At 47.0% G+C, this 63,498-nt stretch overlaps 1 protein-coding gene across 3 annotated transcripts; it reads right to left on the bottom strand.

Annotated features, from left to right (window-relative positions):
• Nucleotides 1-5,823: 5,823 nt before the first annotated feature.
• lrrc20 (leucine rich repeat containing 20) lies at nt 5,824-39,224 on the bottom strand. 3 transcript variants are annotated; one of them, XM_055661950.1, is made up of 5 exons: nt 39,097-39,224; nt 37,848-37,938; nt 28,266-28,415; nt 16,345-16,512; nt 5,824-6,844 (listed from the first exon to the last, which is right to left on the bottom strand). In XM_055661950.1, exons 2-5 carry the CDS (start codon nt 37,873-37,875, stop codon nt 6,711-6,713), a joined length of 480 nt encoding a protein of 159 aa, XP_055517925.1. In that variant the 5' UTR covers nt 37,876-37,938; nt 39,097-39,224; the 3' UTR covers nt 5,824-6,710. The 3 variants fall into 3 exon arrangements, with proteins under 3 accessions (XP_055517925.1, XP_055517927.1, XP_055517926.1); XM_055661952.1 differs by lacking the exon at nt 39,097-39,224 and adding an exon at nt 38,271-38,443; XM_055661951.1 differs by lacking the exon at nt 39,097-39,224 and adding an exon at nt 38,025-38,254.
• Nucleotides 39,225-63,498: the final 24,274 nt, after the last annotated feature.

Genomic DNA, 63,498 nt, shown 5'->3' on the forward strand with positions numbered 1-63,498 from the left:
CCAACCAGTTGGTTCGCACAGGTTTTTAGAACACGACCGGGTATACCATCAGGTCCAAGCGTTTTCCGAGCGTTCACCCCCCTGAAGGATCTCTGACATCGGCCTCTGTGACTAGGACTGTCACACTGTCAGGGCGATTAGGGACTCGGGAAGGCCAATCAGTGTTCCCCGTATCGAATCGTGTGTAGAACGCATTGAGCTCGTCAGGGAGTGATGCTTCACTGTCGTTTGAGCCGTCTCCTGATTTCACCTTGTAGGAGGTGATGGCATTCAAGCCCTGCCACCGTTGCTGTTCATCCGTCTCATCCCCCAGCTTAGAGCTGAAGTCCTTTTTGGTCTTTTTGATGGCCTTACCAAGGTCGTAGCTGGACTTCTTATAGACCTCTGCATCACCAGACCTGAATGCCCGAGATCTTGCCTTCGGAAGAATGCGGATCTCATGGTTCATCCAAGGCTTCTGGTTAGGAAACACTCGGAAGGTTTTTGTCGGAACGCAGTCCTCCACACATTTCCTTACGAAGTCTGTAGCGACTGTGGCGTATTCATTCAGGTCCGATGCCGAGTCCTTGAACATTGAACCTTGAACATTATACAAGGACTGGACAAGCTAGATGCAGGAAGAATGTTCCCAATGTGTGGCGAGTCCAGAACCAGGGGCCACAGTCTTAGAATAAAGGGGAGGTCATTTAAGACTGAGGTGAGAAAAAAGTTTTTCACCCAGAGAGTTGTGAATTTATGGAATTCCCTGCCCCACTGGGCAGTGGAGGCCAAGTCACTGGATGGATTTTAGAGAGAGTTAGATAGAGCTCTAGGGGCTAGTGGAGTCAAGGGATATGGGGAGAAGGCAGGCATGGGTTATTGATAGGGGACAATCAGCCTTAATCACAATGATTGGCTGTGCTGGCTCGAAGGGCCAAATGGCCTCCTCCTGCACCTATTTTCTATTTTTCTATGTTTCTATGCCCAGTCTACAGACTCCAAGCAGTCCTTGAGTTGTTCCTCTGCACCCCCACCACCCCCGACCAGCTCTGTACAGTTCTCATCTCTGGGGGTGCGCTCTTCAATTGCTGTAGGCAGGAAGAAGCAACTGCAGTATGGTCGGATTTTCCGCAGTGAGGGCGAGGGATAGAGCGATAGGCATCTTTGATGGTCGTGTAGCAGTGGCCAAGGGTGTTTGACTTCTGATGCTGCAGGGGACATGTTGGTGGAAGTTAGGGAGCGATTTCTTCAGGTTGGCTTTGTTGAAATCTCCGGCTAAGGTGGTAAATGCCTCAGGGTAAGCCGTCTGGTGCTTGTTGACCACGGCGTGTAGCTCCTCCAGTGCCAGACGGATGTCTGCCTGTGGTGGGATGTAGACAGCGGTCAGGATGATGGAGGAAAATTCCCTCGGTAGGTAGAAGGGACGGCACTTCACCGCCAGATATTCGAGGTGTGGAGAGCAGGAGTTGGATAGGATTTCCATGTCTGAGCACCACACAGAATTGACCATGAGGCAGATGCCCTCCCCCGTACTCTCCCTTTGCCATGGGTATGGTCCATACGGTGGATAGAGAACCCTTCAGGCTGGGCAGCTGAGTCTGGGGAGCTGAGGGACGAGCCATGTCTCTGTGAAACAGAACACAGAGCATCCCCTCAGCTCCCTTTGGAAAAGCAGCTCTTTGGTAAAAACATCGGAAATAGTGCAAGTTCCGAAGCAGACAGCCATAACCTGCCTCAACGACTGCAGGCCGGTTGCACTAACACCAATAATCATGAAGTGCCTGGAGAGATTGGTCCTTAAGCACATCAAGGCCACTCTCCCATCAACCCTGGATCCACACCAATATGCGTCCAAGATCTACAGATGACGCCATTGCCACTGCCCACCATAATGTACTGCTCCACCTAGAACAACGGGGAGCATACGCATGAGTGCTATTTGTGGATTACAGCTCTGCATTCAACACAATCGTATCCAGTAGACTGGTCTCCAAGCTGTTCGACCTAGGCTTCGAACACAACATCTGCCTTTGGATTAAGGACTTCCTAACGGATCAGCCGCAGTCAGTCAGGATAGGACCCCACCACTGACACTCAGCATAGGAGCTCCACAAGGACAAATCAAAATTGGACGTACATGGTAAATGGTTGCGAATTGAGGAATTAAGTTGAACAGAGAGGATCTAGGAATAACTGCATAGTTCCCTGAAGGTGGAATCTGATGTAGATAGGGTGGTAAAGAAAGCTTTTGGTGTGCTGGCCTTTATAAATCAGAGCATTGAGTATAGAAGTTGGGATGTAATGTTAAAATTGTACAAGGCATTTGTGAGGCCAATTCTGGTGTGCAATTTTGGTTGCCAAATTATAGGAAAGATGTCAACAAATAGAGAGAGTACAGAGGAGATTCACTAGAATGTTGCCTGGGTTTCAGCAACTAAAATACAGAGAAAGGTTGAACAAATTAGGTCTTTATTCTTTGGAGCACAGAAGGTTAAGAGGGGGGACTTGATAGAGGTCTTTAAAATGATGAGAGGGATGGACAGAGTTGACGTGAACAAGTTTTTTCCGTTGAGAGTAGTGAAGATTCAAACAAGAGGACATGATTTGAGAATTAAGGGACAGAAGTTTAGGGGTAACATTTTTGTTGTTTCCATTGTCATTATTATTTATCTGTTACGTTGGAGCTCCGCTCGGGCAGTGCGCCTGAAATTTTGTTGTATGTATTTACAATGACAATAACGTGTATTATTATTATTATTATTAATAAAATACTCATCCGTCCGAAGAAGAGTCTGGAACCGAAACTTTGCCAATTCCTTCGCTCCATAGATGCTGCCTCACCCACTGAGTTTCTCCAGCATTTTTGTGTACCTTCGATCTTCCAGCATCTGCAGTTCCTTCTTGAACACATAAAACACACTTTGGCTTGACCCCTCTCCTCAGGAGTCATATCTCCGCGTAGGCAGACATGGTGGAGGAGCTCACCATCGTCATCTGTTGGCTCCATAGGGTACCAAACTCCCAAAATAGACACTCCTGCTATTGACAAAAACATTACCTTGTCAAAGGCTTTTTGAAAGTCACATCCACCGGCTCTCCCTTATCCATTCTACTTGTTACATCCTCAAAAAATCCAGACAAAATGTATCCAAACTCTTTGTGAATCATTCCCACCAAATCCTGGGAATCCATGGCTATGACCAAATCAGACAATCAACATAGAAAAAAAAACAAGGAACTACGGGTGCTGGTTTATTTTAAAAAATGGCTGAAGAAGGGTCCTAACCCAAAACCTCACCTATCCATGTTCTCCAGGGATGCTGCCTGACTTGCTAAGTTACTCCAGCATGTAGTGTCTATTGTTAGAATGAACATTCAGGATGACACTGAAAATCTTGTGTATTTAATTTAGTTTAGTTCATTGTCATGTGTACTAACGTATAGTGAAAAGCATTTTCTTGCGTGCTATCCAGTCAGCGGAAAAACTATACATGATTGCAATCAAGCCGTCCAAAGTGCACAGATACAGAATAAAGGGATTAACGTTTAGTGCAAGATAAAGTTTCTCTAGTTTCCTTTCCCATGACTCAGACTGAAGAAGAGTCACAACCCGAAACATCACCCATTCCTTCTCTCCAGGACACTTGGGGTGCCACATGATGGCAGCCTCTGCCAACAGTCTGTCTGTTTTTCTATCTTGTTTCCCAGTCATCTCCTGGTGAGGATGCGACTATTCTCTGAGTCATGTCCTCGCCCCCCCCCCCCTCCCCGCCCCCCATGGCCTACCAACTGGATTGGCGCTGCCTTTTCTGCTGGAGCGGCGCAACGCTGGATACATCACAGAGCGGGCGATGCCTTACCCGGATCGTCGTTCAAAGCTCTGGAGTGTTGGGCCTGCTGCGTCAACATCGCGGAGCTGTGGTTTGCGGAGCTCCCAGCCGCGGGCGGTGCTGACCAACATCGCGGAGCACTGGGATCCCTTTGCCGAGGGCCACCAACGTGAATCTCCGCTCAGCTCGGCCTATGGACTTTGGAGCCGCGGGTCTCCGGTAGGAAGTGGCCGATTTGGAGGTCCAAGCCACTGAGAAAGTTCTCCCGTTCCGACGTCGCAGTTCCATCATCCCGGCGAGAGGGCCTGAGCATTGGGCCCTGACAACAGGTGAACAGAACTTTGGTGCCTTCCCTCAGTGGGAAACTTTGATTCTGCTGTGTGGGGATGTTTATGTTAAAGTCTATCGTGTTCTGTGTCCTTTCTTTTTATTCGTATGGCTGTGTGGCAACCACAAATCTCACTGTACCAATTGGTGTATGCGACAATAAATGTCTCTTATCTTGTCAGAGGCTGTCTGTCCTGCTGAGTAACTCCAGCATTGTGTGTCTCTCTCCGATTAAAGATAGTTTGAAGGATTCCAAGTGAGACAATAGACAAAAGGTGCAGGAGTAGGTCATTCGGCCCTTCAAGCCAGCACCACCATTCGCTGTGATCATGGCTCATCATCCACAATCAGTACCCCGTTCCTGCCTTCTCCCCATACCCTGCATCCTCATAGCATCCTCCTCATAGTTCACACTGCCACCCAGCTTTGTGCTAATGGGCAAATTTGCTAATGTTACTTTTAATCCCTTCATCTAAATCATTAATGTATATTGTAAATAGCTGCGGCCCCAGCACCGAGCCTTGCGGTACCCCACTAGTCACTGCCTGCCATTCTGAAAGGGGCCCGTTAATCCCTACTTTTTGTTTCGTGTCTGCCAACCAATTTTCTATCCACGTCAGTACCCTTAATACCATGTGGTCTGATTTTGCACACTAATCTCCTATGTGGGACCTTATCAAAGGTTTTCTGAAAGTCCAGGTACATTACATCCACTGCTCTCCTTTCTCCATTTTCCCAGTTACATCCTCAAAAAATTCCAGAATATTAGTCAAGAATGATTTCCCCTTTGAAAATTCATGCTGACTTGGACCGATCCCATTTCTGCTGTTTAATCTTTTATAATTGACTCCAGCATCTTCTCCACCACTGAGGTCAGGCTAACTGGTCAGAATTTTGTTTTTCCTCGTCCTCCTTTCTTAAAAAGTGGGATAACATTAGCTACCCTCCAATCCACAGGAATTGATCCTGAATCTGTTGAACATTGGAAAATGATCACCAATGTGCCCATGATTTCTAGAGCCACTTCCTAAGTACCCTGGGATGCAGACCAGCAGGCCCTGTGGATTTATCAGCCTTCAGTCCCAATAGTTTACCCAACACCATTTCCTGCCTAATGTGAATTTTGTTCAGTTCCTCCATCACCCTAGGTCCCCTGAACACTACTACATCTGGGAGATTGTTTGTGTCTTCCTTAGTGAAGACAGATTCAAAGTACCTGTTCAACTCGTCTGTCATTTCATTCTACCATAATAAATTCACCTGTTTCTGTCTTCAAGGGCCCCACATTTGTCTTAACTATTTTTTTCCTCTTTTGCCCTCTCGTACAGCTCAGGACTGCCCTCTGGTACATGCATTGGGAGCCAATGGATGTCCACTGTATGTGAAGTCTGAATAAGTGTTCAGACCAAAAATGTAATCGACCTATTCCCTGTACAGACTCTGTCTGATCTGCTGAGTTCCTACAGCACTTTGTTTGAGAATAAATGGCAGAAAGAGTGCATTACCTCGCAAACTACACATCCGAACTGCCAGTCATCACGCCCGTTTTATTGGGGATCCTTGGGTCCCACAGTGATTCCCTCGGCTGCCTCAGAACCCATAGAATTGGAGAAGTCAGTCTTCACCAATAGTAAAGCATGCTCTCAATGCTGTAAATGACTGGGATACAATCAGAACTTCACAAGAATCAAACACACCCAGTCCTTTAATTAAAATGGTGAATCCATTAATCCAATCATGCAATTATTTTTAATCAATCATACACTAAGTTTAAAAAGCAATCCAACTTATGCGGGATTCATTTCAAGTTTATGTCAAGGGCAACACGGTGGCGCAGCGGTAGAGCTGTGACCTCACAGTGCCAGATACCCGGGTTCGATCCTGACAAGGAGTGCTGTCTGTATGGAGTTTGTACATTCTCCCCATGACCTGCATGGGTTTTCTCTATGAGTTTCCTGCCACACTCCAAAGGCGTGCAGGTTTATAGGCTAATTGGCTTGATAAAAATTGTTTAAAAAAATATCCCTCACGTGTGTAGGATAGTGTTGGTGTGCTGGTCAGCGCGGTCTAAGTGGACCAAAAGGCCGGTTTTCACGTTGTATCGCTGAACTGAACTAAAAGTAAACTAAACTGAATATTCATCGGTCATTCCGAAGGCTGATAACTGGATGGTTTACCAGAGAAAAATAATAGATCATGTTCTACATTTCACATGGTTACTTTTCAAATGTAAACAATTGTAATCCAAATATATTATAATCTTGTCAGTGATAAATTCAAATTGTTTGCATACAATTGTCCGTAAAGGGAAAAAGCAAGTGTATATATGGACATAAAAAACTCAAGTGTTCAATACAGTCGTCATTCCAGTCGGCGCTAATTCGAAGCATTCGCTTGTTTTCACTTCAGATTCACTTCACACAGGGTCTTCTCAAACCAGCACCTTTGGCAAAATAACAAATGCAGCCACACATACAACCCAAACGCTGAGCTGATGCCGTCATCACAGGGAAGCAGCACCTGCCAATGTGCGCTTCAAGCACGGAAGTCCCGATTCCAATCCACATCAACCATCTATTCAGCCGACACCAGTAGTTCAAACTTTATTTGCATTTGCCCAGCGAGCTGGGTTCCTATGTTCAGCGGGTTGGATTTCAGATTCAGCAGCTTCAGAGAGGGCATAGAATTGAGATTCTCAAGCGGCATCTCTGTAAAAACAGAACAAAAAGATCTTGATGAAAGGAGGAAAAAAAGCTTGCCCTTAAATTGCAATCCGAAGATGGGTCCTGACCCGAGTAGTGGGTAGCAAAAAAAGACATAAAGTGCTCGAGTAACTCAGCGCGTCAGGCAGCATCTCTGGAGAACATAGATTTTGGTCGGGACCCTTCCTCAGTCTGAAGAAAGGTCCCAACCCGAAACGTCTACCCACATCCTCCACAGATGCTGCCTGACCCGCTGAGTTACTACAGCACTTTGTGTTTTACAAAAGATCATCTAACTCGCTGTAAACTTGCACATCATAAATGTGTGTCATTGTTTGGCCATCATTTCTCCCTCCCCATTAATGTATTCACTTTTGCTGCTGTTTGTGAGATCTTGCTGGGCTAAATCTAAATTCCTGGGCATCCACATCACTGAAGAACTTTCCTGGACCCAGTGCACTGATGAAATTATTTAAAAAAAGCTCATCAATGCCTCTACTTCCCGAGAAGAGTGTGGAGATTCAGTATGTCAGAGAGAACTCTCTTGAACTACTACGAGTGTACAGTAGAAAGCATATTGACTGGTTGTATCTCGGCCTGGTTCAGCAACTTGAATGCCCAGGAGCGAAGGGGATAGCACTGCCCAGTCCACCACAGATACTGACCTCCCCACCAGCAAAGGGATCTACAGGAGTTACTGCCTCAAAAAGGCAGCCAGTATCATCAGAGACCCACACCACCCTGGCCATGCTCTCATTTCATTCCTGACATCAGGAAGAAGGTACTGAAGCCCAAAAACTAATGTCCTTCTTCCCCACAGCCATCAGTCTGTGAAACACTACAACCTCCAAATAAGCTCTGAACTACATGGACTTGGGATCTTTGCACTATTATATCTTGTTTATTTTATGTGTGTATGTATGCACGTAGAAATTCCATTATTCTGTTTGGGACATATGACAATAAAACACCCTTGACTCTTATATCAGAGAAAATTGGGAGATACAGCATGTAAAGATGCCCTTCAGTCCACCAAATCTGTACCAACCATAAACTCATTTTTCTACTAATCCTACCCTAACCCTAATACATGGTAAATGGTAGGGAATTGAAGAATACAGTTGAACAGAGGGATCTGGGTATAAACCGTGCATAGTTCCTTGAAGGTGGAATCTCATATAGATAGGGTGGTAAAGAAAGCTTTTGGTATGCTAGCCTTTATAAATCAGAGCATTGAGTATAGAAGCTGGGATGTAATGTTAAAATTGTACAAGGCATTGGTGAGACCAAATCTGGAGTATGGTGTACAATTTTGGTCGCCCAATTATAGGAAGGATGTCAACAAAATAGAGAGAGTACAGAGGAGATTTACTAGAATGTTGCCTGGGTTTCAACAACTAAGTTACAGAGATAGGTTGAATAAGTTAGGTCTTTATTCTCTGGAGCGCAGAAGGTTAAGGGGGGACCTGATAGAGGTCTTTAAAATGATGAGAGGGATAGACAGAGTTGATGTGGACAAGCTTTTCCCTTTGAGAATAGGGAAGATTCAAACAAGAGGACATGACTTCAGAATTAAGGGACAGAAGTTTAGGGGCAATATGAGGGGGAACTTCTTTACGCAGAGAGTGGTGGCGGTGTGGAATGAGCTCCCAGTGGAAGTGGTGGAGGCAGGTTCATTGGTATCATTTAAAAATAAATTGGATAGGCATATGGATGAGAAGGGAATGGAGGGTTATGGTACGAGTGCAGGTATATGGGACTAAGGGGAAAAAACTTTGTTCGGCATGGACTTGTAGGGCCGAGATGGCCTGTTTCCGTGCTGTAATTGTTATATGGTTATATGGTTATAACCATTTTATTTTCCTCGTATTCGCATCAATTTCCCTTAATACCATTGCTCCCCTTTGCAATCGGGGAAATTTACAGTGACAATTAACAATACCAACCTTCATGTCTCAGTCTGAAGAAGGTTCTCGACCCTAAACGTCACCAATTCCTTTTCTCCAGAGATGCTGCATGACCCGTTGAGTTACTCCAGTACTTTGTGTTTCACTCAATATTCCAGCATCTGCAGTTCAGCGTGTCTCCATGCTGTAAGACTGGCAAGTTTGCCCGAATGTGACATTATCCAAAGCTCTTGGGAGGCACAGTGGCGCAGCAGTAAGTTGCTGCCTCACATTGCCAGACTTCGGGTACTGTCTGTGTGTGTAGTTTGTAACGTTCTCCTTGTGACTGTGTCGGTGTTTTCCGGGTGCTCGGTTTTCCTACCACATCCCAAATACTGTATGTGTGGATGTGTAGGTTATTTGACCCTCCATAAATTGCCCCTAGTGTGCAGGGAATGGATGATAAAGTGGGATAACATGGAACTAGTTTGAACAGGTATGTTGGAAAGACCTGGAGATGCTGGTTTAAACCGCAGATAGACAAAACGCTAGAGTAACTCAGCGGGACAGGCAGCATCTCTGAAGAGAAGGAATGGGTGACATTTCGTGTCGAGACCCTTCTTCAGACTGAGTTCCAGGCTCAGCATCAGGCCCACAGCCTCCATACTGCAGACTTGTTGGAGTCTGATCTGATCCAATCAGATCAGATAATATGATACATGAATACAAGAAGACAAGCTACAGTCCAATAGGTAGAGCAAAGGGGAAGGTACAGAGTGCAGAATATAGTTCTCAGCATTGTAACGCATCAGTAACACAGCCAAAGTCTAATGTCTGCAATGGGGTAGAGGTGAATCAGACAGTACCCTAGATTATGGAATGACCATTCAGAAGCTTGATAACAGAGTGGAAGAAGATGTTCCTGAGTCTGGCGGTGCGCACTTTCAATCTAGTTGATGATTTGCCCGATGGGAGCAGGGAGAGGGCGGTTGGGACAAGTCTTTGATTATGTTGGTTGCTTTTCCAAGGCAATGTGAAGTGTAGTTAAGTTCAGTTTAGAGTTACGGCGCGGCAACTTCGGCCCTCCACCCACGCCGACCAGTGATCCCCGCACACAAACACTACCCTACATACACTGGGGACAATAGACAATCACACCAAACCAATTAGCCTTTAAACCTGTACATCTTTGGAGTGTTGGAGGAAACCTGGGGCACCCGGAAGAAACACACACAGGTCATGGGGAGAACGTACAAACTCCGTACAGACAGCACCCGTAGTCTAGATGAACCCGGGTCCCTGGCACTGTGAGGCAGGAACTCTACCGCTGCCCCCACTAACCAGCCTCTCCTTCCCTCACCCACTACCCTCTCCCTCCCTAATACAAACATAGAAAATAAGTGCAGGAGTAGGCCATTCGGCCCTTCGAGCCTGCACTGCCATTCAATATGATCATAGCTGATCATTCAACTCAGTATCCTGTACCTGCCTTCTCTCCATACCCCCTGATCCCTCTAGCCACAAGGGCCACATCTAACTCCCTCTTAAATATAACCAATGAACTGGCCTCAACTACCTTCTGTGGCAGAGAGTTCCAGGGATTCACCACTCTCTGCATGAAAAATGTTTTTCTCATCTCGGTTCTAAAGGATTTCCCCTCTATCCTTAAGCTGTGACCCCTTGTCCTGGACTTCCCCAACATCGGGAATAATCTTCCTGCATCTAGCCTGTCCAATCCCTTAAGAATTTTGTAAGTTTCTATAAGATCCCCCCTCAATCTCCTAAATTCTAGCGAGTACAATCCGAGTCTATCCAGTCTTTCTTCATAATAAAGTCCTGACATCCCAGGAATCAGTCTGGTGAACCTTCTCTGCACTTCCTCTATGGCAATAATGTCCTTCCTCAGATTTGGAGACCAAAACTGTACGCAATACTCCAGGTGTGGTCTCACCAAGACCCTGTACAACTGCAGCAGAACCTCCCTGCTCCTATACTCAAATCCTTTTGCTATGAATGCCAACATACCATTCGCTTTCTTTACTGCCTGCTGCATCTGCATGCCTACTTTCAATGACTGGTGTACCATGACACCCAGGTATCGTTGCATCTCCCCTTTTCCTAATCGGCCCCCATTTAGATAATAGTCAGCTTTCCTGTTTTTGCCACCAATGTGGATAACCTCACATTTATCCACATTATACTGCATCTGCCATGCATTTTCCCACTCACCCACCCTATCCAAGTCACCTTGCAGCCTCCTAGCATCCTCCTCACAGCTAACACTGCCCCCAGCTTCGTGTCATCCGCAAACCTGGAGATGTTGCATTCAATTCCCTCGTCCAAATCATTAATATATATCGTAAATAGCTGGGGTCCCAGCACTGAGCCTTGCGGTACCCCACTAGTCACTGCCTACCATTCTGAAAAGGACCCTTTTACTCCTACTCTTTGCTTCCTGTTTGCCAGCCAGTTCTCTATCCACATCAATACTGAACCCCCAATACTGTGTGCTTTAAATTTGTATACTAATCTCTTATGTGGGACCTTGTCGAAAGCCTTCTGAAAACCCAGATATAACAAATCCACTGGTTCTCCCCTATCCACTCTACTAGTTACATCCTCGAAAAATATTATAAGATTCGTCAGACATGATTTACCTTTCGTAAATCCATGCTGACTTTGTCCAATGATTTCACCACTTTCCAAATGTGCTGCTATCCCATCTTTAATAACTGACTCTAGCAGTTTCCCCACTATCGATGTTAGACTAACTGGTCTGTAATTCCTCGTTTTCTCTCTCCCTCCCTTTTTAAAAAAATGGGGTTACATTAGCTACCCTCCAATCCTCAGGAACTACTCCAGAATCTAAAGAGTTTTGAAAAATTATCACTAATGCATCCACTATTTCTGGAGCTACTTCCTTAAGTACTCTGGGGTGCAGCCTATCTGCCCCAGGGGATTTATCGGCCTTTAATCCATTCAATTTACCTAACGCCACTTCCCTGCTAACCTGGATTTCACTCAGTTCCTCCATCTCATTTGACCCGCGGTCCCCTGCCATTTCCGACAGATTATTTATGTCTTCCTTGGTGAAGACGCAACCAAAGTAGTTATTCAATTGGTCCACCATGTCCTTGTTCCCCATGATCAATTCACCTGTTTCTGACTGCAAGGGACCTACATTTGTTTTTACTAATCTCTTTCTCTTCACATATCTATAAAAACGTTTGCAGTCAGTTTTAATGTTCCCTGCCAGTTTTCTTTCATAATCTATTTTCCCTTTCCTAATTAAGCCCTTTGTCCTCCTCAGCTGGTCTCTGAATTTCTCCCAGTCCTCTGGTAGGCTGCTTTTTCTGGCTAATTTGTATGCTTCATCTTTTGCTTTGAGACTATCTCTAATTTCCCTTGTTATCCACGGATGTACTACCTTCCCTGATTTATTCTTTAAATGCCTTCCATTGCATCCATGCAGTCTTTAAATGTCTTCCATTGCATATCCACCGTCAACTGTTTAAGAATTAATTGACAGTCAATCTTGGCCAATTCACGTCTCATACCCCCAAAGTTACCTTTCTTTAAGTTCAGAACCATTGTTTCTGAATTAACAATGTCACTCTCCATCCTAATGAAGAACTCAACGATATTATGGTCGCTCTTGCCCAAGGGGCCACGCACAACAAGACTGCTAACAGTCTGAAGAAGGGTTTTGGCCCGAAACGTCACCTATTTCCTTTGTTCCATAGATGCTGCTGCACCCGCTGAGTTTCTCCAGCATTTTTATGTACCTGCTAACTAACCCTTCATCATTACTCAGTACCCAGTCTAAAATAGCCTGCTCTCTCGTTGGTTCCTCTACATGTTGGTTTAGAAAACCATCCCGCATACATTCCAAGAAATCTTCTTCCACAGCACCCCTGCCAATTTGATTCACCCAATCTATATGTAGATTGAAGTCACCCATTATAACTGTTTTACCTTTGTTGCACCCTTTTCTAATTTCCTGTTTGTTGCCATCCCCAACTTAACTACTACTGTTAGGTGGCCTGTGCACAACTCCCACTAGTGTTTTCTGCCCCTTAGTGTTTCGCAGCTCTACCCATATCGATTCCACATCCTCCAAGCTAATGTCCTCTAAACAATCAGTAACGCTACCCAACCTCCTTTTCCTTTCTGTCTATCCCTCCTGAATATTGAATATCCCTGGATGTTCAGCTCCCAGCTTGGTCACCCTGGAGCCATGTCTCCGTGATCCCAACTATATCATAATCATTAATAGCTATCTGCGCATTCAACTCATCCACCTTATTACGAATGCTCCTTGCATTGAGACACAAAGCCTTCAGGCTTGTTTTTACAACGCTCTTATCCCTTACACAATTATTTTGAAAAGTGGCCCTTTTTGATTTTTGCCCTGGGTTTGTCTGCCTGCCACTTTTACTTTTCACCTTGCTGCCTAGTGCTTCTACCCCCATTTCACACCCCTCTGTCTCTCTGCTCACACATTTAAGAACCCCACCACCTCTTATTCTCTGTTTATTATAGTTTTCTTCTTTCCCCCCTACATGTTGGGTCTGAGTGCTTCCTTTCTCTGCCTCATGCCTCACACACTGTCCACTAGCTTTCTCTATTCGAGTCCCTCCTCCCCCAAACCGTTCTAGTTTAAAGTCTCCGCAGTAGCCTTTGCAAATCTCCCCGCCAGGATATTGGTCCCGCTCGGGTTCAATTGCAACCCATCCTTTTTGTACAGGTCGCACCTTGCACAAAAGAGGTCCCAATGATCCAGAAACTTGAATCCAATAGATGGAGTCAATGGTGGGAAGTTTGGTGTGTGTGATGGGCTGGGCTACATCTACTATACAAGTCTCTGAAAACTCTTGGGCAGAGCTGTCCCCAAACCAAACTGTGATGCAACCCGCCAGTGTGCTTTGTGTGGTTCATCTGTAGACGTTTGTACAAGTCACTGGAGACATGCCAACTTTCCACAGTCCCCTCAGGAAGTAGAGGCGCTGGTGTGCAGAGAGTTTAGTAACATAATCTTCCTGCAAACCTCCACCCGGAACGTGCACTGCCCCCGCTTACTCTTTCACTGCTTCTCCACAGCAGAGTTTCTTCAGTTCCACAAGATTGGATTTAGATATTCTCCATTCAGTATATATATTTTTTCCCAATTTACATTATTCCACTATCTATCATCACTTTTTACTAAGATCTCTCTTTCCTTCCAATAGGTTAGTGTTTCTTCTATTTTCTCCTTCTTTCAGATCTCGATGGCCCTGACATTTAATTTATTTGCCTTCTCCACTTACATGCTATTTTAAGTCATCATAAAACCCTCACCACACGACAGCCTTCAGCTTCCAGCTCCGGAGACCATCTTACCCTCGTCTCTCCCGTTTCCTGCTACCTCTCCCTCTCACCACCCTCTGGTTTATTTGTCTCTCCACATCCACTGGTACTTTCCCCTGCAACTACAGATGTAACACCTGGCCCTATATCTCCTCCCTCAATTCTATCCAGGAACCCCAGCAGTCCTTCCAGGTGAGACAGAGATTCACATACACCTCCTCTAATCTCATCTACTGCATCCCGTGTTCCCGATATGGACTCCTATACATCGGCGAGACCAAGCATAGACTTGCCGATCATTTTAACGCACATTCCAACTTCCCTTCCCATTCCCACACCGACCTGTCCACCCTGGACCTCCTCCACTGCAGGGTGAAGTCCAACACAATTCCAGGAACTACAGCAACAACTCATACTCCACCTGGGTAGTCTACAACCCAAAGGTATCAACGTTGAATTTTCCAATTTCAGGTAAGCCACACTCCCCATGTTCCTTTCTCTCTCCTTCTGGTTTCCCATCCTCTCCCTGTCACCCAGTCTCATTCTCCTCCCTCAACTGGTTCATCTGCCCAACATCCCTCCCTTATCTGGGTCCACATCACCTTCCACAGCAGCAACGTCTTGTTTCAAGCACCATCCAGCCTCTGTCTTTCCCTCCCATTCTACTCCCCCCATCAACACGCTTCATCTACCCCCGCTTTGTTCTAATCTTTGCTCCCCTCTGTCTACCCAACTGCCACCATCTCCCAACCCTCTCCACCTATCCCTCACCTTGCTCCATCTGCCCATCATCGCGCTGCTCACCTGGTTCCACCGATGCCCCTACCTCTCTGCTTCTCGTCACCTCTTTATACCAGCGATCTCTCCTCTACCCTCCTGATGTAGGGTCTCGACTCGCAAGGCAGACTCGCCTTTTGCCTGCATAACTGCTGCTTGACCCACTGAGTTCTGTGTTGGCCAAGTTATGTGGTATTTCAAAAGCGGGGATTGTCAGATTCTTGATTTAGACGGGTGTCAGGCATTATGGGGAGAAGGCAGGAGAATGCGGTTGAGGGAAAGATAGATCAGCCGTGATTGAATGGCGGAGTAGACTTGATGGGCCAAATGGCTTAATTCTGCTCCTGTGAACTAATGAGTTCCTCCAGCAGCTCAGCACATACAGACAGGGTGGAAAGGTCAAGGACATGAAAGCATAACAGTTACGGCGAGAGGAGCAAAGTAGAAAGGAAAGGTAAGGAGCAGATATTTTTCAAACACAGATGGTGGTAGGGAATAGGAATACTTTGGTTGCTTTCAACAAAGTGGCCTCCGTGTTGTTCTCCTGCATTTGAACATGTGCATATGAAGAATTTGGACAGGCCAGGGTTAGGCTGCGGGTTTCAATGTTCCCTGTAGCCTTATATCCCTGGAAAGTACTGCCAGGGGTGGTGGTGGAAGCCAGATACGACTGTGGCTTGGAGAGGCTTTTAAATAGGCACATGGATCTGCAAGGATTGGAGGGACATGGATCACATGCAGGCAGTGATTAGTTTAAGTTGGCATCATGTTCCCCACGGACATTGTGGGCCAAAGGGCCTCTTCCTGACCTGTACTGTTCTTATGTCCTAAACTGTGGACATTGGGACAGGTTGGAGTCTGTGCATCTTTTTGCAAATTACTCATCTCCTGATGCCTCAAAATCTTACAACAAAATGCAATTGTGAAACCCCAATCCCCAACTGCAGGGGCAGTCAGTGTTTGACCAGTCCACCACCTACATGCACCTTTGGACTTTAGACATACAGAGTGGAAACATGCCCATCGGCCCACTGAGTCCATGCCAACCATCGATCCCCCCCCCCCCCCCCCCCCCCCCCCCGTACACTAGCACTATCCTACGCACGAGAGACAATTTACAGAACACAATTAACCTACAAACCTGCACATCTTTAGAGCATGGAAGAAAACCGGAGCACCCGGAGAAAACCCACGCGGTCACGGGGAGAACGTGCAAACTGCGTATAGACAGCACCCGAAGTCAGGATCGAACCCGCTGTGAGGCAGCAACTCTACTGCTGGGCCACCGTGCTGCCCTCTCCTGCTACACACCATCAGCAGTGTGCATCACCCTTTCATCGTGGCTGGGTTTTAATACTGACACTGTCAAGCCCGCAGTGGTGTGGTGGGTGTCCCTTCACCAGAAGGATTGCGAGCGCTGAAGGCAGCAGCTTGCCGTCACCTTCTGAACCACGTGTGAACCAGGAATAAGTGGACGGAGTAAGCTGAACCACTCACCAGTGATCTCATTTGCCTCCAGGTTGATGGTTTCCAGTGCTGCCAGCTCAGTCAGCTGGTGTGGGAAGTCAGACAGCTTGTTTCGCGCCAGGTTTATGCTTTTCAGGTGTGTCAGAGTCTTCACTTCGTCGGGCAGCTTTTTCAGGAGGTTGCCCTCCAGGTTCAACTCTAAGGACATAAACACAGCAACTTAACAAAACTGAAGAGAGAGAGGCAGAAAAGAAAATCCAAAGAGAGAGAAATAACTAGAAAGGCAAGATGCTGGAGTAACTCAGCGGGACAGGCAGCATCTCTGGATAGAAGGAATGGGTAACGTTTTTGGTCGAGACCCTTCTTGAGACTGACAATCAGAGGAGAGGGAAACAGAGATATGGAAGGGTAAGGTGTGAAAACTAGTGATAAAGGGGAAATATTTTTAAATTTGTATTGATCTTCGTCCCATTTGATCTGTCGTTTATACTTCTATCCTTCCATATCTCTGTCTCCCCTAACTCTCATTCTGAAGAAGGGGCCATCCAGAGATGCTGCCTGTCCCGCTGAGTTACTCCAGCATTTTGTGTCTACCTTCTGTGTAAACCAGCATCTGGAGCTCCATCCAACACAAAAAAACAAACTGCTGAAGGAAATCCAAGGCCAGGCAGCATCTGAGTAGGCAGAGGGATCGTTGAATTTTCCTGTCCTAATGCTGCACTTTTTGCCTCCAAAATCAAACTACAGATGCTGGAAAGATAGGTATAAAGTGCTGGAGTAGCTCAGCGAGTCAGGCAGCATCTCTGGAGAAAAAGGACGGGTGACTTTTCTGGATGGGACTCTTCCACGGACTTAAGGATCCCGACCCCAAACTTTACCCATCTTAATTCTCCAGAGATGCTGCCTGACCTGCTGAGTTACTCAAGCACTTTGTGTCTATCTTTGGTATATACCAGCATTTGCAGTTCCTTCCTATACAGAATGCCGTGGTAACTCAGGGGGACATAGAAAAATAGGTGCAGGAGCAGGCCATTCAGCCCTTTGAGCCAATCCCACCATTCAATATGATCATGGCTGATCAACCAAACTCAGTATTCTGCTCCTACTTTCTCCCTATATTCCTTGATTCCGTTGGCCCGAAAAGATATATCTATCTCTCTCTTGAAAACATCCAGTAAATTGGCCTCCACTGCCTTCTGTGGCAGAAAATTCCACAGATTCACAACTCTCTGGGTGAACAGGGTTTTCCACATCTCAGTCATAAATGGCCTACCTCTTATTCTTAAACTGTGACCCTTGGTTTTGGACTCCCCCAACATCAGGAACATGTGTCCTGCATCTAGCCTGTTCAGTCCTTTAAGAATTGTATATGTTTCTATAAGATCCCCTCTCATCCTTCTAAATTCCAGTGAATATAAGGCCAGTCGATCCATTCTTTCATCATATGTCAGTTCCACCATCCCGATAATGAACCTGGTGAATCAATACTGCACTCCCTCAATAGCAAGCATGTCCTTCCTCAAATTAGGAGACCAAAACTGCACACAATTCTCCAGGTTTAGTCTCACCATGGCCCTGTACAACTGCAGTAGGACATCCTTGCTCCTATACTCAAATCCTCTCGCGATGAAGGTCAACATGCCATTAGCTTTCTTCACTGCCTGCTGTACCTGCATGCTTACTTTCAGTGACTGATGTACAAGGAGAGCTAGGTCCTGTAGCACTTCCCCTTTTCCTAATCTGACACCATTCAGATAATAATCTGCCTTTTTATTGTTGCCACCAAAGTGGATAATCGCATATTTATCCACATTTTACTGCATCTGCCATGCATCTGCCCACTCACCCAACCTATCCAAGTCATCCACATAGCATCCTCCTCACAGTTCACACCCAGCTTTGTGTCATCCGCAAACTTTGGAGCTGTTACATTTAATTCCTTCGTCTAAATTGTTAATATACTGTATATTGTAAATAACTGGGGTCCCAGCACTGAGCCTTGCGGCACCCCACTAGACACTGCATGCAGCATCTCTGGAGAGAAGGAATGGGTGATGTTTCGGGTTGAAAACTTTCTTCAGACCGAGTCAGACAGAGAAGTCACCCATTCCTTCTCTCCAGAGATGCTGCCTGTCCTGCTGAGTTACTCCAGCATTTTGTGTCTATCCTTAAATTAAACCAGCATCTGCAGTTCCTTCCTGCATCTTAGAAACATAGAAAATAGGTGTACGAGTAGGCCATTCGGCCCTTCGAGCCTGCACTGCCATTCGATATGATCATGGCTGATCATCCAACTCAGTATCCCATCCCTGCCTTCTCTCCATACCCCCTGATCCCTTTAGCCATAAGGGCCACATCTAACTCCCTCTTAAATATAGCCAATGAACTGGCCTCAACTACCTTCTGTGGCAGAGAATTCCACATAGATTCCTATATAGATACTGGAAATCTGAAATTCAAGAGAAAATGTTGGAAATATCAACATGCCAGCATCTATCAACATGTTTTGGTGAACAATGTATGTACCGAACATGAAGCCATTAAACTAATCTCTTCTGCCTGCACGTGATCTATATCTTCCCATTCCCTGCATATCTATGTGCCTACATAAAATGTATCTTAAACACCATTATTGTATTTGACTCCACCACCACCCCTGGCAGCTCATTCCAGGCACTCACCTCTGTGTAAAATAAAACTTGCCCTCAGAGAGTCATAGAGTGATACAGTGTGGAAATAGGCCCTTCGGCCCAACTCGCCCACACCGGCCAACAATGTCTCAGATACACGAGTCCCACCTGCCTGCGCTTGATCCATATCCCTCCATACCTGTCTAACTTTTTTTAAACGACGGGATAGTCCCAGCCTCAACTCTGGCAGCTTGTTCCATACACCCACCACCCTTTGTGTGAAAACGTTACCCCTCAGGTTCCTATTAAATATGTTCCCATTCACCTTGAACCTATGTCCTCTGGTCCTCGATTCCCCTACTCTGGGCAAAAGACTGTGCATCTACCCGATCTATTCCTCTCATGATTTTGTATACGTCTATAAGATCTCCCCTTATCCTGCTGCGTTCCAGGAAATAGACACCCAGCCTACTCAACCTCTTCCAATTGCTCACACCCTCTAGTTCTGGCAACATCCTCGTAAATCCTTTCTGAACCCTTTCATGCTTGACAATATCTTTCCTATAACATGGTGCCCAGAATTGAAAACAATATGCAGTCTCACCAACGTCTTATACAACATTACCTCCCAACTTCTATACTCAATACTCTGACTGATGAAGGCCAAAGTACCAAAAGCATTTTTGACCACCTTATCTACCTGCGACTCGACCTTCAAGGAACCATGCACCTGTATTCCTAGATCCCTCTGTTCTACAACACTACCCAGAGGCCTACCATTTACTGTGTAGGTCCTGCCCTTTTTCGACGTCCCCTCACTTCTCTGTATTAAATTCCATCAACCATTCCTCCGCCCACCTGGCCAATCAATCCAGATCCTACTGCAATCGTTCACAACAATCTTCACTATCTGCAAAACCACTAGCTTTTGTATCATCAGGAAACTTGCTAATCTTGCCCTGGATGTTCCATCCAAATCATTGATGTAGATGACAAAAAGTAACGGGCCCAGCACTGAACCCTGAGGCACACCACTAGTCACAGGCCTCCAGTCTGAGAAGCAACCTTCCACCATCACCCTGTGCTTCCTTCCATGGAGCCAATTTGCTATCCATTCAGCTATCTCTCCTTGGATCCCATGCGATCTAACCATCCAGAGCAGTCTACCATGTGGAACCTTGTCGAATGGCTTATTGAAGTCCATGTACACAACATCTACAGCTCTGCCCTCATCAACTTTTATGGTCACTTCTTCAAAAAAAATCAATCAGATTTTTGAGACACGACCACCCACGTACAAAACTATGCTGACTATCCCTAATCAGCCCTTGCCCAATCAAATGCATGTATATCCTATCTCTCAGAATACTCTCCAGTAACTTACAGATGCTATGCTCACCGGCCTATAGTTCCCAGCATTTTCCTTGCAGACCTTCTTGAAAAGAGGCACAACATTTGCCACCCTCCATTCTTCCGGCACCTTTCCTGTATTAAGACGACTCGTAAATTTCAACCAGGGCTCCCGCAATTTCCTCTCTAGTTTCCCACAATGTCCTCGGATATATCAGTTCAGGCCCTGGAGATTTGTCTACCTTCAAACACGACAGTACCTTCAGTACCTCTTCGACGGTAACCCTGACTGCTCCAATTTCCTCCATCCTACTGCTATTCTCCTCGGTAAATACAGAGGAGAAATACTCATTTAGTTCCTTGCCCATCTCCCGTGGCTCCACACAGAGGTGACCACTTTGTTTCCTGAGAGGTCCCACTCTCTCTCTAAATACCTTGTCCCCCCTTATGTATTTATAAAATCTTTTGGGATTGTCCTTAATGCTACCCACCAAAGCTATCTCCTGGCCCCTTTTTGCCCTTCTGTTTTCCTTTTTTAGTTTACTCCTTAGTTCCCAAAACTCTTCCATGGATGCACATGATCCCAGCTGCCTATACCTGTCCCATTCTCATTCAAGTCATGTGTATGCATCACGAGCAACAGAGGTCCCAGCACTGATCTCTGTCTCTGATGTCTATACCTCCAGTTGCAGACTTTCATTCAGAAAAACATTAGTCAGACAGGACCTCCTGCCTCCCTTCACCAAGGCAGTTGTAGATCCAGCTGTCTCAAAGAGCTTGACTGATGGAAATTTGGCTTTCTCCAATAAAATGGAGAATGCTGAAAACACAGTAAACCCTCATTTTAATGGACCTCTGGGATGGGTGATTGCAATTTTCACGTGGTCCACCTTGTTTCGACTAATGCAATCAACCCAGCTTGCACAAGCAAGAGGAAGAACGGACCTCTTTATAACAGATCTCGGTTGTGGTTAGATCTACCAATAGCTGTCAACCCTATACAAGGCCTGCACTGCCTCCTGGCCACTTGCAGGCCATGCCGCTGACCATGTACACCTCACTTCCTGAAGTCGATGATGACCTCCTTTATGTTGCTGACATTGACGGATAGGTTGTTGTCTTTACACCACATTAATAACCTCGCAATCTCTTACCTGTACTCTGCCTCATCATTGTTTGAGATCCTCTCCATTAAAATGTTGTGCCAACAAAGTTATAAATGGAGTTTGAGCTGAATTTGACTGCACAGTTGTGTGTGTGTGTGTGTGTGTGTGTGTGTGTGTGTGTGTGTGTGTGTGTGTGTGTGTGTGTGTGTGTGTGTGTGTGTGTGTGTGTGTGTGTGTGTGTGTGTAGCAAGGATCAGATTCATCCTTGCTGAAAATTATCAGGGAGCATGTTTTGTCATCTCTCCACATTGTTTGTGGTCCTAGGGTCAGGAAGCCAAGGATCCTAGGTCCAGGAGTTTGGTTGGGATTATGGTGTTGATGGTGTTGCTATACCTGATAAATAGGTGTCTAACTAGGAGTCATTGCCTAGACATTCTAGCGATGAGTTTAGGGTCGGGGAGATGGTGTCTTCTGTGGACCTGTTGCTGTTATCAGCTCACTGTGTTTGTGGGAACGTGCATAAACTGAGAGCCACATGGCAACAGTCATTCAAGAGCACATGTATACATTATTTCAATGTTTTGAGAGTTAGTTTACTACAGAGCATGAAAGCTGCCATATAAACACAAGTTCTCTACTGCATTCCAGAGAGAGAATTGAATTCCATCTGTTACTTATCTGGAAAGGGAAAGACCGGCGATCGAGATAGGAACAAAGGCACATCAGGAGCAAAATCCTAAAACACAACTCCTCTTTAAGTTGCCAACTGTGAGGAAGGCTTGCACAGTATACGGTGGGATATCAGTTTGAAGAAACGTCACCCATTCCTTCTCTCCAGAGATGCTGCCTGCCCCGCTGAGTTACTCCAGCATTTTGTGTCTACCTTTGATTTAAACCAGCATCTACAATTCTTTCCCACACAGTGCGATATAGATCAGCCACAGAAACGGGCAGAGAAACAGCAGATGGAGTTTAATCCCAGCATGCTTGTGGTGTTGCACTCAATGTATACAGTTAATAGTAAGACCCTTAACAGCATTGATATACAGATAGATCTAAAGGTCCAAGCCCATAACCAAAGTGATACAAAGCTGCAACACGACTTGCCGACTCTTACAACCAATGCCATGACCAACAATGGCGAGCATACCTTATGCCTTCCCATGGCAGACAGGAGTTTTGTGGTAGAGAGGAGTCTTTTGTGAGCAGTTTTGGGCCCCATATCTGAGGAACGATGTGCTGGCACTAGAGAGGGGCCAGAGAATGATCCCAGGAATGCCTGGGTTAACATATAGAAACATAGAAAATAGGTGCAGGAGGCCATTCGCCCCTTCGAGCCAGCACCGCCATTCATTGTGATCATGGCTGATCGTCCCCAATCACTAGCCCATGCCTGCCTTCTCCCCATATCCCTTGATTCCACTAGCCCCTAGAGCTCTATCTAACTCTCTCTTAAATCCATCCTGTGACTTGGCCTCTGTTGCAGGGAATTCCACAAATTCACAACCCTCTGGGTGAAAAGGTTTTTTCTCACCTCAGTCTTAAAATACTTCCCCTTTATTCTAAGACTGTGTCCCCTGGTTCTGGACTCACCCAACATTGGGAACATTTTTCCTGCATCTAGCTTGTCCAGTCCTTTTATAATTTTACTTCAGAGTCACGCGAGTGACTACGTGAAGAACCCGTCCAGCACGCTCCCGCTACAGCTTAAAAAAGACGGACCATCAGGTAAGTTTATTCTGAGGTCGTTTTTTTCGAAAAGAGTTGCTTTGTTTGTCTCACCACGTCGAGACAACTGGAAACATGAGCAAAACAAGGCAAGTAAAGAAGACCGCCCCCCGTTCGACTCCAACAGAGGAGCATTTCATCAGTGGGGGGCAAGAGGCGGTAGGACCGCACACCCTGCGGCCCGCTATTCCTGACACCGAGCCGAGCCCAGTCCCGCTAGCGCAGCCTGAGCAGTGGGCTGGAAGTAAATTAACGCGGAAAACAAACCGGCCGGTAATGTCCGACACCTCGGACGGGGACGTCTCACCGCACGAGAGCGACAAAGACAGCCGCCTGAGCCGCATGGAGCGGCTCATGGAGCAAATGCTCCAGCGAGACTTGCTTTGGGAGCTGGAGCAGTCTCGCCAAGGGAGTTCAGGCACTCCCGCCACAGTGCCTCATAAGGTACTGGCCATCGCTTCCCCCTCAGCCGAGGGCAGCGTTGGCGACCAGGGCTGGGCTAGTCAAGAAGAGGGGTCACTGGCCAAAGATGCCGGGAGTACGCTTGGGGTACAGGACCAGGAAGAGCTGCTGGGTGTGGTCAACTGCTACGTAGCAGCTCCACGAGCAGGACGGCCATTAGAGCCAAAACGGGCGGCCAGCATAGATTACCTGTCCTTCAAACCCCTACAAGAGCAGCTAGTCAATGAGGCACTAGAGCTGTATTCAGCCACAGAAAATTGCGCCTCGCTCAATGTGCCGGCCGTCAACAGCCAAATCTGGGGGCACGTTGGGCAGAACATCCGCAACCAAGAACTAAAATTACAGCGGATTCTCAGGCTCCTGACGTCAGCCATCACTTCCTATGCTCATTCCGTGGATGGGGTGGAAATGACCACGAACCAGCAGGATACGTTATCACTGCTGTGTAACACCCAATTCGAGATCAACAACCTCCATAAGGAGATAATAAAACCTGCCCTCAACCCAAAATTCGCAGGGTTGTGCAAAACACCGGCCTCAGAGCCACAAATCCTGCTCTTCGACAAGGACTTCTCTAAAAAAGTGAAGGACCTGGAAGAGGGGTCCAAAACATTTGGCCTCATAAGGGCAGGCCCCGGGACAAGCAAAGCCACAAAAGCCAAGCGGCAGTACCTCACCGCGTCCACCAGTCGACGTCAGTCTCATGGGACTGGTGAAAGCTCGGGTTCCGCACATTACCCCTGAAAGCCGTTTTTAGGCCAGGGCCCAGAGCGGACCCCATGGAAAATGCACCACCCCCAACCAGCAGCACATCAGACAACACATCGTCCAACGAAGAAACACCCGTAACAATGGAGGTAGGTGGGTCTGGTTCCTACCAGCATATAAAGAGTGGGGGTTCTATACTAACAGGGGGGATATTACACCTGTTTGTGGAAGCATGGAGGTCTATCACAAATGATAAATATATACTCAACAACATTCGTGGATACAAAATAGAATTTGTTCAAGAAAACATGCCACCAGTTCAGCATACACCCCAAAGAGTCTTTTCCCTCTCAGTTAAAGGAAAACTAGAGGGCCAAGCAGAACTGGTGAGGCTACTCACAAAGGGTATCATTGAAAAGACCAAACATGAACCCTTGGAATTTGTCTCAAATATATTCACTAAAACGAAAAAAGATGGTGGCCGTTGCATCATCATTGACTTAACTTCACAAATATGTTTGTTAAGTTTATACATTTCAAAATGGAAACGTTTGTAACTGACAAACTGATTTCCAAAGGATACTTCATGGCAAGCATCAACCTTAAAGATGCTTACTATTCAGTACCCATTCAAAAGGATCATCGCAGATACCTGAAATTTCCCTGGATGGGGCAACAATGGCAGTTTAAAGCATTGCCTATTGGTTTAACATCAGCCCCAAGATTATTCACCAAGATATTAAAACCAGCCTTGGCAATATTAAGAAAACAGAAACATATTGTCTTGGCATACCTTGGATATCTTAATAGTAGTCAAAACCATGGAATTGGCTATATCAGCTGTGTCAGCTACCAAACAATTGTTTGAAACCTTGGGATTTGTCTTACATCCAGATAAATCTAAATTGACGCCATCCACAACCATGGACTATCTGGGATTCACAATTAACTCAGTCCACATGTCTGTAACCTTGCCAAAAGACAAAGCAGCAGAATTGGCACAAACATGGTTATGTGTCATGACCCACCTATTGAACTATATTGACACAACAAGAATTCCCCGAGGGAGAGAAAAAGCCTTATGGGTCAGCCACAAGAAACCTCATGGTCGGGTGACGAGCCAAACTATTTCAAGATGGCTCAAGCAGGTGCTAAAAGCCGCTGGTGTAAATACTAACGTGTATAAATCTCACTCCACCAGGGCAGCATCCACGTAGGTGGCTAAGAGGACGGACGTACCTATGGACCACATCCTGGCTACAGCGGGGGGGTCTGGGGAAAAAACGTTTCAAACTTTTTATAATAAGCCGTTGGCAGAACCTGGAGCAATTTGTTTTTGTTATTGTTTTGTTTTTGTTATTGTTTAATAAACACCATTATTGTCTTTACAAACAGATTCATGGTTGATTAGGATAACATACTTCCTCCCTCAGATGACTTCGGCAGCGAGTGAAGTATGAACTGTTACACGGTTTGAAATCACAGAGCTTTAAAATCTTCACGTAGTCACTCATGTGACTCCGAAGTAAAATAGTAAGATTAATCGAGAACTTACCAGTTTGAAGTTTGATCTGTATTTTATGAGGTGTTACGATGAAGGATTACGTGCCCTCCGCTCCCACCCTCAATTATAGAGATTAACTGGTATTTAAGTTCTCCTTTTCTTTACTATGTTTATTTCAATTATTGTGTTTCCTGTGATTCCACATCGCTGCTTTGAAGTATGTCGCGCATGCGTGCTGGACGGGTTCTTCACGTAATCCCTCATCGTAACTCCTCATAAAATACAGATCAAACTTCGAACTGGTAAGTTCTCGTTTAATCTTACTATTTTATATGATGAGCATTTGTCAGCACTAGGTCTACATACATAGATACATAGACAAAAGGTGCAGGATGAGGCCATTCGGCCCTTCGAGCCAGCACCATCTTTCAATGTGATCATGGCTGATCATCCACAGCCAGTTCCCCATTCCTGCCTTCTCCACATATCACTTGATTCTGCTAGCCCCAAGAGTTCTATCTAACTCTCTCTGTAAAGCACCCAGTGAATCGGCCTCCACTGCCTTCTGAGGCAGAGAATTCCACAAACTCACAACTGTCAGGGTGAAAACATTTGTTCTCATTTCAGTTCTAAATGACCTACCCCTTATTCTTAAACTGTGGGCCCTGGTTCTTGACTCCCCCAACATCGGGAACATGTTTACTGCATCTAGCGTGTCCAATCCCTTAATAATTTTATATGTTTCCATTAGATCCCCTTTAATTAAAAATAAATTGGATAGTTATATGGATGGGAAGGGAATGGAGGGTTATGGTCTGAGCGCAGGTATATGGGACTAGGGGAGATTATGTGTTCGGCACGGACTAGAAGGGTCGAGATGGCCTGTTTCCGTGCTGTAATTGTTATATGGTTATATGGTTAATCCTTCTATGGCACGCCAGATATTGATCTAATTGTTTCTTAAGCATGGCAATAGTCCTGCCTCAACTAGACTTGGCGGCACGGTGATGCAGAGGTAGAATAGCTGCCTCACAGTGCGCGAGGCCCGGGTGCTGTCTGTATAGAGACTGTACGTTCTCCCCGAGACCCCATGGGTTTCCTCCAGGTGCTCCGGTTTCCTCCCACACTCCAAAGACGTGCAGGTTTGTAGGTTAATTGTTTTCGTAAAAATTATAAATAGTCCTAAGTGTGTAGGATAGTGTTGGTGTGCGCAGTGATCACTAGTCAGCACAGACTCAGTGGGCCGAAGGGCCTCTTTCCAGATTGTATCTCTTAACTACCTCCTCTGGCAGCTTGTTCCATTCACCCACCACCCTTCATATTCCGTTTAAATCTTTCCCCCCCTCACCTTAAACCCATGCTCTCCAGTTCTCGATTCCCCTACTCTGGGCTAGTGACTCTGTGCATCTAACTGATCTATTCCTCTCATGATCTTATCTATAAGATCACCCCTCATCCTCCAGTGCTCCAAGGAATAGAGTCCAAGCCTGCTCAACCTCTCCCTACAGCTTAGACCTTCGAGTCCTGGCACCATCCTCGTAAATCTTCTCTGTGCCCTTTCCAACTTGACATCTTTCCTGGAAGGCGCCCAGATCTGAACACAATACTCTAAATGCGGCCTCATCAACGTCTTATACAACTGCAACATGACCTCGCAACTTCTATACTCAATACTCTCATCTTCAATCAGTGGAGGATCCCGTTACCACCCATCAGTATAGTGACCTGGAGACACCTTACCTTGCACATAGACATAATATGCTGGAGTAACTCTCTGGAGAGAAGGAACGGGTGACGTTTCGGGTCGAGACCCTTTTTCATACTGAGAGTCAGGACACACACAGAGGTACGGAAGGTAAGGTGTGAAAATAACAAATCAAAGCAGGCGATGATCAAGGAAATGTAGAATGGTATATTATTGTCCGGAAAGATGACAACAAGGCATACAATCAGCAAAATTAATCAGGACAAAACTAGTCGGAGAACTAGGGTGGGGGAGGAACAGAGAAATAGGGTTACTTAAAGTTAGAGAAATTAATGTTCATACCGCAGGGGTGTGAACTGCCCAAGCGAAATATGAGGTGATGTTCCTCCAATTTGCGCTGGGCATCACTCTGGCAATGGAGGAGGCCCAGGACAGAGAGGTCAGTGTGGGAATGGGAGTTAAAGTGTTGAGCAACCGGAATATCGTGTAAGCCTAGCCAGACTGAACGGAGGTGTTGAGTGAAATGATAGCTGAGCCTGCACTTGGTGTCGTGATATATAGGAGTTCATACCTGTAACAGCAGATACAGTGGATGAGGTTGGAGGAGGTGCAAGTGAACCTCTGCCTAAACCTGTAAGGATTTTCAGGGTCCTTGGACAGACTCGAGGGAGGAGGTAAACGGACAGGTGTTGCACCTCATGCGATTCCTGGGGAAAGTACCTGGGGAGAGGCTGGTTTGGGCGACTCCCCCTCCTTACCCTGCAACTGGCTGAAGTTGGTCATGAAGTCCGCGGAGATGGATTTGAGTTCATTGTCCTGCAGGGAAACAAAGCGAATGTTTCCCACCACATCCTTCATCATTTTGAAGAGTGCCACCGGGAAAGAGGTGAGTTTGCAGTTCGACAGGTCTGGGGAAACAAAGATGAACAGTGTACCGTGTCAGGAGAACAGTTATAATGCAACACTAACATCCTAGGCCCTTGCTCTGATTGCTCCCCCCCCCCCCCCCCCCCCCCAACTACCCATGTCATTCTCAAGCTCCATTCATTCCCAAAAATGCATCTATTTTTGTTTAGGAAGCTGTTTCCACTTCTGCCTCTCTGGCTGTTCTCAGTTAGTCTCTAAATTCTGAATTTATTCTTCTGATCCAGATCTCATTGATAATCTCTGTAGTCACTGATCCATCCAGTTACAATATACAATAGACAATAGGTGCAGGAGGAGGCCATTCGGCCCTTCGAGCCAGCCATTCAATGTGATCATGGCTGATCATCCCCAATCAGTACCCCGTTCCTGCCTTCTCCCCATATCTCCTGACTCCACTATTTTTAAGAGCCCTATCTAGCTCTCTCTTGAAAGCATCCAGAGAACCTGCCTCCACTGAGGCAGAGTATTCCACAGACTCATCACTCTCTGTGAGAAAAAGTGTTTCCTCGTCTCCATTCTAAATGGCTTACTCCTTATTCTTAAACTATGGCCCCTGGTTCTGGACCAAAACCTCCAACTCCTTTAGCAAGTTGTGTAATTGTTACCAAATTTATCTCCCATTCATTTACAGATTTGAACCTCTGGGTATTCAAAGCTGGACATGACAGTGGCAAGATAGTTGAGTTGTGCAACATTGAGTTGTGCAAGATAGTTGAGTTGTGCAAGAGCATAGATGTTGGGAGGTCATGTTGTGTAAGATGGAGGTGAGGCCGCATTTAGAGTATTGTGTTAATTTCTGAGCAGCATGTTACAGGAAAGATGTTGTCAAGCTTGAAAGTGTGCAAAGAAGATAGATACAAAATGCTGGAGTAACTCAGCGGAGTTCAGACTGGAGTCTGAAGAAGGGTCTCGACCCGAAACATCACCCATTCCTTCTCTCCAAAGAAGCAGTCTGTCCCACTGAGTTTCCCCAGCTTTTTGTGTTTATCTATGGTTTAAACCAGCATCTGCAGTCCCTTCTTACACAACAGTAAAAATAAGATTTACGAGGATGTTGCCAGGACTCGAGGGTCTGAGCTACAGGGAGAGGTTTAGGTAGATTAGGGGCATTACTGGTCGGCGCAGACTCGGTTGGCCAAAGGGTCTGTATCCGCTCTGTATCTCTAAAGTCTAAAGCTCCTTCTTCAACACTACAAAGAAATTCATCGCCAATCTCCTAGACCCAAGAATCAGCATCCTGTTCAACACTGGATCGTCAACTTCCTGACCCAGAGACCACAATCAGTGAGAGAGGCAACAAAATGTCCTCCACTATAATTGTCCACACGAGTACCTTGCAAGGATGTCTTCCCAGTCCCCTACAACACTCCCTATATGATCACAACCAGGAGGACACATTCTGCTCTAACTCCATCTATACATTTGCTGATGACACCACAGTAGTGGGCAGGTAAACTAAATTACGTAGATACATAGACAAGAGGTGCAGGAGTAGGCCATTCGGCCCTTCGAGCCTGCAACCCCATTCAATGTGATCATGGCTGATCATCCACAGCCAGTACCCCATTCCTGCCTTCTACCCATATCCCTTGATTCCGCTAGCCCCGAGAGCTCTATCTAACTCTCTTTTAAATGCATCCAGTGAATTGGCCTCCACTGCCTTCTGAGACAGAGAATTCCAGATTCACAACTATCTGGGTGAAATTTTTTTTCCTCATCACTAGTCAGGATGTTTAGGCACTAAAAAACACTGAAATAGGCAGGCAAAAAGGCACAATAAAATTACAAAAAAGGCACGGAAAAGGCATTTAAGGACGAAAAACGGCATATGGTATTAAAATGATAATATATACTACATTGAATGCCCAAAGTTGCCTGGTTGCACATAATTACTAGCATTTTTTTCAAATTATCTGGTGTTAAACTATGACGTCTATCAAACAGAATATGCTTCAGTTGTGAAAAACATATTTTTCCCTCAGCTGAGGTCACTGGTGCATACCCGAAACAAGCTACAGACTATATTCATGTCAATATCTTGTGCAGTACAACTACCTTTGAGAACTTAAATATGTTTTGAATTTCTTCAAGATCTTTGTTAGCTAAAATCACTCTCTCACATTTTCCCCTTCAACCATCCTTATACTCCCAATTTGTCAACCCCTACCCCCGCTATTTAGTTTAAACCCACACGTGTGGCACTAGTAAACATGCCTGCCAGAATGTTGTTCCCCCTCCAGTTAAGGTGTAACCAGTCCCTTTTGTACAGGTCACCCCTGCCCCAGAAGAGATCCCAGTGGTCTTTAAATCTGAATCCCTACTCCCTGCACGCACCCCTCAGCCTATCTCCCTGTTCCTGCCCTCACCAGCACAAGGTACTGGAAGTAAACCCAAAATAACCACCATAGAATGCCTCCTTTTCAGCCTTCTTCCTAACTCTCTAAACTCACGTTACAGAGCCTTCTTCCTCTTCTTCCCGATGTCATTTGTGCCCACATGCACAACCATTTCCGGCTGCTCACCTTCCCTCTTGAGGATGTTATGAAGTTCAGATGCTCCAAGACATCTTGGATCCTGCCACCAGGGAGGCAACACACCATCCTCGAGTCTCGCATGTCGCAAATTAAATTAATTTGGAACTTCTCTATAATATTGCAATGCTGTGAAACTATGTTCTGCGCTCTCGAGTGTGAAGGACACTAATGCCCCTCTCCCACTTAGGAAACCTGAAAGGAAACCTCTGGAGACTTTGCGCCTCACCCAAGGTTTCCGTGCAGTTCCCGGTCTCCCTACCTGCTTCCACTATCTGCAACCTCCGGCAACCACCTGCAACCTCCAGGAACCGCACAGAAACGTTGGGTGGGGCGCAGTCTCCAGAGGTTTCTGTTCAGGTTTCCTAAGTGGGACAGGGGCATAACATGAATCGCCACCATCTATTTTATCCAGAGATGCTGCCTGACCCTCTGAGTCACTCCAGCACATTGTGTCTCTTTCTGCACACTGGTATTTTGCTCTTTACTCTACCTATTGTACTAGTGCATGGGCTGATTGTATTCATGCATTATATGATTGGATTTGTCTGGACCGCACACGAACAAAAGCTTTTCACAGTCTCTCTGTATACGTGGCAGTAATAAACCGATACCATCAAATCCCCATCAATACTGGTCTCATCTGCCAGCACTTTGTGCCTCGTGTTCTGTACAGTGGCAAGTCCTTTAGTGCCTTCCACATTCCAACCGCCCACTGTCTGAAATCTTCTTCCTCTGCTTCTCTCTACACCAATGCCCCCTAGTTTTAGATACCTCTATACGGGGAAATAAGGAACTACAGATGCAGCTTTACAAAAGAAAAAAGCGTAAAGGTGTTGGGAGTAACTCAGCAAGTCAGGCAGCATCAGTGGTGGACATGGGTAGGCGATGCATTGTGTCAGGACCCTTCTTCAGATCCAAGGTTCAGCTTCACTGCGGTGAATTCTGTTCCACACGTGTTGATAAAGGAGATGGCAGATCATTCAACAACTGTTCATTAGCTTGAGAGTGAATGGTTTATACAGCAGGACCAAAGCACCAAGTGCTGGAGTAACTCAGCCGGTCAGGCAGCACCTCCGGAGAACATGGAGAGGTGACGTTTCGGGTCGGGATCCTTCTTCAGACAGATTGCAGTAAGCGGGGAGGGGGAGAAAGTTGGAAGAGTTGTCAAGGTGGGACAGACCCCGCAGATGGTACAGGTGAGAGGGAGGCTTTGATTAACAGACGGGTGGACAAAGGCCAGAGATGAAAAGACAAAGGGGAGTAAGATAGGAGAGATGAGGAGTGTGATTTAAAGCCAGAGGAAGGGACATGGGTGGAAGGGGACAGACACAAAATGCTGGAGTCACTCAGCGGGTCAGGCAGCATCTCTGGAGTGAAGAAATGGGTGACATTTTGGGTCGAGACACTTCTTCAGACCGAATGTCAGGGGAGAGGGAGACTAGAGATATGGAAGGGGAAGGTGTGAAAAGACCAGATCAAAACAGGACAGTGAAATGGGTCAGAGAACTAGGGTGGGGGAAAGATTGGAGGGAGAGCGAAAGCAAGAGTTATTTGAAGTTAGATTCATCAATATTCATACCGCTGGGTTGTAAACTGCACAAACGGAATACGATGTGATGTTGTGCTGTTGGGTGAAAGGGGGTGGGGGGGTGGATAGTGGGTGAGGTTCATGTGCACCTGGGTGGGGCACAGGGAAGAGGAGAAAAAAGAAGGGTGTGTGTGTTACCTTCAATTAGAGAGTTCAATGTTTATACCGTTGGGGTGTAAGCTGCCCAAACAAAATATGAGGCTGTTTCTCCAGTTTGCATGTGGCATCACTCTGGCAATGGAGGAGCCCAGGACAGCAAGGTCAGTGTGGGAATGGGAAGAGGAGTTGAAATATTTAGCAACTGGGAGATCCATCAGGCCTTGGTGGACCGAGCGCACGTGTTCCGTGAAACAGTCACCGTGTCTACACCTAGTCCCACAGATGTACCAGGAGCCCACATCGGGAACACTCGGTGCAGTAGATGAGGTTCGAAGAGGTACGTGAACCTCGGCCTCATCTGGAAGGACTGTCAGGGTCCCTGTACAGTCAAGGAGGAGGTATAGGGACAGATGTCACACCGCCTGCGGTTACTGGGAAAAGTACCTGGGGAGGCGCTGGTTTGGGTGGAAAGGGATGGGTGAACCATGAAGGGATGAGTTGCTGAAAGCGGGGTCACTGTGGAAGGTGAAAAGGATGTAAATGGTAAGAATGTCTGGTTGTGAAATCACATTGGAGGTGGAAATGTTGCAGAATGATGTGTTGGATGTGGATGCTGGTGGAATGAAGGGCGAGGACCAGGGGAACTCTATCCTTGTTCGGTCCAAAGCGAGGAGGATCGAGAGCAGAACTACGGGACAGAGGAGATGTGGGTGAGGGATCCATCTATGACAGTAACCATGTTTGCTAAACAAAGAGGACACCTCGGATGTCCTAGAATGGAGAGCCTCATCTTGGGGGCAGATGTGGTGGAGACAGAGGAATTGATAGTAGGGGATAGTGTCTTTGCAAGAGGCAGGGTGAGTGCAGGTGTAGTCCAGATAACTGTGTGAGTCGGCGGGTTTGTGGTAGGCATCAATAGTCTGTCCCTTGTGATGGAGACAGTGAGATCATGAAAGGGGAAAGAGGTGTCAGAGATGGTCCCTGAATTTGAGGGCAGGTTGGAAGAGGTGTAGAAATCATTGAGTTGTGCACGGGTGCAGGAGGCAGCCCCGATGTAGTGGAGAGGGAGTTGGGGGAAGGGGCCAGTGTAAGTTTGGAACAAGGACTGTTTGATGGAACCAGCTCTTTATTGGGGAAGGATTCCTATTGTTCAATACAATCCATGCCTCATAGTTTTGTGACCCGACCACGTTTGCCCTCTGCCCCCTACACTCCCAGGAAAACACTCCCAGCCCACCCAGTAACTGAAACACTCCACCCCAGGCAGCATCTTGTGAATCTCCTCCACACCATCTCCAGTGCAGGCACATCCTTCCTGTAGGGTGGCAAACAGAACCGTAAAGTTCCAACTGTGCCTCATAAACATTGTACTGTAACCTCGGAGATAGACACAAGCTGGAATAACTCAGCAGGTCAGGCAGCATCTCAGGAGGAAAGGAATAGGTGACGTTTCTTATCGAGACCCTTTCTTCACTGACTGGATAGCGTGCAACTGAAATGTTTTTCACTGTACGTCGGTGGCAAAAAGACAAATATGACACATGACAATGAAACCAAACTAAGTTTCAAGGGGAAATATCACCAACAATCTATCTTGTACCAACCACATTGAAGCTGCGGCCAAAATAAGGCACGCCCGCTACTTCTACTGAAGACTAAGCAAGTTCGGAATGTCGCCAACGATTCTCATCAACTTCTACAAAGTGGAAAGCATCCTATAGGGATGCATCACAGCTGGGTTTGGGAATTGCTCTGCCCGAGATGGGAAGAGATTGCAATGAGCTGTGGATGTAGCCCAGCCCATACCACAGACAAAAAAAACACCTCACCATTGACACCATCTACACTACACTCTGCCTTGCGATAGCAGCCAATAGAATCAAGTACGTTTTTCACCTCCATCGTTCCCTCTTCTCTCCTCTGCCGTATGACAGAAGATGCCAAACCTTAACAGCACGTTCCCCAGATTCAGCAACAGCATCTTTCCCGCTGATATCAGACAATGCGATGGTCCTCCCACAAGCTAGAGCATATCCCGATCTTCCAATCTACCTCATTGTTGACATTGAACTTTTATCTGTAACGGGGCGCCACTGTGGCAGTTTATGAAACAGATAGACATGTACATGGATGGGACAGGTTCGGTGGGATATCGGCCAAATATAGGTAGATGGGACTCGTGTAGATGGGACATGTTGGTCGGTGTGGGCAAGTTGGCCCGAGGGGCCTGTTTCCATGCTGTATCACTCTCTCTCTCTATGACAGTGAGCCGTGCTTACTTTAACACTGCCTCTGAACAGTAAGCAAGGTTTACAAACCTCCACTCCCATGTGCTTCATCAATGTCCACTCCCATATTTGGATGGCAACTCCTTGTCCTTTAGTCTGCCTTGATCTTACACTCCTCGTATAGTCTACAGTTGTTTCTGAAACCACTACTCTCCAAATGTATGTTTAAAAGGTTAACTGGCTTCAGTAAAATTGTTAAATGTCTATAGTGTGTGTAGGTTAACATTAATGTGCGGGGATCACTGGTCAGCCTCGACTCGGTGGGCCGAAGGGCCCGTTTCCGCGCTGATTCTCTAAAACTAAAAACTTTGTCCCAGCCAAGGAGTTGGCATCTCTGGTGCTGAAATGATCGCCAATCAGCTTCACAGTCACCACACTTACTGATACTGCATCTACCACATCACAATCGCAGAGCTGCACCACATGGATACAGGCTCTTCAGCCCATCTCATCCATGACGATCAAGGTGCCATTTCCCTGCATCTGCCCTATATCCCTCTAAACCCGTCTATCCATATACCTGCGGAGAAGGAATAGGTGACGTTTCGGGTCGAGACCTTTCTTCAGACTGATAGTCAGGGGAGAGGGAAAGGAGAGATATGAATAGGTATAAAGAAACAAATTAATGATGCAAAAGGACAAATCAAAGCCCCTGACAGTCTGAAGAATGGTCCCAACCCAAAACATCACCTATTCATTTTCTCAAGAGATGCTGCCTGACCATCTGTTACTCCAGCTTTTTTGTCTTTTTGGTGTAAACCAGCATCCACAGTTCCTTCTTACACACTATCCATATACCTGTCCAAATGCCTTTTAAATATTGTATTTGCACCTGCCTCCACCCTCAGGTCCCCTTTCAATCATTTCCCTCTCACCCTAAACCAATGCTTCTTGAACATCAAATAGCACAACACAAGACTAGGCTATTCGGTCCACGATATCTGTGAAATCCAATGTACCAATTTATAAACTAATGCTGTCCGCCTGCACATGGCCCATATCACTCAATTCCTTGCGTATCGATGTGCCTGTCTAAATGCCTCTTAACCATTGCTATTGGATCTTCTTCCGACATGATCTCCTAGTTCCCAAACACTTTAACTTCCCCTCACATTCCCACACTGACCTTTCTGTCCTGGGCATCATCCTTGTGAGGCCCAACGCAAATTGGAGGAACAGCATCTCATACTTTGCTTGGGCAGCTTACAGCCCAGCGGTATGAATATTGATTTCTCTCAGTTCAAGTAACCCTTGCATCCCCTCTCTCCCCAACGCTCTCCCATCCTAGTCGTTGTACTAGTTTCACTGTTGTCCTGTTAAGTTTCACTGTCTGCATAACTTGTTATCACCTAGCCCACAGCCAACACATTTCCTTGATCATTGTTACTTTTTCATTTGTTCTATATCTCTCTATACCGCCATCTGCATCTCTCGTTTCCCTTTCTCCTGACTCTCAGTCTGAAGAAGAGTCTCGACCCGAAACGTCGCCTATTCCTTCCCTCCAGAGATGCTGCCTGACCCATTAAGTTACTCCAGTTTTTTGTGTCTATCTTCGGTTTAAACCAGCATCTGCAGTTCCTTCCTGCACTATTATGAGGGCACACTTAGGAGTATTTTGTTCAATATTGGTCACCCTGCTGTAGGAAAGCTGAAATGAGTGCAGAGATTTACGGGGATATTGCCTGGGCTCGAGGGCATGAGCTACGGGGAGATGTTGCGGCAGCTAGAACTCTATTCCATGGAGCGCAGGAGGATGAGGGATGATCTTCTGGAGGAGTATAAGATCATGATGGGAAGAGATAGGATGAATGCACAGTCTTTTCCCCAAAGGTTCAGGATTGAAGAATTAGAGGACATAGGCTTAAGGTGAGAGGGGAAAGATTGAATAGGGACCCGAGGCAACTTTTGTATGGAACATGGATGTAGGATGCAGCTACCATAGCAACATTTAAGACATTTGGACAGGTACATAAATAGGAAAGGGAGATGGGCCAAAAGGCATCTTGGGGTACATGCTGCAGATGGGCTAAAGGGCCTGTTAATGTGCTCTATTATATCTGTGATCTTCCCGATTCTCCATTTGGTCATGAAGTGTACAAAGGTAAAACACAAGCTTGCAGTTGCCAAGTAAACAGCACTCGCCTGAATTTTTACTCGTTTTTCCTGCTCTGCGCTCTTGATGTGAAGGAAGGGGCAGCAGGTGCTGCTTTACATCGAAGACAGACACAAATAGCTGGAGTAACTCAGTGAGACAGGCAACATCTCTGGAGAGAAGGAATGGGAGACGTTTCGGGGTCGAGACTCATCTCAGTCTGTAGAATGGTCTCGACCCTAAACGTGACCTATTCCTTTTCGCCAGAGATGCTGTTTAAGCCGTTGAGTTACTCCAGCATTTTCTGTCTGTCTGTGCTTTAGATCGCTGGTTTTGAGTTCTGAACCTGCAAGTGTCCAACGCTGGCTTCAATAAGTGGAGCCAATCTCTCAGTGAGAGCTGCACCAGGGCAGGTTGAAGCCCTGATCATTTTACACAGCTATTTCCAGCAGCGCTCCCTCACCCACAGCAGTGTGGACCAGAGTGACAACTCCAGACCCAGCCCCAGCTCACCCCCAGTTCCTCAATTGCTGTCACCACCCCACCCTGGGTCACCCCTCGACTCGGCTCACCCCTAGTTCCCCAGGTACCCCCAACCCAGGGATTAGGTCACCCTCACCCCCCCTCCACGGCCAGTCATACAGTAGGTCTCTCCCCATCCCCAGTCACTGCCACCCCACTTTTTTCCACCGCCCCCTCCCCTCACTGCTCCACAACCCACTCTGTGCCCCCCTCATCCCCCCCCCCCCCCCCCAGTGCCACCCTCATCCCGCTAACCCCCCTCCCACCACCCACTCTGTGCCCCCCCCCACCCAGACGCTCGCTGCGCTCCGCCACCATCTCTTTGACGATCCGCGCCACCCCCTGGCTGCGTCCGCGGCCATTCTCTCCGCTGTCCGCTCGCTGCAACACGGAAACACACCGTCACAGGACGGGACAAACACGGGGAGCACCACACACACACGTCTGGGTAACTGGGCTTTCCTCACCAAAGAGCTCCTCTGGTATCTTTGATCCTGACGGGACGGGCGGAGACAAGGGGAGGGGTTGGGTAGAGGGGGGGGAGGGGTTGGGTAGAGGGGGGGGAGGGGCGGGGTAGACAGGGGAAGGGGTGGACGCAGGCTCTGCTGGGCCCCGGGACTCTTCCCCTCCCCGCAGCGCTCGCCCGCCCGACGACCGGAGCGGCCCCCCACTCTCCCCCCCGCTCCGGCACCGGCACCGGCACCGGCACTCACCACCGGCCTGACTCGCCACTGACTGTCCCGGGCCGCCGGGCCGCCGGGCCGCCGGGCGCCGGCAGCGGGGAGACGCTTCAGGCCGCGAGGAGCGGCGGAGGGAGGGAGGGGAGTAGAGGTGGGGAGGAGGAGACTGGGGAGCGATGGAGCAAAGATCTTATAGCGAAGCAAGATAGGCTACTCCTGCTAAATGCAATGGACTGACGTGTAGTACGCTATGGAGGGGATCATGGGCATTTTCCACGCCCATTTTAGTAACCTGAGCCTACCTAACCCGACCCGACTCGCAGTGTAATCAATGTTGCGGGGCAACAGTTTGTGTGGGTCAGATTCATAAATTTGTCAGGTGAAACTTCTTGTCAAGAATAAAATTTGATTCTGGTAACTGTCTTTTTTAATGTTTTTTTAAATCATTTCTTTTTAAATGGCTCACAAACAGTGTTTGAGTTGATTTTGTAGCAACCGGAACCGACCCGACTCGCAGGGTGATTGACAGGGGGGGACTTTTTGTGCGTGATATAGGGTTAGATTCATAATTCTGTTAGTTCATAATTCTGTTGATTCTTGTTAAGGAATAAAATGTTTATAAACACACATACATGAAAATTATATAAATGTATATAACACACACAATTATATTTCTTCTAATCCAATAATGAACTTTATTTCAGACTAGACAAGGGACATTAAATAAGAAACATTGTAAATAAGAAACATTGTCTTGGGGCACTCTCTCTCCCCGCTGCCCCGGGCCCCGCACTCTCTCTCCCCGCTGCCCCGGGCCCCGCACTCTCTCTCCCCGCTGCCCCGGGCCCCGCACTCTCACCGGCCTGACTCGGCACTGACTGTCCCGGGCCGCCGGGCGCCGGTAGCGGGGAGACGCTTCAGGCTTCAGGCCGCGAGCAGCGGCGGAGGGAGGGAGGGAGGGGAGTAGAGGTGGGGAGGAGGAGACTGGGGAGAGATGGAGGGAGAGAAAGGGAAACGGAAACAGAAGGAGGGAGGGAAAGAGATGGGGGGATGGGAGAGAGAAAGAAAGAGGGACAAAGAAAGGGAGGGACGGAGAGAGGGACAGACAGATAGATGGAAGGAAGGGGGTGGCCGAGGAGGAGGAGTGATGGGAGATGTATGTGGAGAGGGAGGGAGGGAGTCAGGGGTAAAGCAGCAGCACGAGTGAGGGATTGGTGCGGAGGGGGTGCAAGGCAGGTCAAGGTGTTCTGAGCGAGGGCAGATGGAAAGTGAGGAAGGTTGTGGAGAAGGAAGGGGGGGGGGGGATGGGGGAGGGGAGGGGGGGAAGGGTGAGGGAGGGGATGGTAGAGGAGAGAATGAGGGGGTGGTCTATCAGGGTAAGGAAAAAGGGAGCAGTGAAGGAGGTTTAGGGGGTGGGAGAGGGATGAAGCGGGCAATGAAGATGAGGGAGGGGGTGGAGAGGGCGAGGGGTGGTATTGAACTATAACCAACAGTTTGAAGACCCGGAACGTCACCTATTATTTTTCTCCACTGATGCCGCCTGACCCGCTGTGTTACTCCAGGTTACAGTACAACTTTATAAAGCATTTATGAGACACAGTTGGAACATTACGGTTCTGTTTGCCACCCTACAGGATGAGCCTGCACTGGGGATGGTGTGGAGGAAATTCACAAGATGCTGCCTGGATGGAGTGTTTCAGTTACTGGGTGGGCTGGGAGTGTAGTGGTCAGAGGGCAAACCTGGTCGGGTCACAAAACTATGAGGCATGAATTGTATTGAACAATAGGAATCCTTCCCCAATAAAGAGCTGGTTCCATCAAACAGTCCTTGTTCCAAACGTACACTGGCCCCTTCCCCCAAATCCCAAACTTCCAACCTGCCCTCAAATTCAAGGACCATCTCTGACACCTCTCTTCCCTTTCATGATCTCACTGTCTCCATCACAAGGGACAGACTATTGACTGATGCCTACCACAAACCTGCCACAGTTATCTGGACCACACCTCCACTCACCCTGCCTCTTGCAAAGATGCTATCCCCTACGCAATTTCGCCATCTCTGCCACATCTGCTCCCAATATGAGGCTTTCCATACTAGGACATCTGCGATCTGCGATGTCCCTTTCTTTAGTAAATGTGCTTCTCCTGGTCCTCAGCCTTCACCCCACCACCCACCACCCTCCACATTCAACAAATTATCCTGCAGCATTTCCGTCACCTCCAATAGGGTCCCACGACCGCTCCCCCTTCCAAACTATGGCTCACTCATCCCTCCCCACCCAAACAACCTCCTCAGCAGTTACTTCCCCCTGTAACAGCAGGAGATAGAAACATAGAAAATAGGTGCAGGAGTAGGCCATTCGGCCCTTCGAGCCTGCACCGCCATTCGATATGATCATGGCTGGTCATCCAAATCAGTATCCCATCCCTGCCTTCTCTCCATACCCCCTGATCCCTTTAGCCACAAGGGCCACATCTAACTCCCACTTAAATATAGCCAATGAACTGGCCTCAACTACCTTCTGTGGCAGAGAATTCCACAGATTCACCACTGTGTGAAAAATGATTTTCTCATCCTAAAAGACTTCCCTCTTATCTTTAAACTGTGACCCCTAGTTCTGGACTTCCCCAACATCGGGAATAATCTTCCTGCATCTAGCCTGTCCAACCCCTTAAGAATTTTGTAAGTTTCTATAAGATCCCCCCTCTATCTTCTAAATTCTAGCATGTACAAGCCAAGTCTATCCAGTCTTTCTTCATATGAAAGTCCTGTCATCCCAGGAATCAATCTGGTGAACCTTCTCTGTACTCCCTCTAAGGCAAGAATGTCTTTCCTCAGATTAGGAGACCAAAACTGTATGCAACATCTGGCCCTATACCTGCTCCCTCGACTGTCCAGGAACCATGACAGTCCTTCCAGGTGAGACAGCGGTTCACTTGCACCTCCTTTAACCTCACCTCCTGCATCCAGTATTCCCAATGTGGCCTCTTGTACATCGGCGAGGCCAAGCGTCAACTCAGCGACTATTTCGCCAAACACTTACGCTCGGTTCACCAATGCTTACTGGATCTCCCAGTGGCTAACCACTTTACCTCCCCTTGCCATTCCCACACTGATCTTTCTGTCCTGGGCCTCCTCCATAGCCAGAGTATGCAAACTGGAGGAACAGCACCTCATATTCTGCTTGAGCTGACAGCCAAGAGTGTGAACAGTGAATTATTTAATTGGAGGTAGCACATCTCCTTTTTTCCCTCTTGCCATTATAACCATATAACCATATAACAATTACAGCACGGAAACAGGCCATCTCGGCCCTACAAGTCCGTGCCGAACAATTATTTTCCCCTAGTCCCATCTACCTGCACTCAGACCATAACCCTCCATTCCTTTCCCATCCATATGCCTATCCAATTTATTTTTAAATGATAAAATCGAACCTGCCTCCACCACTTCCACTGGAAGTTCATTCCACACAGCTACCACTCTCTGAGTATAGAAGTTCCCCCTCATGTTACTCCTAAACTTCTGTCCCTTAATTCTGAAGTCATGTCCTCTTGAATCTTCCCTAATCTCAATGGGAAAAGCCTATCCACGTCAACTCTGTCTATCCCTCTCATCATTTTACATTATTCCACCCCCTCTGTCCTTTCCCTCACACTTGCTTTCCCTCTCTCTCCATCCCTCTCCCCATCCTAGTTCTCTGACTGGTTTTACTGTCCTGATGAATTTTACTGTTTGTATGCCTCTTTGTCACCTTCCCTTCAGCTAACAATGAATCATTCTACATGTTCTTGGTCGTCTGCATTGAGCTGTTCTTTTCACACCTTACATGGTCTTTGTACCCTTCCATAACGCATGTTCCCCTCTTCACTGACTCTAGGTCTGAAGAAGGGTCTCGATCCAAAACGTCACCCATTCCTTGTCTCCAGAGATGACCTGAGTGACTCCAGCATTTTGTGCTTGTCCCCTTCCACCTATATCCCTTCCTCTGGCTTTAAAGTTCACTCCTCTTCTCTCCTATGTTACACCCTTTTTTCTTTTCATCTCTGGCCTTAGTCCACCCGTCATAATTATCTAAATGGGGGCCGATTGGGAAAGGGGGAGATGCGGCGAGACCTGGGTGTCATGGTACACCAGTCATTGAAGGTAGGCATGCAGGTGCAGCAGGCAGTAAAGAAAGCGAATGGTATGTTAGCTTTCATTGCAAAAGGATTTGAGTATAGGAGCAGAGAGGTTCTACTGCAGTTGTACAGGGTCTTGGTGAGACCACACCTGGAGTATTGCGTACAGTTTTGGTCTCCAAATCTGAGGAAGGACATTATTGCCATAGAGGGAGTGCAGAGACGGTTCACCAGACTGATTCCTGGGATGTCAGGACTGTCTTATGAAGAAAGATTGGATAGACTTGGTTTATACTCTCTAGAATTTAGAAGATTGAGAGGGGATCTTATAGAAACTTACAAAATTCTTAAGGGGTTGGACAGGCTAGATGCAGGAAGATTGTTCCCGATGTTAGGGAAGTCCAGGACAAGGGGTCACAGCTTAAGGATAAAGGGGAAATCCTTTAAAACCGAGATGAGAAGAACTTTTTTCACGCAGAGAGTGGTGAATCTCTGGAACTCTCTGCCACAGAGGGTAGTTGAGGCCAGTTCATTGGCTATATTTAAGAGGGAGTTAGATGTGGCCCTTGTGGCTAAGGGGATCAGGGGGTATGGAGAGAAGGCAGGTACGGGATACTGAGTTGGATGATCAGCCATGATCATATTGAATGGCGGTGCAGGCTCGAAGGGCCGAATGGCCTACTCCTGCACCTAATTTCTATGTTTCTATGTTTCTATAATCAAAACCCCCCTCTCATCTACACCATCTGCCAGATCTGACCCACCCCGACAACTGCACCCTCCCCAACTGCAATCTGAAGAAAGGTCCCGACCCGAAACGTCACCTATCCTTGTTGAAGCTTGGATCTGAAGATGTTTCCCTACACATGTAGGCATCGCCTACCCATGTCCTCCACAGATGCTGCCTGACCCGCCGAGCTACTCCAACACATTTACGCTTTTTTCTTTTGTAAAGCTGTATTTGTAGTTCCTTATTTCCCCGTAGAGAGGTATCTAAAACTCGGGGGCATTGGTTTAGAGGGAAGCAGAGGAAGAATATTTTCAGACAGTGGGAGGTTGGAATGTGGAAGGCACTAAAGGACTTGCCACTGTACAGAACACGAGGCACAAAGTGCTGGCAGATGAGACCAGTATTGATGGGGATTTGATGGTATCGGTTTATTACTGCCACGTATACAGAGAGACTGTGAAAAGCTTTTGTTCGTGTGCTGTCCAGACAAATCCAATCATATAATGCATGAATACAATCAGGCCATGCACTAGTACAATAGGTAGAGTAAAGAGCAAAATACCAGTGTGCAGAAAGAGACACAATGTGCTGGAGTGACTCAGAGGGTCAGGCAGCATCTCTGGATAAAATAGATAGGTGCTATTTCATGTCAGGCCCCTTCTTCAGACTTAAGAGTGCAGAAATGCAAGAGTGCAGATTGAGTAGATGCACAGATTATCCAGCCCAGAGAAGGTGAATCGAGGACCAGAGGACATAGGTTTAAGGTGAAGGGGGAAATATTTAATAGGAATCTGACAGGTAGCTTGTTCGCACAAAGGGTGGTGGGTGCATGGAACAAGCTGCCAGAGGAAGTAATTGAGGCAGGGACTATGGATAGGTACATGGATAGGACTGGTTTGGAGGGAGATGGAGTAAACGCTGGTAGGTGGGACTTGTGTAGCTGAGACATGTTGGCTGGTGTGGGCAGTACCTGTTTCCACATTCAATCACTCCAAGACTCTATATTGTGTTATAACATTGCAATATTCTATAGAAATTCCAATTTAGTTTAGTTTAAGATTACAAACACAGCGCAGAATCAAGCCCTTTGGCTCACCGAGTCTGCGCTGGCCAGCTATCACCCTTACACTAACACTAGCCTACACACTAGGGACAATTTACAATCTTTACCGAAGCCCATAAACTTACAAACCTATACATATTTGTGATGTGTGAGGAAACCGGTTCACCCATAGAAAACTCACACGGTCACGGGGAAAACGTACAAACTCCACACAGACAGCACTCATAGTGAGGATCGAACCCGGGTCTCTGGCGCTGTGAGGCAACAACTATCGCCGGGCCACCGTGCCGCCCCATTCCAGAGAAAAGTCCAATGTCCACAATGAGGTATATTGGAAGATCGGGATGCACCCTAGCTTGTGGGATGACCATTGAGTTGTCCGATTACAGCAGGGAAGAAGCTGTTGAGCTTTTGCATCTTCTGCCGTACGGGAGAGCGGAGAACAGGGAACGATGGAGGTGAAAAAAGTGCTTGATTATATTAGCTGCTTTCACAAGGCAACATGAAGTGTAGATGGTGTCAATGGTAGGGTGGTTTGTATGTGTGATGGACTGGGCTACGTCAACAGCTCTTTGTAATCTCTTCCAGTCTTGGACAGAGCAATTCCCAAACCCAGCTGCGTTGCATCCCAATGAGATGCTTTCCACAGAGCCCCTGGAGAAGTTGGCGAGTGTCGTTGGAGATATTGCGAACTTCCTTAGTCTTCTGAGGAAGTAGAGGTGTGCGTGTGTTGTTTTGGCCGTAGCTTAAATGTGATTGGTATGATAGATAGATGTTGGTGATATTTTCTTGTCCTGTTTCAGTTAGATAATTTTAGTTATTAGGTTGTGCATGTGTGGGGGGGGGGGGGGAGAAACATAGTTTTAGGTCTCTTACTTCGGTTCGGGGGAATGCAACCTTTTCTTGTCGTATCCCCCGTCTCCGTCTGCGCTGAGGCCTAATGGCGGAGCTGGCGGCCTCCAACTGGGACCGACCTCGAGGCTTCGGAGGCAGAGCTAGCCAGGACTTACCAGCGCGAGGCTGGCCGACTTCGGGGCTATGGCGGCGTTCCGGCTGCGGTGACCCGACCTCGGAGGCTCGGACGCGGGCCCAGTGGACGACATCGTTGGGAGCTCGCAGGTCACAGGATGGTGACCTGTTTTTCCGGAGCTCCCGCAACAATAGCTTCGTCCGCTGGACTGGAGGGCGGCAGCTTCGACCACCCCAGGCCACGCAGTTTCAACCGGCCCGTTCGCGGAGCTCGGATTCAGCCGCGGGACTGACTTACCATCACCCGGCGAGGTCACAACATCGGAAGTCTGGATCGCCGCAGCGCAGAGGGAGAACAAGGAGGGAAGAGACAAAGACTTTAAGACTTTTGCCTTCCATCACAGTGAGGAGGTGTCTGGTGAACATGTTAAATTTGTGTTTATTGTGTGCTTTTGTTATTTTATTATATATATGACTGCAAGGCATGAAATTTCATTCAGACCGGAAGGCATGTATGACAATAAAGGTTAACTTTACTTTACTTTATATTTACCCTCAAAACTTGAAACTTATTTTAGTTTCATTTTATTGTCATGTGTCATATTTATCATATTGTCACCGAGGTACAGTAACAACTTTTAACGTGCAAGATTTAGTAGTTAGTAAAGGGTATTTAGTGCAAGATAAAGTTCAATTAAAGGTCATTTGAAGATCTCCAAAGGGGGGTCAGGACTGCTCTCTAGTTGGTGATAGGATGGTTCAGTTGCCTGATAACAGCTGGGAAGAAATTGTCCCTGAATCTGGAGGTACGATTTCCACCCAGCTATTATCAGCCATTTCAACCAGTTTCTTTTCGCCATCATCGATGCTGAATGGGGCGTGTACTTCACCACGCTTGCTGGGGCGGCACGTTGGCGCAGCGGTAGAGTTGCTGCCTCACAGCGCCAGAGACCTGGGTTCGATCGTGACTAGGGGTGCTGTCTGTACAGGGTTTGTACGTTCTCCCATAACTGCATGGGTTTTCTCCGGGTGCTCCGGTTTCCTCCCATACTCCAACGATGTACAGGTTTGTTGGTTAATTGGCTCTGGTAAAAAGCCAATTAACCTCCTTCTTCAAAACCATGCAGAAACTCATCACCAATCTCCTGGGCCCAAGAGTCAGCACCCTGTTCTACACTGGATCCTTGACTTCCTGACCCTGGGACCACAATCAGTGTGGAGAGGTGACTAAATGGCTTCCACAATAATTGTCAGCATTAGTACCCTGCAAGAATGTGTTCCTAGTCCCCGACTACACTACCTGTACGATGAAAATGGTGTCTGGCGTAAAATAGACACAGTGTGCTGACTGGCTCGTCTCTCTGCTGTAGAACTCTAGAAAATGGCCGTGTAATGCATAACGCGCTTGACACAATTATGACTTCATTGTCTGTGAGGAGCTGGGGTTTTCCACCCCATCAATGAGCAGCAAATGGGTGGAAACCCCCCCCCCCCCCCCCCAGCGTAGCTCCCATTGCAGGAAACCTGCCGCTAGATAGTAATCCACAAACACTCACACTCAGAGATACAAATGAATATTAAAACGTTTGTAGGTGGCACGTTGGCCAGTGTAGGAGAGTTGGGCCGAAGGGCCTGTTCCCATGCAGTAAGGCTCCATGACTATGATGTATAAATACGTGGTCTGGTGATTAAGGTAAATGAAATAGTCATGTGTGCAATTGATAACTGATTCATTCAATGGATATTTTTAAGGCATAGATTGGCTTATCCTTGATTTGTACACGTGCCAGGGGTTTTGGGGCGAAGGTAGGAGAATGGGGTTGAGAGGGAAAGATAGAATTAGCCATGATTGAATGTCGGAGGGCACTTGATGGGCCGAATAACCTACTTCTGATCCTAGATCTTCTGAACTGACACCTGGCTGGGGTCTTGATCAGAGCAAGTGTAGTTGGAGTCATGCGTGCAGCACAGGTCGCCCCATTATAGGAACGAAGTGGAAGCTTGGGAGAGGGTGCAGAGTAGGTTTACCAGAATACTGCCCCGATTAGAGGGTTTCAGCTACAACGAGTGGTTGGATAGACTTGGATTATTTTCTCTGGAACATTGGGAAGTTGAGAAGATTCTTGATAGAAGTCTATAAAATGAAGAGAGGCGTAGATAGGGTAGACAGAATCTTTATACCAGGGTGGAAATGTCTTAGAGGACCCAGCTATACAAAGACGTCTCCAAATACGTAAAGGGTTTGTAGGTTAATTGGCTTCAATAAAATTGTAAATTGTCCCGAGTGTGCAGGATAGTGTTAGTGTATGGGGATATGCACGGACTCGATGGGCCGAAGGGTCTATTTCAGTGCCATATCTCAATCGTCTCAGGCACCATCTCTAGAGAAAAGGAATTGGTGACGTCTTGGGTAGAGACCGTTCTTACCTGATGAAGGGTCTGATGAAGCGTTTCAACCTATTCTCCAGGGATACTTAAGAAGGAACTGCAGATGCTCGTTTAAACCGAAGATAGACACAGAGCTCGAGTAATTCAGCGGGACAGGCAGCATCTCTGGAGAGAAGGAATGGTGGCGTTTCGGGTCAAGATCCTTCTTCAGAACGGTTAGGGATAAGGGAAATGAGAGATATAGATGGTGATGTGGAGAGATAAAGAACAATTAATGAAATATATGCAAAAAAGTTATGATGATAAAGGGAAACAGGCCATTGTTAGCTGTTTGTAGGGTGAAAACGAGAAGCTAGTGCGACTTGAGTGGGGGAGGGATAGAGAGAGGGGGAATGCCGGGGCTACCTGAAGTGAGAGAAATCAATATTCATAACACTGCCCAAGCAAAATATGAGATTCTGTTCCTCCAATTGTGTTTAGCCTCACTTGAACAATGGAGGAGACCTAGGGCAGAAAGGTCTGTGTAGGAATGGGAAGGATAATTCAAGTGTCCAGCAACCGGGAGATCAGGTTGGTTCAGGCAGACTGAGTGAAGGTGTTCCGCGAAACGATTGCCCAGTCTGCGTTTGATCTCGCCGATGTATAAGAGTCCACATCTTGAACAATGGCTACAGTAGATGAGGTTGAAGGAGGTGCAAGTGAACCTATGCCTGACCTGAAAGAACTGTCGGGGTCCCTAGACAGAGTTGAGGGAGGAGGTATAGGGACAAGTGTTGCATCTTCTGCAAGGGTACCGAGGAGACACGAGTGAGGGCCTCATCTATGACATAGGCCACAGATGCGGTGTAGGCGGAGGAATTGGGAGTAGGGGTTAGAGTCTTTGCAGGAAGCAGGGTGGGAAGAAGTGTTGTCGAGATTGTTGTGGGAGTCAGTGGGTTTATTAAAGTCCGGCTGAGTTACTCCAGCTTTTTGTGTCTATCTCCAGAGATGCTAAATATTCCAGGATTTCGTTGCTTCAGGTGTGATAGAATTGGAGGGGCAAGAGGTGGAGGTGTTGCATTGCTTATCAGGAAGATATTACAGCAGTGCTTTGGCAGGATAGATTAGAGGGCTCGTCTAGGGAGGCTATTTGGGTGGAACTGAGAAATGGGAAAGGGGTAGCAACTCTTATAGGGGTGTATTATAGACCGCCAAATGGGGACCGAGAATTGGAAGAGCAAATATGTAAAGAGATTGCAGATATTAGTAGTAAGCACAAGGTAGCGATTGTGGGAGATTTCAACTTTCCACACATAGACTGGGAAACACATTCTGTAAATGGGCTGGATGGGTTGGAGTTCGTAAAATGTGTGCAGGATAGTTTTTTGCAGCAATACATAGAGGTACCTACTAGAGAAGGGGCGGTGCTGGACCTCCTGTTAGGAAATGAGACGGGACAGGTGGCAGAGGTATGCGTTGGGGAACAGTTCGGGTCCAGTGATCACAATACCATTAGTTTCAATATAATTATGGAGAGGGTCAGAACTGGACCTAGGGTTGAGATTTTTGATTGGAGAAAGGCTAACTTTGAGGAGATGCGAAAGGATTTAAAAGGAGTAAATTGGTACAGTTTGTTTTATGGGAAAGATGTGGAAGAAAAATGGAGGACATTTAAAGGTGAAATTTTAAGAGTACAGAATCTTTATGTCCTTGTTCGGTTGAAAGGAAATAGTAAAAATAGGAAAGAGCCATGGTTTTCAAGGGAAATTGGACACTTGGTTCGGAAAAAGAGAGAGATCCACAATAATTATAGGCAGCATGGAGTAAATGAGGTGCTTGAGGACAGTGTTCTCTGTCTCTTCCTTTGGGGGAATGCGACTTTTTCTGCTACCCCTGCCCGGAGCTGATGCTGTGGCGGGCCGTCTATGAGCGGAGATGGCGTTCCGGCTTTCGGCGGCGGCGACATCACCACGGAGGTCCGCTGGACTGGAGGGCGGCATCTCCGGCCTGGATCGATCGCCTCAGCGCAGAGGGAGAACAAGGAGGGAAGAGACGAAGACTAAGACTTTGCCTCCATCACAGTGAGGATGTATTGGTGAACTCACTGTGGTGGATGTTTAATTTGTGTTCATTGTATGTTTTGTTTTTATTGGTTCTGTGTATGACTGCAGGCAACATAATTTCGTTCAGACCGAAAGGTCTGAATGACAATAAAGGAATCTAATCTAATCTAATCTAATCTAATCTAATCTAATCTAATAAAGAATGTAAAAAGAATCTTAAGAAAGAAATAAGAAAAGCTAAAAGAAGATATGAGGTTGCTTTGGCAAGTAAGGTGAAAGTAAATCCAAAGGGTTTCTACAGCTATATTAATAGCAAAAGGATAACGAGGGATAAAGTTGGTCCATTAGAGAGTCAGAGTGGACAGCTATCTGCAGAGCCAAAAGCGATGGGGGAGATATTGAACAATTTCTTTTCTTCGGTATTCACCAAGGTGAAGGATATTGAATTATGTGAGGTAAGGGAAACAAGTAGAGTAGCTATGGAAACTATGAGATTCAAAGAAGAGGAAGTACTGATACTTTTGAGAAATATAAAAGTGGATAAGTCTCCAGGTCCTGACAGGATATTCCCTAGGACATTGAGGGAAGTCAGTGTAGAAATAGCAGGGGCTATGAAAGAAATATTTCAAATGTCATTATAAACGGGAATAGTGCCGGAGGATTGGCGTACTGCGCATGTTGTTCCATTGTTTAACGGGGGTCTAAGAGTAAAACTAGCAATTATAGACCTGTTAGTTTGACATCAGTGGTGGGCAAATTAATGGAAAGGATACTTAGAGATAATATATATAAGCATCTGGATAAACAGGGTCTGATTAGGAACAGTCAACATAGATTAGTGCCTGGAAGGTCATGTTTGACTAATCTTCTTGAATTTTTTGAAGAGGTTACTCGGAAAATTGATGAGGGTAAAGCAGTGGATGTTGTATATATGGACTTCAGTAAGGCCTTTGACAAGGTTCCTCACGGAAGGTTGGTTAAGAAGGTTCAATTGTTGGGTATTAATGGTGGAGTAGCAAGATAAATTCAACAGTGGCTGAATGGGAGATGCCAGAGAGTAATGGTGGATGGTTGTTTGTCAGGTTGGAGGCCAGTGTCTAGTGGGGTGCCACAGGGATCTGTGTTGGGTCCACTGTTGTTTGTCATGTACATCAATTATCTGGATGATGGTGTGGTAAATTGGATTAGTAAGTATGCAGATGATACTAAGATAGGTGGGTTTGTGGATAATGAAGTAGATTTTCAAAGTCTACGGAGAGATTTATGCCAGTTGGAAGAGTGGGCTGAAAGATGGCAGATGGAGTTTAATGCTGATAAGTGTGAGGTGCTACATCTTGGCAGGACAAATCAAAATAGGACGTACATGGTGAATGGTAGGGAATTGAAGAATGTAGGTGAACAGAGGGATCTGGGAATAACTGTGCACAGTTCCCTGAAAGTGGAATCTCATGTAGATAGGGTAGTAAAGAAAGCTTTTGGTGTGCTGGCCTTTATAAATCAGAGAAATGAATATAGAAGTTGGGATGTAATGTTAAAATTGTACAAGGCATTGGTGAGGCCAATTCGGGAATATGGTGTACAATTTTGGTCGCCTAATTATAGGAAGGATGTCAACAAAATAGAGAGAGTACAGAGGAGATTTACTAGAATGTTGCCTGGGTTTCAGCAACTAAGTTACAGAGAAAGGTTGAACAAGTTAGGGCTTTATTCTTTGGAGCGCAGAAGGTTAAGGGGGGACTTGATAGAGGTCTTTAAAATGATGAGAGGGATAGACAGTTGACGTGGAAAAGCTTTTCCCACTGAGAGTAGGGAAGATTCAAACAAGGGGACATGACTTGAGAATTAAGGGACAGGTGTTTAGGGGTAACATGAGGGGGAACTTCTTTACTCAGAGAGTTGTGGCTGTGTGGAATGAGCTTCCAGTGAAGGTGGTGGAGGCAGGTTCGTTTTTATCATTTAAAAGTAAATTGGATAGTTATATGGACGGGAAAGGAATGGAGGGTTATGGTCTGAACACAGGTATATGGGACTAGGGGAGAATACGTGTTCGGCACGGACTAGAAAGGTCGAGATGGCCTGTTTCTGTGCTGTAATTGTTATATGGTTATATGCTGCCTGACCTGCTGAGTTACTCCAGCATTTTGTGTCTATCCGGTGTAAACCAGCATCTGCAGTTCCTTCTTTCAGCATCTGAGGAAGGACATTTTGGTTTGAGGTCCTTCTCCAGAATCCTTAATGGGGTTTTAATTTGCTCAGACTAATGTGATCAGTACAGACTGGTAATGAAAGAAAGGGAGCTCTGGTGACAATACGGTGGAATCTATTGTATTGGATGTTGTTGGATGTATTTGGGAGTTGTGGTACATATCCTTTGGAGTTAAGAAGATGAGAGGCAGGTATCACTGCAACAGTGGGGTGGTATCTGCCACCGAACATTGAGAGGAAGCAAATCTGATGGGCAAATTAGTGAAAGGGAGCAAGAACTGTGGTCAAGACCATTTAATTGTCATATGTACCAACAATGGAACAATTAGATTCTTACTTGCAGCAGATTAACAGGCCAGGAAATGCAATAGAGCCTGATAATATGCAACATTTTTTCTGGGATGTGTCTGACACGTCCCAACATTTCTGGGAAGTGTCCCCCCTGTACCCCCCAGGATTTCCGCCCCTGTGTCCAGGGACCTGACTGTCCTTTCAGATGAGGGAGAGGTTCACTTACACCTCCTCCAACTTTATCTACTGTATCTGTTGTTCAAGATGTGGACAGGTACATCGGCGAGACCAAACGCAGACTGGACGATCATTTCGCTGAACACCTTCGCTTAGTCCGTCTGATCTCCCGGTTGCTAAACACTTTAATTCCCCTTCCTATTCTCACACTGACCTTCCTGTCCTTGGTATCCTCTATTGTCAGAGTGATACTAAATGCAAATTGGAGGAACAGAATCTCATATATCGCTTGGGCAGCTTACAGCCCAGTGGCATGAATATTGATTTCTCTAACTTCAAGTAATCCCTGCACTCCCTCTCTCTCCATCCCTCCCTACCCCACCCAAGTTGCACCAGCTTCTCGTTTTCACCCAACAGCTAACAATGGCCTGTTTCCTTTATCATCTTTATTTTTTTGTATATCTTTCATTCATTGTTCTTTATCTCTCTACATCATCGTCTATATCTCTCGTTTCCATTTCCCAGACAAGTCTGAAGAAGACCCGAAACGTCATCCATTCCATCTCTCCAGAGATGCTGCCTGTTCCGCTGAGTTTCTCCAGCTTTTTGTGCCGATATTCTGTTCCAGGAAGTTCTGCTCTTCTCACTGAGGAGTGTGGCAAACTTGATGAGGTCCGATCCAAGAATGGGAGCAGAGAGCCAACACAAGCCGGTATGTCCAACAGGAGCCAGGGATCCGTGAATGGGAAATTAGTGCAGGGAAACCCATGATCCAGTAAGCTGAACATTCCTGGTGAGCCAGATGACGAACCAAGAGGGCTGCAGAAGAACTTGGATAGGTTGGGAGAGTGGGCAAAGCAGTGGCAAATGGAATACCGTGTAGCAAAATGTATGGTCATGCGCTTTGACATCAGGAATGAAGGCCTAGACTTTTGAAATGGGGAGAGGATTCAGAACTCAGATGTGCAAAGAGACTTGGGAGTGAATGATTTGCAGGTTGAGTCAGTGTTAGGAAGGCAAATGCAATGTTTGCATTCATTTCCAGAGGACTAGAATATAAAAGCAAGGATGTAATGCTGAGGCTTTATTGGGCGCTGGTGAAGCCACATTTAGAATATTTTGTGCAGTTTTCATGTTCATGATGGAGCAGAATTAGGCCATTCGGCCCATCAAGTTTTCTTTGCCATGGCTGATCTATCTCTCCCTCCTAACCCCATTCTGCTGTTTTCTCCCCATAATCCCTGACACGTGTACTAATCAAGGATCTATGATATGATATGCCATTTATTGTCACTATACATGTACAGTGAAATTGAAAGCTGCTCGTACTCAGTGCATACATATAATTTAGTACAAAAAACAAGAAACAGAAAAACAAAAAAAAAACAGAAGGGAGAAGGGGGGTGCACAATTCTGCGGCGCTATATACATATATACATATATACAGATGGAAATCCGGGTGTTGGGCTGTGAAGTCAGTGCATGTGTGAATTTGAATTAAGAGTAGTTATAATTTTCGGAAAGCAACTATTTCTGAGTCTATTTGTCCTGGATTTGATGCACCTATAGCGCCTTCCAGAGGGCAGCAGGTCGAACAGTCCAAACGCAGGATGGGAGCTGTCTTTGATGATATTCTTTGCCCTGCTAAGGCAGCGGGAGGTGTAGATATCCATCAGGGAGGGGAGAGGGCAACCAATGATCTTCTGTGCTGTCCTAGTTACCCTCTGAAGCCTCTCCCTGTCTGCCATGGTGCAGCTGCCATACCATGCTGTAATGCAGTATGTCAGCAGGCTCTCGATGGACGAGCGGTAGAAGGTCAGCAGCAGGTTAGAGTCCAGGTTGTGCTTCCTGAGGACCCTCAGGAAGTGCAGCCGCTGCTGAGCCTTCTTGATGACCGCTGTCGTGTTGTCTGTCCAGGAGATATCAGCAGCGATATGGACACCGAGAAACCGGAAGGTGTTGACCCTCTCCACACACTCGCCGTTGATGTGTAGGGGGACTAAGTCGGTGCTGTGCCTCCTGAAGTCGACAATGAGCTCTTTTGTTTTCCTGGTGTTCAGAGCCAGATTGTTTTCTGAGCACCAGGCTGTCAACTTCAGGACTTCCTCTCTGTAGGCTGCCTCGTCTCCCTTTGAAATAAGTCCGACCACAGTAGTGTCGTCAGCAAATTTGACGATGCGGTTGTTGTTGTGGGCCGGACTACAGTCGTAGGTGTAGAGACAGTATAAGAGGGGGCTTAGCACACAGCCCTGTGGGGAGCCGGTACTCAACCTGCGAGTGGAGGAGAGGTGGGGGCCGAGTCTCACAGTCTGGGGCCGGTTGGTGAGGAAATCTTTTATCCAGGCACATGTGAGAGTGGGGAGGCCGAGAGTGACCAGTTTACCAATGAGAATGTCCAGAATGATTGTATTGAAAGCTGAGCTATAATCCACAAAGAGCATCCGGACGTAGCTCTGCCCCTGCTCCAGATGGCTCAGCACAGAGTGGAGAGCTACGGTAATGGCATCTTCCGTGGATCTGTTTTGGCGATAAGCGAATTGGTGGGGGTCAAAGTCTGGTGGTAGATAGTCCTTGATGTGCTGGAGGACCAATCTCTCGAAGCACTTCTATCTATTTCTGCCTTAAAAATATGCCTTAGATTTTTTGGCCCCATATCTGAGGATGTACTTGCTTTCAAGAGGATCCAAAGGAGACTTGCGAGAATGAACTTGGGGATGATTGGGTTAATGAATAAGTAGTGTTTGCTGCCTCTGGGCGTGGACACTGGAGTGTAGAAGGATGAGGGGGGCATCTCATTAATGTACCTTCAGAATGGAGATGAGGAGGAATTTATTTTAAAATTTACATAACCATATCACTAGGGAACTATGGACCAATCCAAATACTGAGTTAGTGCTTCGAACAAATCAACGACTGGTTGTGCCAAAACATTCTTAAATTAAACGGACAAAAGTCAGGTGGTTGATTGTGGAGCCAAAGAGGAACGATTGAAATTCAGTGGTCAGCTTCAATGGGCAATGTTAAAACCTACGGACAAAGCCAGACCTCTTGGTGTAATCACGGACTCAAACCTGAATTTCAACAGCCACTTTAAGACAATTACCAAGTCAGCCTACTATCACCTTAAGAATATATCAAGGGTTAAAGGACTTATGGTTCAGCAGCATTTGGAAAAACTTGCCCATGCAATAATCTTCAGTAGACTTATAACCATATAACTATATAACCATATAACAATTTCAGCATGGAAACAGGCCATCTCGACCCTTCTAGTCCGTGCCGAACACGTATTCTCCCCTAGTCCCATATACCTGCGCTCAGACCATAACCCTCCATTCCTTTCCCGTCCATATAACTATCCAATTTATTTTTAAATTATAAAAACGAACCTGCCTCCACCACCTTCAGTGGAAGCTCATTCCACACAGCCACCACTCTTGGAGTAAAGAAGTTCCCCCTCCTGTTACCACTAAACTTCAGTCCCTTAATTCTCAAGTCATGTCCCCTTGTTTGAATCTTCCCTACTCTCAGTGGGAAAAGCTTGATGACTGTAAAATTTGATTAGACAGCTGCAGCTGATTCAGAATGCTGCTGCTCGAGTTCTCTCTAAGACTAAGACAGTGGATCACATCACTCCAGTTTTGAGGTCTATACACTGGCTTCCAGTCTGTCAAAGAACTGATTTCAATATATTACTGTTGGTTTATAAAGCACTGAATGGTCAAGGGCCAAAATACATTCTGATCTTCTGCTACATTATGAACCATCCAGACCTCTGAGGTCATCTGGGACAGGTGCTTTCTGTCACCAGTCAGAACTGGTAACCAACCTAACACCTCATCCAGCCACAATGGCAGCAGCAATTGGAGCGGGAGCACAGGGTATCCCAAATACACTGAGAGTCAGCGTTAAGGACCTCAGCAAGGGGACTCCCTGCTCACGGGACCTGTTCGTGAGATAACTCTTGCTAGAGGCCTGCAAATTTGAGGCCAAGGACATCTACTGCCTCCAGGACTTCCCAGGTAATATTTTGATGTTACCTTCAAGTATCCGACGGGATGGCAGATGTTGATGGAAGACTTCCAGGAGAAGGGAAACGAAGCTCCGCTGTTGCTGCTGAAAGTGCAGCCGCTCTTCACCCTCCCCACCCAGAAGGAAAGGCTGATCACGGTGCACATGTCCAACCCACATGTGCCCGTAGTGGATGTCCTCACCTTCCTTGCTCGTTATGTCGAGGGAACAGGGAACTGTGTGGACGTGAAGGACCTGTTTGGGATTTGGACGAGCAAGCGGCAAATGAAGTTAAAGCTGAGGGTGGACAAGGACGGAGCAATCCTCCACCCTCCCTCGGTTTTCACGATTGGAGGGAACCGAGGATCCATGAGCTACGCGGGGCAACCCAGGCTGTGCAGGAAATGCAACAAGCCTGAGCATGTGATGGCCCAATGCATTGCAGTTGTCTGTAAGAACTGCAAGATGGAGGGCCATGAGACAAAGGCCTGTCAGGCCAGCAAGAACTGCAACCTTTGCGGGGAGGCAGGCCACCTTTACAGGGCTTGTCCTAAAAGAGCCTGCACCCACGCACAGGCAACAAGAGGGGCTGCTGCCAGCACCCCCAGGGTGGGGAAAACACCCTCCACCACTACCAAGACCCCAGCAGAAAGGGAGAACCGGGATGAGGACAGCCCGACCACCTCGAGCCCCCAAGAGCCAGACGGAGACCCCCAGCGCCCTGTCCAGAGGGTTCAGCCCAAAGAGTAGCAATGTTACAAAATTTTGAGATTTAAAAAATCAAGTCTGCAATTTATCCCATCAGATAAAGCATAAAAGGAAGTTTAATTTGACACCCAATTCACTTTCATATCTTCAGTATTAAAAAAATTATGGCCATTTTCATACTTGGAAATTAGCATCTTGTTCCCTATTGCTTTTGCATTCACTTAACACAAAAGCTGTGATCGGGGACAGTCAAAAGGCCATAACTTTCTTAAAAATTAAGAGAAATGAATGAAATGTTTAAATCTCACTGTCATGAATTCATATGCCAGATGGAAGGAATTTGATGTTTAATTCCCAAAAATTAATCTAGAAACATTCACATATAATCAAAATTTTTATTTTTTTGCAGAATACATGGGACTAAAACTGATATTTAGTATAAAAATATTGACTATGGCTAGACAATAACACAACATATAGACGATTTAGATACCTTTATGACATGATTGTCCAAACAAAGAGCATTTAAATCATCTGGGTTTTACTGGAACGCGATCGATTGGAACGTTGCATTTGCGGTGAATTTGAACCCCATATCGGCAGGAAAAACACTGCCGGTTCGTATGGGGCCCAAATCACATTTTTGCAACATAAAATTTGATTAAAGCCATCCCAAGAAGCAAGTTTATATGTAAAATAAACAACTTACCCGTTGTTTTGTCCCGTTCATGCGATCCATCACGTTGTAGGTGCCTATAATTTTAATCAAATTATTAAATTGTCTCAGTGTCTTCACTAAGGAATGGTCAAGAATGGTGGTCAAGAATAACAAATAGCTATCTCTCCTTTCTACCTCTGCTTCTTTTCTCTTCATTTCTTTTCTTTTCTCATTTTTCTTTTCTCACTTTCTGATATCACACACTTCTCTATTTCTTTTAATTCTTCTTCTGTCTCCTTTTTATTGTTAAAATTAAAAAAAAAAAAAAGCTGTACATGAACTGTAACATGTCAATATATACTAGGTATCTATGGTACCATATTATTGTACTTACTTCTAATTAAAAAAAAAAAAAAATAAATAAAAAACTAAGGAAGACACAAACAATCTCCCAGATGTACTGGAGAACAGAGGATCTAAGGGGGTAGAGGAACTGAAAGAAATGTTCATTAGGCGAGAAATAATATTGGGTAGGCTAATGGGACTGATGGATGATAAATCCCCTGGGCCTGATGGTCTGCATGCCAGGGTCCTCAGGGAGGTGGCTCTAGAAATAGTGGACACATTGGTGACATTTTCCTATATTCAATAGATTCAGGATCAGTTTGGAGGATGGTTAATGTTATCCCACTTTTCAAGAAAAGAGCGAGAGAGAAAACGGGGAATTAAAGACCAGTATTGTACTTCCGGTGGTGCTGGTGCCAGCAGCCTCCACCTACAGCCCGGTATCTTTTTGTTTTTTTGTTTATTTAGTTATGTAAAAGTGTGTTTTTTTTGTGTTTTTTGGTGTTTTTATGTGGGGGAAGAGGGCACAGTGCGGGGGATACCGTACTTCAGCCGCTTCCTGGTGAGGACGCGACTATTATTCGAGTCGCGTCCTCGCCCCCCCCCCCCCCCCCCCACAGCGGCCTACCTGCCTGGATTGGCGCGGCCTTTCCTGCCGGGATCGACCAGAGCTCCAGCAGCGGCGGGACAGCGCTGAAACATCGCGGGGCTGGCGATGCCTTACCGGGGATCGCCGTCTGGAGCCCGGAGTGCCGGACCTGCTGCACCGACATCATGGAGCTGCGGTTTGCAGAGCTCCCAACGCGGGCGGCGCTGACTACAACGCGGGGTCCTGTGACTCTGCCCGGCTCGACCTGCGGACTCAGGAGCTGCAGACTCCGGCAGCGGGAGGCGGCTGATCAGAAGGTCCGGGCCGCTGAGGAGGAGGCTGCTCACCGTCGGGGTTCGGCGTCGGCGTTCCACCAGCCCGGCGTGAGGGCCTGAACATCGGGCCACCCGGGGCGGCGACTGCGGGTGCTCGGAAGGCCCCGACCACGGATGAACACGGAGGGGAGGCTGGCTGGACTATGGTGCCTTCCTCACCTGGGTGCCATTTATGTTATGTTGTGGACTTTATGTGTTTGTGCTTTTTTAAAATTTTTTAATTCAATTTCAATTTTATTTTTAATATGTTTTATTATTTATTTATTATTTATTTTTATTATTTTTCTTGTGATTTGTTTTTAACGATACTGCCTGTAAGGGAAATTCATTTCGTTGTCTCAAATTGAGACAATGACAATAAATTTGAATACAATACAATACAATACAGTTAGCCTGACTTAGGTGGTGGGAAAGATGCTGGAGTCAATGATTAAAGAGGTAATAATGGGGCATTTGGATAGCAGTAAAAGGATTAGTCCAAGTCAACATGGATTTATAAAAGGGAAATCATGCTTGACTAATCTTCTGGAATTTTTTCAGGATGTGACAAGTAAAATGGGTGCCAGTGGATGTAGTGTATCTAGACTTTTAGAAAGCCTTTGATAAGGTCCCACACGGGAGACTAGTGACTAACATTAGAGCACATGGTATTGGGGGTAGGGTGTTGATATGGATAGAAAATTGGTTGGCAGACCGGAAGCAAAGAGTAGGAGTGAACGGGTCCTTTACAGAATGGCAGGCAGTGGCGAGTGGAGTGCCGCAAGGCTCGGTGTTGAGGCCGTAACTGTTTACCATATATATTAATGATTTCGAAGAGGGAATTAGGAGCACCACTAGCAAGTTTGCGGATGACACAAAGCTGGATGGCAGTGTGAACTGTGAAGAGGATGTTAGGAGGTTGCAGGGTGACCTGGACAGGTTGAGTGAGTGGGCAGATGCGTGGCAGATGCAGTATAATATAGATAAATGTGAGGTTATCCACTTTGGTGGCAAAAACAAGGGGGCAGATTATTATCTCAATGGGGTTAGGTTAGGTAAGGGGGAGGTGCAGCGAGACCTGGGCGTCCTTGTACACCAGTTACTGAAAGTTGCCGTGCAGGTACAGCAGGCAGTGAAGAAAGCTAATGGATTGTTGGCCTTCATAACAAGAGGATTTCAGTAAAGGAGTAAAGCGGTTCTTCTGCAGTTGTATAGGGCTCTGGTGAGACCACATCTGGAGTACTGTGTACAGTTTTAGTCTCCTAATTTGAGGAAAGACATCCTTGTGATTGAGGCAGTGCAGTGTAGGTTCATGAGATTGATCCCTGGGATAGTGGGACTGTCATATGAGGAAAGATTGAAAAGACTAGGCTTGTATTCACTGGAGTTTAGAAGGATGAGGGGGATTCTTATAGAAACATATAAAATTATAAAAGGACTGGACAAGCTAGATGCAGGAAATATGTTCCCAATGTTGGGCGAGACCAGAATCAGGGGCCACAGTCTTAGAATAAAGGGGAGGTCATTTAAGACTGAGGTGAGAAAAAACTTTTTCACACAGAGAGTTGTGAATTTATGGAATTCCCTGCCGCAGAGGGCAGTGGAGGCCAAGTCACTGGATGGATTTAAGAGAGAGTTAGATAGAGTTCTAGGGGCTAACGGAGTCAAGGGATATGGGGAGAAGGCAGGCCCGGGTTATTGATAGGGGACGATCAGCCATGATCACAATGAATGGCGGTGCTCGAAGCGCCGAATGGCCTTCTCCTGCACCTATTTTCTATGTTTCTATGTCTCGCGATTAAAAAAAAAACGGGAACGGAAGTCGGATCGATTTTCTTCAGCAGCCCGAGGAAGTGCACCTCCGACAGGCAGGAGAAAACGGCATTTTAATCCCGCCCCCCCTCAAAGGCGCAAAAGCTGCGCACACGGCCAGTGGCAGAACTGCAGCGCCGCTGAAGGTAAGTTTTGTAACATTGCTACAAATAGCCGAGGCCAGAAGGGGCCGGTAAGTCCAAAAATAAGTCCAAAAAAATACTTCTCTCACTGACAGATGACAGCAACTTCTCCTCGTTGTAGGATGAGGCAACCTTGAAGTCCCAGCAACGGAGGCAGAGGAAGAAAACTTGGGAGGAAAAGAGAAAGGCCACGCCGATTGTCCCCCAGCCCCAGGAGACCGAGAGCAGAGCAGCGGCTGAGGGGCGCCAGCTCCGGGATACCGGGAGCAGTGAATCAGCCACCCAGAGGGGGGTGGAACAAGTAGGCCCCCCCCCCCAACGACGCCTCTGGTTACGCCACAGGAAAAACATCTCCTGGAGGATGCTGGCATCCAGCCCAGGAAAGGCGAGGCAATTCACCAAAACAGTGGGCATGAGGGGACAAGACAATGGTCAGTGACTCTAAAGACAATGGAGCTCAAAATGGCATCTTTAACCGTGCGCAGTGTGAAGAGCACTGACAGATGGCAGAAACCTCTCCTCATTAATGCCTTGCAGTACCTGGCCAAGGTCAAGGCAGATGTGACTTTTCTGCAGGAGTGCGGGCTGCCACACCTCCGCTGCCAAGAGCGGAACTCGCTATCAAAACATCGAGTGGACAGGGGAGGGGACGGGGGACACAATATTTTGGCGGCCGCGCGCGCATGCGCACACTCACACACACATGCGCGAGGCTTCGGAGGCTCAATACAGCTCAACTCTGCCTGTCTCACCGGGTTAACTACAGCCCTGTCTGGATTGTCGGAATACCAGCGCTGCTTCTCCGCGCTGGCCATATTTCCCGCAAGTCCAGGCTGGTTAACCTGGCGGGACAGGCAAAGTTGAGCTGGGTTTAGTGCTGTTTCTCTACGCTGGCTGTGGGCCTGGGGGCACATCTCGCATCTGACTCCCGACCTCTCTGGCCACCCGTGTGGGGGGGTTGGCACTCGGGACAGCGCCGGGATTGATCCTGCCTGTGGATGAGGCGCAAGTCTGTGCCACGTCTCCCACCTCCAATCGCCGCACTCTCTCAGTCCCATCCCCCCCCCCCCCCACTCCTCCCTCCTTCAATCATCGCGCCCTCGATCATCAGTCCCACCCCCACTGTCTCGCAGAAAGTGGAGATTTTAAAATACGGATCACAAAAAACATGGGGGGGACGTGTCCCCTCTGGCCCCCCCAGGTTTTGCGTCCCTGTCCGCTGCTATCGGAGGTGGTCGCGATGGTGGCCCCACGGACTGTCGGTGTGGTCGAGGGGCAATGACTGTCGTGCTTCCGGCCTGGGGATCTTGCTGCGGGGAGGGAACTTCGCCATCACTGAGGTCAGGGAGGTGGTTGCGGGAGTCTCCTCGTGGTGGATGTTATGTACCGTGGTTCTCCGCTCCGGCTGATAAATGTGTATGCCCCACCCATGCAGAGCAAGCGGCTGGCCATTCTCCAGCAGCTCCCAGTGCTGTTGGCCACGTCCCGGCAGCTCGTTCTGGTCGGTGACTTCAACTGCATCATTGATGCGGCTGGACGATCCGGCAGTGCCGACAACAAACTGGACATCACGTCCAAGTTCCTGATGGAGACGGTGAAAGACGCAAAGCTGCACGACGCCTTCAGCGACCCTGCAGGCGGGTCCCAGCCGCGGTTCAACTGGTCGAGATCGGACGGTTCAGCCCGATCCCGGATAGACTTCGTCTTCACCACGAAGGCCGTCACGGTGAGACACACCGACATCACGCCGGTGTTCTTCTCTGACCACTGCCTCCTTCAGGAGTCACCTACAGGAGGACCGGAAGGCAGGCAGAGGGACGTGGAAGTTAAATGTGAAGCTGTTAAACGTGAAGCTGTTGACCCCAGAGAACGTTGAGGAGCTAAAGAGGGACTACGCACGTTGGAGAACGGTGAGGCCCCTCTTTGACTTCCCGACACTCTGGTGGGAAGCAACCAAGGAGAACATCAAGGGGTTCTTCATAGTTAAAGGGGTTCAGAGAGCAAGACAGAGGGAATTGTGTCAACTCCAGACAGATTTGCAGCAACTGCTCCTTCTGCAGTCGAGGGGGGTGGATGTGAGGGAGGAACTTAGAGAGGTGAAGGACCGGCAAGCTCGGCTCTTTACCTCTGAATCCTCCAAGATCATCTTCCGATCCAGTGTCCGCCATGTGGAGCAGGATGAGACGTGCTCACGTTTCTTCTTCCATAAGGTTCACAGGGGGAGCTCTGTGATCAACAGCCTTAGGGAGGAGGACGGCTCGGTGGCATCCTCGCAGACAGACATGCTGAGGGTCTGCAAATCCTTTTACATGGATTTGTATGACAGAAAGGCCACAGACAGCACCGCCTCCCAGAACTTCCTGTCCTCTATCACGGAGGTCTTGGAGGACAGCAAGCGGGAGAGTCTGGACCAACCACTGACCCTAGAGGAGCTGACTGGCTCCATCCGCTCCTTTGACTCGAGTAAAACTCCCGGAAGCGATGGCTTACCGGCCGAGTTGTACTCGGCTCTGTGGGACTGGGTGGGCCCGGACCTGCTGGAAGTGTACAACGACATGCTTCTAGCAGGCAGCATGTCAGACTCCATGAGGAAGGGCAGCATTACCCTAATCTACAAGCAGAAGGGGGAGAGGAAGGATATAAAGAATTGGAGACCCATAACATTGTTGAATGTAGATTACAAGATCCTGTCTA

This window comes from Leucoraja erinacea, chromosome 34 (genome assembly GCF_028641065.1).
Source record: "Leucoraja erinacea ecotype New England chromosome 34, Leri_hhj_1, whole genome shotgun sequence".
Lineage (NCBI taxonomy): Eukaryota > Metazoa > Chordata > Chondrichthyes > Rajiformes > Rajidae > Leucoraja > Leucoraja erinaceus.

What these genes read in the sequence shown, in the direction of transcription:
- lrrc20 (XM_055661950.1), bottom strand. Translation starts at nt 37,875, where the DNA reads ATGGTGGCGGAGCGCAGCGAGCGTCTGG. An exon ending in CAACTTCAGCCAGTTGCAGG is followed by an intron (nt 16,513 to 28,265) that starts GTAAGGAGGGGG and finishes TTATGTCCTTAG; the next exon opens with AGTTGAACCTGGAGGGCAAC. An exon ending in GGAGGCAAATGAGATCACTG is followed by an intron (nt 6,845 to 16,344) that starts GTGAGTGGTTCA and finishes CTGTTTTTACAG; the next exon opens with AGATGCCGCTTGAGAATCTC.